Source organism: Camarhynchus parvulus, chromosome 2, assembly GCF_901933205.1.
Source record: "Camarhynchus parvulus chromosome 2, STF_HiC, whole genome shotgun sequence".
NCBI lineage: Eukaryota > Metazoa > Chordata > Aves > Passeriformes > Thraupidae > Camarhynchus > Camarhynchus parvulus.
This window is the reverse complement of record NC_044572.1, coordinates 108,077,238-108,143,221: the sequence shown is the minus strand read 5'-3', so window position 1 is coordinate 108,143,221 and position 65,984 is coordinate 108,077,238. Positions and strand designations below refer to the sequence as shown.

The 65,984-nt window shown below is 39.8% G+C and overlaps 2 protein-coding genes across 2 annotated transcripts; both read right to left on the bottom strand.

Moving 5' to 3' along the window:
- Window positions 1-10,249: 10,249 nt before the first annotated feature.
- On the bottom strand, window positions 10,250-32,529 carry LOC115917505 (desmoglein-2-like). The gene is made up of 15 exons (XM_030971593.1): window positions 32,353-32,529; window positions 26,545-26,580; window positions 25,543-25,677; window positions 24,431-24,589; window positions 24,015-24,159; window positions 22,773-22,933; window positions 21,806-21,940; window positions 21,478-21,663; window positions 20,315-20,574; window positions 19,484-19,626; window positions 18,637-18,864; window positions 16,919-17,149; window positions 15,755-15,897; window positions 14,290-14,634; window positions 10,250-12,276 (listed from the first exon to the last, which is right to left on the bottom strand). The coding sequence occupies exons 1-15, from the start codon at window positions 32,395-32,397 to the stop codon at window positions 11,251-11,253; spliced, it is 3,378 nt and encodes a 1,125-aa protein (XP_030827453.1). The 5' UTR covers window positions 32,398-32,529; the 3' UTR covers window positions 10,250-11,250.
- Window positions 32,530-40,917: 8,388 nt separating this feature from the next.
- On the bottom strand, window positions 40,918-65,447 carry LOC115901322 (desmoglein-1-like). Its single transcript, XM_030943881.1, has 16 exons — window positions 65,266-65,447; window positions 58,614-58,649; window positions 58,100-58,228; window positions 57,286-57,441; window positions 57,005-57,152; window positions 55,886-56,049; window positions 55,502-55,636; window positions 54,745-54,930; window positions 54,315-54,574; window positions 53,238-53,380; window positions 52,871-53,089; window positions 51,240-51,734; window positions 48,996-49,144; window positions 48,446-48,506; window positions 46,844-47,052; window positions 40,918-45,378 (listed from the first exon to the last, which is right to left on the bottom strand). The coding sequence occupies exons 1-16, from the start codon at window positions 65,311-65,313 to the stop codon at window positions 44,407-44,409; spliced, it is 3,510 nt and encodes a 1,169-aa protein (XP_030799741.1). The 5' UTR covers window positions 65,314-65,447; the 3' UTR covers window positions 40,918-44,406.
- Window positions 65,448-65,984: the final 537 nt, after the last annotated feature.

Sequence of the window (65,984 nt, the reverse complement as noted above, 5' to 3'; positions counted from 1 at the left end):
ACACAAGCCCGAGTGGCTGAGGTAATTATTAATAGTTAAGGGTGAACCTCTGGCAGAAATTGTTTAGAGTGGGTTTTGAGGGGAACACAGGGGAAAGAGCACAGAAAAATCAGGAAACAGCATATCTGGCTAATGTTGGAATGCAGACAGAAAGGGAAGGAGAAGTCTGGGAAGGAGATGTAGTTTGTCAGCTGTGAGAAGGGGGTAGTACACAGCACTTGCATTCATAGCACAAGTGTGAGGGGCAAAGGCCTCCTTATGGAGGAAAATTTTTTGATTATTTTAAGTAGAAAAACTGCACCAGGGAGAATCATGCAAGGAACAGGAGACAGAAGGACAGAGCTGTGTGGGGCCCCATCTCTGTAAGTGAGCAGGAGGAAAGAACATGAACTAAGCATTTAACAGGAGCAAGGAAGGGGGATGTTTGGAGGAATCACCTGGCATAAATTCAAGTAAAAGGAAGAAATGGCATGGAGGGATGGTGAGAAACAAAAGCTGCAAAAACAACAGAAGGGAAGGCTGTGTGCAGGGAGAGAGGATATGCTTTCAGGTGGTGATGGACCCAGACAGTCATACAAATAAAACACAGAAACAGAAAGCAGCAATGTCTAGAAAAGCAAATCTGTTGGCAGTTCAATATACCTGCTTTACAGGGGACTGGTATTTTCAAAGTTTTATGCTCAAGTCTCCAAGGGAAGTAGCAACTCAAGAACAAGCAAGGCTGAAATAATATTTTCTGAGTCACTCTCTGTGTTTTAAACTGTAACTGACATTAAACATGTGCTGCCCCTATGCCTACTCAAGACTGGGTTTGCTGGACATCCTGTTTTACAGAACTCTTTGCAAAGGAAACACTGGGGTTTTTTGGTCTCAAATTTAAGATGGAATTAATATACATTCTCCTTTTTTTCTGAAGAGCTTGTATAAGTCTCCTGTCAGCCCACTCTGCTGTAGCTTTGCATGTGATTTCTCTTTGGAGGTAACTGTGTTGTTTCCAAGCAGATCACCTTTTCACTAAGATCAGTTTCAGCTCAGCTACCTCAGGGTAGCTACTGCCTAGAGCAGTGGGTCCAAAAATGGACCTCCTCTTGCTGGGATGAATCAGCTGTTCAAACACAGGGTAAACATTCCCTTTGTGGCTCCTACACCAGAACAGATTTTTCCCATGTATATTATGGGTCTCCTTCAGACTCAAAGAAGGGAATTGGCAAAATGCAGGAGGCATTTGCTACCCTTGGGGTTTGGGCACAGCATCCTGGATGAGAACAGGATGTTACTTCGTTTCTTTCCTCATCCAAATAAATTATAGTCTGAGACACAGTGTTTTTGAATTTCAGTCTGAAGAGGTAGTATTGACATCATCATGGCAGTGCCCATGGGCCACTCCAGAAGTAAAGGCCTGGAAGAGCTTGCTGTGTGGAGATGGTGGAAACCAGAGAAGTGAGCAGGCAGATGAACCAGCTTGTACTTCTGAGCAGTGATATACAGCTTGTGATTGCTGACCCCATGAGCAGCCGACTTTTGGGGAAAAAAAATTGTGAAGTACCTGGTAGGCCCCTTTGTTCTGAAGTCATTTTGGAAGGAAGAAAAATACTCAAAAATAGAGAGCATTCTCTTTTCATTCCTACACACATCCTGCTGTTTTTGTGGTTAGTCATCTGCAGTCTAAACTCCAACTTCAACCAGAGTTACAAAACATTAAATTGCTTGTACCCATGAAAAACAAATTACTAGGACTAGGTCAGCCTTGATGTTTGCTAGAGTATTCAGTTATGACAGGATGACTAATTTATCCCTCACCTTGTAACTACAAATGTTCCCCTATATGACTGATGTGATTTACAGAAACTTGCTTTGGAATGACACTTGCCTCTCATGCCAGGCTGAACTCTGCTCACAAGGAAAATAAATTTCTGGATCCTCTCATGGTGTCCCTGCCTATATGTTGAGGAAACTACCTAGAGAACCTTGATGAAGCAAACACAATAGTGCCTTCATGGCAAAAAGGGTCTAGTCTTGACCCTAGGTCAAGTTAATTTCTTCTTACAAATCTTCCAGAATAGTGAGGTGGAAAAAGAAAAAAGCACTAATAAAGAAAAAACTGATTTCTCTGGAAGAACTATAAAGCATGAACAGAGAAAAGGGGTGGAAAACATACCCTATTGCGAAGCACATAACAAGATTTTTTTTTTTCTGAGGGGATGAGGGGACTGTGCTGTGTTGCGCAATATTTTTTACCAACCACTTCCTAATTTTTGCTGACTAAAAAAAAATAAACCAACATCCATAATAGGTCCCTTTCTAAAGTTATAGGTTGTTCCTTTTGACTTCGAGTGATAGCCATACAGAAGCCACCTCACAGTGAACTGCAGTGCTGGGATGCTTTTTTTGTGTCCTCCTGCAGCTTGACTCATCACCTGTATAGGCCCAGCACATGGGTAGAGCTATCTCAGGCTAAAACTATGCAAAGCTGAGAAGAAAAAGAGTGAAATAGGGATGGAGATGTTGCTCTGGCATTACTTGATGATTAGAGTGCTGATCCCTCAGGGCACTGTTTGTTAGCTGCAGTTCTATTAATCAGGCTGTGTATTGTTTCTCTTTTCATTACAGCATGCGTCAAAACTTCTGAAAGAAAAACGCTGTAAGGGAGTCCTAAGGGATTCATCTTTTGAGAGCAGGAATGTGCTGGTATGTTGCCAGAGAACATCTTATTTAAGAGATCAGTGACAAAGCAGGGAAAAAATATCGTTATTATTTGGAAGGGATTTGTCACGGACATGAAAGGAAGCACTAGAAGAGAGAGGCTGTCTTGCAGCCCAGGACCTAGTCCTCTGTTCCCATAGGCTTCACCGAGCCCAGCCGGTCACAGTTTAGTGCCACCAACGATGTGTTTGCGACCGAACCAAAAACCTTTCAGGTGCAACGAGGCGGGAGCGGGGTCACCGACAGTGCCGTCCCTGCCAGAGGTGTCCGTGGCACCTGGCTCCGCCGTCGCCGTGTCACCCCCCCGCATCCCCGGCAGGCAGGGCACACGCGGTCACGGGCTGCCACCTGGTGGCCCCGGGCACTGCTCGCCTCCTCCTCACATCCCTGGGCGTTGTCCTCCAATTCTAGGAAAAATACTTCTTGCTGTTGCTGTTTTTGTTGGTTTGGTTTCGTTTCCGAGGCAGTGGGGCAGGAGCTTTCCTGCAGAAGGAGGGCCGATGGAATGCTGGGGTGCACCAGGAGGAGTGTGGCCAGCAGGCTGAGGGAGCTGACCTTCCCCTCTAGTCAGCCCTTGTGAGGCCACATCTGGAGTGTTGTGCTCTGTTCTGAGCTCCTCAGTACAAGAGAGACAAGGAGCGACTGGACAGGGTCCAGTGAGAGTCCCAAAGATGATTTGGTGTCTGGAGCATCTCTCTTATGAGGAGAGACATGAGACCCGGATCTGTTTAGTCTAGAGAAGACTGAGGGGGGATCTTCTTAATTCATATAAACATCTTAAAGACAGATGTCAAGAGGCTGGTGCCAGACCCTTTTCAGTGCCCAGACACAAGACAAGGAGGAATGGCCATAAACTAACCCTCAAGACATTTCACCTCAACACGAGGAGGAACCTCTTTCCATTGAGGGTGGCAGAGCACTGGAACAGGTACCCAGGAAAGTCATGGAGTCTCCCTCTCTGGAGATGTTCAAAACCCACTTGGACACATTCCTGTGTCACCTACTCTAGGTGACCCTGCCTCGGCAGGGGGTTGGAGCAAATGATCTCCAGAGATCCTTTACAGCCCTAACAACTCTGTAATTCCATGAAGGAAAGATTTAATGGTTCTGCTTTGTGAAATGCGTTGTGCCTTTGGTACCTCCTGGAAAGCAGCTGGTCATCTGTTGGCAATAAAGATAACAAACCAATTCTTTTGTTTTCTTTTCACTGACACCAGAAAAAATGTCAGCCATTCCTCTGTTGCTGTGATAAAGAACCTTATCTGTGGTGGCAGACAGAACCAAGCATAATAAAAAGAATCCACCCAAAAAAAATTTTGTTATCAAAGTAAACAAAAAATACATATACTGAAGGCAGATTTCCATTTCCCTTCCTTTGAAAGCCTGGATTTATTTTCTAACACTCTGCAGACAAACTTAATGCACTTAGATATTGTCAAACTCCAACTCCTTGAAACAAACACCCAGTCTGCTGGATGAGTAGGCAGCATTGTGGAGTATTTCAATTCCTGTTGATCCTTTAATCTGGCTGTAGGGCACAGCAGGAAAAGGTAGATGTGGGAGAGAAACAAAGAGGGGTTATCTGAGGGGCAGGGCCTTCCAAAGGAGGCTCTCTCTGAAATGAGCCCTGGTGGTTCTAACTGCTGATTTATTTGTGGTACAAATTCCTTCCAGTGCAGCAAGCATTCCTCACAGAGTATTTCTCCCTAACACACAGCAGATAATTTTGTAAACTCAGACTGAGCAGTATGCTCAGCACATTCTCTTCCAGAAAAAAATTAAAAAGTAACAGCTTCTCTTCTTCTTCCACACAATATCATGATACATATTGTGTCACATTGTCCTTTTCTGCTAATCTCAAACTTCAGCTGATGCACTAAGAGAGCCTCCAATTTTGTTTACAGCAGAACCTCACTGCTTGGAGGCTTTCTACCTCAAATTATTTTATTGCTCCTCAGACCATGTCATATCAAGAATGTTTTTGTGCTATCCATGTGCTTCAAAAGGATTCTTCTTCTTTTGTCATAGGTCAGAATACCCTTTCTCAGTGAAAAACCTGAATAGGATATCTGAGAAATAATTGAAGACGCTCTAGGACAGCATCATTTCTGCCCTCCCCTTTGGATTTTGCACTGTGGATCTGGTGTCCTGGCTCAGTCTCTTCCCTGCCCACCCCCATCCTGCTTGCTGACAGGACAATGTGAGCAGCAGAAAAGGCCTCAACACTTTGCAAGTGCTGTTCAGCAAGAACTAACACATCCCTGTGTTAGCAACACTGTTCTGGTCATAAATGAAAAGCAGCCCCACAGGTGCTCCATGAAGAAAACTGATTCTATCCCAGCCAAAAGCAGTATGGTGGGATGCCAGACTGCACTAAAAATTATTAGTGCGATTTGTAGAAATGGGATCACACTAAAGGGGTGAGATCTTTGGAAAATGATACACTGAAATACATCTTATATGTGTGTTGTGGGTGTCTTGAAAGTTTATGATTTTTTTACCAGAATGTTCATTTAATTATCTCCTTCAAAAGAATTCCTTAATCCTTAAACAGCCAACTACACTTCTATACTGACCTGGATTAATTTACAAATTAATGTATGTACTATGGCTGCTTTCCCAGCTCCTGTTACTGTGTTATTGTACTTGTACTTTCTTTTAATTTGACACTGGTTTGCAAGAATTTTCTTGAATTTGAAAGGAGAAGAACACAACGGAAAAGGCAGATAATTTTTTTTCTTATTTTAACCCTATCTTTCAAAAAAAAAAAAAAGATCCTGTGTGTCTCACAAGTATTTTGAATCAATCTTTTAAAGTAACACAAGCAGAGTGAGCGAGGAAATTTATCAGAGTTTATAATGATGGTTGACTTGACCAAGTTCTAAGGGGTATTTTCATGTGAGAGAAGACCTTGTTCAGTTCCATTCTATCTTCCCTTTCTTTGATAAGAGCATCCTCACTAAAAACAAGGGATGCTGTAAGGTCACTCTGCACTTGCTTCACATGGTATCAAATACTTAAATGCTCATTAATTCAAAGAACAGGGGTGTGTGAGAATGACCTTTGTGCTCCTTGTTCAGGACACGTCCTTGAGATCTGTTACAGCTTGTTTACCTGCTGTAGTAGGGACTTCATCTGCCCCAGGTGACAGCCATTTATCCAAAATGCAGGAAGCTCAACTACTAACCAATTCTACTGGCACCACCTGGAAAGCGGTATTTGAAGCATTTTTTTTAACCCATCTGACACTAAGTGTAATTTGCTTGCTTGCTTAAAGAGATGAAAAACCTCACTTGCTGAAAAACTTCACACAGAATCCTAATTGGTATGGTTTGGTTTGTTTGTGTCAGGGAAAAATATTTTTTTTCCAGTAAGACAGAAAATGGGGAGTTCCAAGCTACCAGGACTATGAAAAATCAAATATTTGTATGGATTTGTATTTCATCTCTCCCACCTTGTTCCCACAAAACTAAGAAATTGATGTCAAGGCAACTTTTCATTAACAGATCTGTTATTTTGACAGTACCTCTCCTGGGGCTCTGATTCAAAAAGGGTGCGAGAGGCTTCCTGCCTTTTCTGCTGTTGCAAAAATCAAGCTTGCTGGTTACAGAAGTGTAACACATTTGATATTTATTTGATAAATAGCAAAACAGGGCACACAGGGCAAATCTGTCCATCAGCAGAAAAGCTGATGCCACTGACAGGTGTGTGATAGATCAGGCGAGATGCATCACCTGGGAGATGCAACTTGGCTCCACCAGAAAGCTGATGCTGCAAGTACATAATCCCTTCCAGCTGGAAGCTCTGCTTTTAGTCTTATTTTCAAGAAAGGAGTAATTGGTAATACTTAGGGGACAATAACAATAGTAACAATAATGAAGTAAATCTGCCTTAGAGAGCTTTTTTATAAGGGAAAGAAATCTAGGGAAGCAAGGAAGGCACCAGCTTGACTTAAATGAGTGGCAAGAGAAGGCGGACAAAAACCACCCAGTGGGGATGGAGATTGTCCTGAGCTGTCACAGCTCTGCCCCTGGTACCCAGCCAGGGTTTGTGCCCTCCTGCTGTGCAGTGCCATGTCACAGCCACTCAGCTACTTCCAGCAGCTCAGTGTCTGCCACCATCCCATGTCCCACAGCTTTTTGGGAGGCTGGATTCAAGGCCTGAGGGAGATCCATCAGCTGGTACCAGCACTGTCTGCTCAAACTCCTGCTCTCCCCCAGGGTTTAAACTTCAGCCATGCTCCAAAGATCTTGGGTAATCATTAGCCAGGGAATCAATGCTGTTTTTGCGTAATCATTGTGAGGTGATATCTCTGAGTTCTATTTGCTCTGGCAAATAACAGATAACAGATCTAAGAGAAATAGTCTGATGAAACATTTGAAACGTAGGTCAGAAACCAGCTTGAAGCTGGGGTGGGAAAGCTATAAACCCTCCTGCTTCCCCAGCACCCATAGAACAAACTTTGCCATGTGGTTTTCCCCCAGCATGTCCACAGCACCTTCTGGATGCACTCCTAACATATGGCTGAAAACACTTTCTGTTACATATTTCAAGGAAATGAGTTTCAAGGCAATTTTAAAACCAGTGCTATCACTCCATACACATTAGTATCTAACAGAAAATAATGAACTAAGCAGGGGAACATTGCTTGGTGCGAATCCCTCTCTCCCTTGGCTTCCCTAACAAATACAAGATAACGTTAGAGGTTTGACCATTTGGCATATAAAAAATTTGTTTAGAATTACATAAAAATACAATTTTCAGCTGTTGGCCCCACTGTCATGCCCCCTTTCATTATAGCCTCCGTGGCTCCACGCATGAGTCACTGTAAAAATGAGGATAATTTCCCCATATACCAGCCCCACACAACAGGGAACAGATATCCAGCTCTGCATTTGATTTTCTGGCTGCCAGGGTGCTGAGCAATATGAGGTGGTGGGGAGACCTGACCACCTGCAGTGCTGGCTCCTGGGGTGAGGCCACAAGGAGAAACTGGGAGCTGGTGACTGCAACCACTTTGTGTGGTTCAGGAGCCACACTGGCTACATCTGCGCAGTTGTTTCCTGGCAGTGACTCTCATGAGTCACACCAGAGGGTTGGGGCACTGGGCACGGCTTATTGGGCAATCAGGGCCCTGCCCCACATAATTTTTTTTATTCAGTGATTGCTGTCTATGGAGGGAAAGCAGAACACCATTTTTCCTCATACAGTCACCTTAATCCATCATTTTGCCTCAGGTGAGTGCTGTCCTGTTACAACTCGACACTGAGCCCCTCCCAGATCATGCCAAAAGTCCTTGTCATCCAACATCCCATCTTTGTAGCAGCAGCCAGCCAAAGATGCCTGTGGAAGGTTTTCCTAAGAGAGCTCTCAGCTTTCCCCTTGTCTGGAAGCCATTTCTGCGTGTTCAGTAACCCCCAGTGCCTTGCTTCTCCCTGCACGTGGGCCTTGGAAAGCTACCCTGAAACAGGGCAAACTCTGTGTGCTTTGAAAGCCTGCACTAGCAGCAGGCAGAGGCCAACCTTCCTGCACATAAGGTAAGGACAGATGGCTGTCAATGCACTCTGAGCTCCCTGGAAGCTCAAAGGCCACTGGGAAGGAGAAAGGGCCAGCAGAGGAGACAGCAGGCACCACCAGCTCCACCACTCTAGTGCATGCTGAAGGAGTGATGCATTTTTGAGATGCCTCAAGGCCATAAACACTTATCACTCTCCTAGGGAGATCAGCTGATTTACTTAACTTTTTCAGAACTGATTTACTGCTGATAACCCTGACAAGCTTTAAACCTTTGAGGATGGACTATGGGGAAATTCCCAGGAAAGAATGGAGTCTGGAAAAGATTGTACTGGCTTTCAAAGTCTAACCTAGCTCCAACTAGACACTGAGGGATGACACAGAAATACTTCTTTGTGGGTATGCAGGACACAAGCTGCATCCTTGCTGTGGATGGTTCATACTCATGGAGTCCAACACACCAAGATTCACAGGTAACATAAATCACAGAAAGCAGCATGGATCTAATCCCTGTCATGCTGGCATTTCAGCATAACTATGCTCTATTATTGTTAGATAAGAAAATTACAGACTTTGCTTTCCTTTTGAAGTCACAACAAGGCATCTCTCACAAAGATAAGTGTCTGGGGCTAGTCCCCTCTCTCGGGGTTATCTAGTAGTCAGATGCTAACCAGGAACTTCCATTAATTTGGGTCTGTACATTCCTCCCACCAGTCACTATCGTTTACAAAACACAGCTCCATTAGAAGTGAGTGACTTAATCTGATGGATGTTCTGCCAACATTAACACATGCTGATATGCTGATAGCAGCTGCAGCCTTGGTACAAGTCTAACTCAAATAATGGAGACTTGCTCTTACCGAATCTATTCAAATAGACTCTTTACAACAGATCTGTGAAAGCAGTTTATATACAAACATTACACTCTTACCACCTCTTCTCCTGGATGTTAACAACTGCATGTTTTAATATGTTATAAAACTGAGGCTGTTCTAGACACATTGCCTGGAAGTACAAACTGACTTGAAGGGTCTGACTCAAAGCCCAGTAAATTTATGGCGCGGATGCTGTTCTCTTGCATCAAGTTAGTACAGAATTTAGTGCACTTAACCACAAGGCAGAATTCACATTTTTGTGAGAATCTTTAACTTATAGCAGGACACCAACGTTTTTACCTCTGCATCTTTCAGATATTCCTTGAAGCTGTTTGGGAAATCTCTGTCCTCATTCTATCTTTAAACTCTTTATTTGCAGTAGGAAAGCCAGTGTTTTCACTGGCGTAGCTGTTGGAATGAAGAATTAAAAAAATACCGTAGAGTTCTTTATTTTAAGATTGCATAAACCCACAAAGATACTGTATCAGAAAGTCAGAAGAGTGGTGACCACTTGGAACTGCAGCTTTGCTCAGAAATAAATACGCGTATTTTAAAAACGTAGTGTAAGAGATAAATAACCAATAGGTCCAAGCAAGCAGGGAGTCTGATATGTTTGAAAATACTACTCCACTTAAACTGTCACAGCTGAGCACAGCCATGGTTCCTAGTTTATGTATTTATGTTTTTGAAGCAACTTTTACTATTAGTAAAACTAAACACAGTGAGAGCATTTCCAGCTAAAGGCAGAACACATCAGTGGAAAACATAACACTGCAGCTGCAGGAAAACTCCAGGAGATGGAGACAACCTGAAAGTTCTGCAGGTCCATGGGCTTTGCAGTACCTTATGACCAACTTGCTGATTTCACAGGTATGAGACAAACACACTACCTATGCCTCATTTAAAATACTTCTACTCAGAAAACATAAGAAGTGTAAGGCATTTTTCCTGTATAAAATTAACTTCAGAATGTTCCAAACAGCATACAAATATTTACATGTGCACATGTATGTGTATATATATATATATATATATACACAATACTGCCAAATAGTGCAGTACTGTCTCTTGCTTTTACCACATAAAATTCAAGGAAAGCAAAGTAAGCTCAAATATTGCAGACCTAAAGGCAGCTTCCCGTTACCTTGTCACAGCCAAGGGAAGCTCTCATTACACAGCACTATACCAGCCACTTGAGCTCTGGTACTGAAACTAGTGGAACCTCACACACACAAGGCTGACTTCTATGTCTGTGAGTTCCAGAACCAATTCCAAATACCAAACTGTACCTGTAAATCAGATCCTACAAGATGTCCAAGGGCCATAAACTTTGCTGACAAAGCCACTGACTGAATCTCTGGTTCTAAGGCTAAGGTAAGCCTTGACTGTTTCTCATAAGTTAAATAAAGCGAAAAACATGCACGATGCAAATGCTTACTTGTCCATGTCAGTGTAGACCCACACCAAGTAATGGAACTCTTAGACTGAGGTAATGAAAAATTGCAGTTCTCAGCTTTTTTGCTGCTTGCTCTCTTTAATTGCTGTGGTAACATGCAAGCACTGATTGCTTAAGTTACAAGTTCTGATTACCTGAAATAGTGACATCCCTTCAGGAGATCAACACACCACTGCTTGGAAGGCATACTAGCTTTGGTGGCCAGAGCTTCTCAGGAAGATTTTCTACAAGGCTCAGGAGGAGCTACCATGGCCCACAACACAACAGCAAACACACAATGAGAAACTGATTGCCCTCACAGGAGGACTTCAGATACACTCAACAGAAGCTCAAAAACTTTACTTGTGCTTTGCAGGCTACTATCCATCACTAGACTGGAGACTTTTTTTCCTGTTTTCCCATAATTATGCAGCTTTAGTATGTGGCATTATTCACTATCTGTATAATAAAAAGCAATAAAAAACACCACCAAACCAGGAAAAAAAAGTATTTCCCACATCTTTCCATTTTAAAGGCCAATGTAACAACACCAGATTTCCTTACTTGCTTCCTGGTCATATAATCCATATTTATACAAACTAGTGCAAATGAGTACATGTCGTTCTGGAAGCTCCAGCAAATTTGGATCTCATGGAAAAGCCTGAGGCAGGATGCATGCAGACAGAAGAGTGCTGGTCACTGCCACCCCTGCATGGAGCTAGGCTATGAGCGAGTGTACTGCACTGTGCTGTATTTGGTGACCCTGGAAGACTTGCTCAGTGTGGCACCAGCAGGAGATGGCCCTTGTGAGTCAGAGCCCATCAGGTTAAGTGGGGAGTCTGTGATCAGAGCACGCTCTTGCCTTCCTGAGCTGGCAGCTGTGGCCTGTTCAGCTCTGCTCTGTAGCCCCGAGGCTGTCACCACCCTTTCATTCAGCACTGTGCTGCGTTCCTCTGTCGCAGCAGGGAAGCTGAGCGAGCCCTGCTCTGCAGCAGGCACAAGGACCCTCTCTCGCTCCCTCACCACAACATACTGCGAGTCGGGAAGATCCTGAATGGTCAGGGCTCCTGGCCCTGCACCAGCCGACTTCACCATCCTTTCTGTAACCACCACGTTACTTCCGTGTGGCAAATCAGGGATTTTCACCATGCCCTGAATGCTCGATGCAGGTGCCAGCACCCTCTCTGTCACCACTACATTCTCCTTAAACTGGGGGTCTAAAAAGACAGGGGCTGAGTGGGCAGGAGCCCCCACAGAATAGGACGTTTCTGTCACGGTGACATTGCTCTCCGCGTGGCCTGTGGGGAGGTGTTGGGCACTGTGCTGCCCAGAGTGGGATGATGAAAAGGTTGTTTCTGTGACCACCTCCTTGGACAGGGTGCTTTCTCCTGTGCTACTGCCTGTGTGCACGGGTGGGATGGATTGGACACCACTGGCTGAGGCAAAGGCTTGTTCAGAGGTGGAAGCATTTTGCTGATGTAAGAACTGTGACTTTGTTTCACTAAGACCAAAACCTGATTCATTCTTGTAGCCACCGTCTTTCATGTTGATCTGTCTACCTATACATATTTCTGCTAGAGTCTTAAACTTGTCTCCTAAATCATCAAGAAAATGGTCATCGAGATCCCCCTCAATAAAGCTGCAGCAGCCAACAGAGCCGTGAGGGGAGCCTGATTCTCCCTGGGAATAAACCAGGAGGCAGTCTTTTGCAGCTTGCTCTTCATCTTCATCCGCAAAAGAGACAGCTTTCTGCAGACAGAAAACAAAAGCAAGCAAAAGTTCATTAATGCCAGTTCTAGACTTAGTAATTTTGAAAAATCAAATACTTGGACAATTCAACAAATTCAACAAAGCTTGAAATAAGAAATTGAACTGATCCCACAGAAACTGTCAACCAAGTGAGGCCTGCACCTAACGTGTTTTTTTGCTTTTTTGAAATTAGTCTGAACTTGACAGTACACTTGATGAGAAGAAAAATCCAAGATTATATTTAAAGTCTTGGATACCATCACCACCTGCTGCTGTTCCTTCCAGTAAATGTGCCACTTGTGATACTGATTCACAGTCATGAAGAAATTGTTTTAGTTTTAGTTCAGTGAATGAACTTAACCTCTAACTAGGTTTTTGCGGGAGAACACCAAGACTACTTCTGAGAGTATCCTAACATTTAAACAAACATTTACTGAGTACATGCTGACATGTTTTCACCTACCACAGCCCTTTTCACTGGCACAGACTACAGGATCACATCCAAGATACCCAATAGGACACAAAAAGTTAAATGGATTGGTAAAGCATGGATGCATAGTTCATCACATAAATTCTTAGGCTCTATGCAAGCTTATCTGATGACAAGGAGGGCTCACAAGTTCTGGCTACAGTGCTTACAGGGTCAGCTCAATCTGAAAGCAGTGTCTGCCATGGAGCTGCTGCGGTGCTGGCACAAATATCTGTGTATGTGTTGGCATCAGCTCCAGTTCCAAAAGCGAAGAAAGCCAAATCCTGTGGGCCTGCTGAACCAGCTTTATCTAATATGGCGCCTGGCTTCTGCTCAGAACCACCTTTCTGGCACATTTGAAGTTCTGGACTTCAAATTATCTCAGGCTTCTGTGTAATGTGCTATATATCCAGACCCCATTTGACTCCGCATGTTTATCTGCATTTGATCCTGGAAGTAGGCAAGGCTCTGCCACAAAAATCAGGGGCTGAAAAAATTTGGTTTGGTTACTCGTCTGTTTCCTCACTCCTAATCTGAGATGTTTTAGCCTCCCAGAATGGATACTGATTATGATTTCCCTCCTGCAGATTTCATCAGAAAGTTATGCTTAAAGATATGTCACAAAGAGCGGAAGAAAAGGAGATTGCTACTTTTGCATCTGTTCACCTAGGAGACCAGTAGCTAGAGCACTCTGAGACATACAAGTACCTAAAGCTCAAATCCTTCCCTGGCCTGAGGTGGTGATTGCAATCTGCAAAGCTACTCAGCAAAACCACATCAGCTGCCTGTTGTAGGGTATGAAGATGTTTTGTTTGTACAGGTGATGGTGCATGGAAGTCAAACTTTCACTACAAGGAGCTCACCAGCCAAAGGACTAATAATGTGTGTAACATGAAGAGAAGTAGCTTCAACAAGTAGGAACAACCTACTGGCCAATGGTTAGGTCAGTAAAAAAAAAAAAAAAAAAGAAAGGGGATTGCAACATATGCCTCATACACTTTTGATGAATGGCCCTTTACCCAGGCTGCTCAGCAAACAGACAAGTCAGCACCACTCACTGCATCAGCTACCTTGAAAATACAGCCCCACCCACTGGTGTATGACATCTTCAGCTTATCTTTCAAAAACCTGCTCCGTGGTAAAGTTGGGAGCTGTGACTCATGATGAGTCACAGGTGCCTCCCTAGAGATCAGTTTCATGTTCTTAAGTCCCTGAGATTTAGATCACACAGTCTTTCTCAGGGCTTTTTCCCGGGCAAGGCACTCCTATGCTATTGCTGAAAATTCTGGATCCCATCCACAAATACCTCCCTTGAGACAAAGGTCTATTTGTGTGGCCTTGCAAGCATTCAATGCCAGAAGACTGAGCATTGTCCCACTGCAAGTGTGGCCAATCCAAAAATCCTTAATGCCCCCAACTCCATGTGCACAGTATCAGGACTGTTTATACCTACATATCTACTTACCTCTATCAGTCATAACATGGTATTTCACAATGCTAAGTGCAAACATTAAAATACTGTTAATTTTGGGTCATATGCTTACATCATTGAAGTAGTCTCTTAAGAATTCTTCATTCATGGCTCCAGCCGCTCCCACAGCAACTCCTCCTCCAGACACGACTGTCTTCCCATCCACACCTGCCATGCCCTCAGCTGCTCCAGCTGCCATGCCTCCATAGTCAGCAGCAGAAAGAAGATGCCTTTGCTCTTCCCATCTTTCCCTGGTAATGGTGTTGTGATGCTCTCCTACATGAGAGACAGAGCTGCCTGCTCCTATTAGAGCTCCTTCTCCACTCATTCCTGCTGCTGCTGGTGCTCCTGCTGCCGCTGCTGTTGTTCCTCCTTTCACGTTCCCAAGTGCAGTGGGTGGAATGAAGCTTAGCACCGGCTACATAAATAAGACAAATTAAGATGTGACATGAAAGCTTTGCTGTCTAGCACATGGAACTCACCAAACCAGCAGTGGGGCTGGGTGGGAACAGGGAGGGTGCTGCCTTATGACTTGTTTGAATCTGCACTTATACATGTTGCTGCAAAGAGTAAAAGGCCTCCTAAAACAGGGTGCAGCTTCCACAAATGTATTGCCAAGAAGGTTTATGGAAATGTTTCTATAGATCATTGTTTTCTTGAAACTCGGAGGATTGAAAATGAAAAAAAACCCCACCAAAAATAGGCTTGCAAAACTCTAGGGAGCTTAGCTGCTCCAAGAAAACCTCTGCCCAGTTCCTCTCAGACACTAAGTGGGGAAGTATGCACTGCCTGCCACTTTTGTGGTGCTGTCTGGCCCTTTTTTTTTTTCTTCTAGCAGTATGGCTTGTTAATTATCTTTTAACAAGAATTTGGTGTGAGCATTGGCCCTAAATCAAAGTCTTTTACCTTCTGTTTCTGTTATTGTGCAAAAGCATGTCAGTGTCATGCCCTTTCTCTGAAAACCTTGTTTTGTAGTGTAGCAACAGAGCAAATTTCTCTTGGTATTTACTGCTCCTTCTGCAGATTTGCACTTTTTCTGCCTTTTTCTTTTTTACTAAGGAAATTCCTCTGTTTGAAAAAGAAAATACACAGAGAAGTAATTTAAAACAGTCTGAAACTTCAAATCAATGAAGGGAAGCTCAGCATTACAACCCACTATTTTGCTGCTTTATCATGCTCCCAAAGGGGTGCAGAGCATTCCAGGCTTGCAAATGCAAATGTTTCACTCTCTATTGGTTCAATGCTTTTCCCACAGTCCTATCTTCTGCTCAGATATGATCAGCATTTGCTTGATTGCTTTCCCTATATTTTGGGATTTAAGTGCTATGGTTGCTTTTTCTATAGCTGCTGGTGGAAGTCATCTCCTACACATCCTTCGCTGAGCCTCACAGGAATAATTTTGATTAATGTTCATGTGTTGTTAAAATCAGCAATGTTGTAGAGCTTCGAAATATCCACCTGTAATGTGGCAGAGGCCCCAGGTGCCAAACTGAACACTGGGATAGAAATCAAAGAGAAGGGCTATTGGGGATACATGCCTTCTCCTCAGGAGCTGCTCCTTCACTGTTCCACTGGCGCAGCATCGCTTCACTGTGGTCTGGTATGTCAGCAAACGTCTTTGCTCCACCAAATCCCTTGGCTCCCAAGCCACCCGGACACAGCAGCAGCAACAGTGGAACAACTACAGGGAAACAGAAGGTTGCCATTAACTGTGTGGTTATTGGGACCTTAGCATGCACTGTAAGTTTAGCCAGGTCCCATACCCAAATGTATTTTTAATGAGCTAGTGATCAGTATGAGGGCTGGCAAGGACTGAAGACAGGTTCCCAAATATTCAAAGCATTTCCTAGAAGCATATGCCGAGGCCAGTTTCCAAGAGAGAAAACTGACAACTAACACATCAAGGTCTGAATCCTGCAGATGGCCACACATGTCTGTACCTGTACTTCTATCAAAGATCTCATATACTAATTCCAAGCCCTGGCTATCACTGTACAACCTCAGCATTTCTAACTCCTCTTCTTCTTTTACTACCAGATAACAACATGGCGTCATGTAAATTCCACCTCACCACTCCTTTGACATGCCTGGAGTGCTGCCTGGGGGACTCAAAATAACCCAGTTTCAGAAGCAGAGAACATTATTCCTGTGGCATGAACTTTGTTTTACCACAATTAGATTGTTGCCAGCACAAGCAATAAACTATTGGGAGTTTAAGTGCAGCACTGCTACACCTGGCCACAGCAGAATTACAAATACTCTTATTTTTCTTTTATTTTATCTCACCGAAGAGCAATGTCACATGCTACTCTGAGCAAGGCAGTGAATCTGCAGTGACAGAAAAGACAGTGGAGAATGTGCTGTGGTTTGAGTAGGAAGAGCTAGGGTTCACCTGGGGACATCTCAGAATACCAAAAGCATTCCTCACTGCTTCCCCACTAGTTATTTACTGCACCATAAACAATTATTAAAAGTTGTTGATATTAATTTTAAAATGCACAGCTTGAAATCCTTTGAGGGTGAAATGCTGATATTACCAAAATTAGTTGGGGATCTGCCATGACCTCCACAAGACTAGGAGTTTACATGGAATGTATCAAGATGATAAAACCTAGGAGCTGGATTGTTTCTTTTCTGATGCTTTCCAGACCACATTACATTACATTACTGTGCTTCTGAGATAATATGAAACAATTACTTACGCAGCAAAAGTAAAAACGCCAAGATGATTAGTGCAACTGCTGCTGGTCCCAGACCCACTGACTTCGCTCCAACAAACCTCTCCTGGCACACACCATCATCTGTACACTCACAAACAGTCAGCTGCAGAGACTGTGGCAGAGCACAGCTGACCCCTTGGAAATCCTTTATTAGCATGGGAACTTCAGTTCTGCCTGGCTTCAGGTTTTGTGGTACCAGCTGTACACTGGTGTCTGAGACAGAAGTGGAGGGAGGTTAAAGAAAAAGAAAAAAAAAAAAGACAAGGAGTAAGCAGAGAGAAAATGGACTCCTGTAAACCAACTAAAATACCACTGTTACAGTCTCCCACCAAATGCCCTCCAGTAAAGCCCAGCCAACACAATAGAATTAAGTTTAATTAGCTGCTGCTACAGTATATGTGCTTTTATTTTTATCAAGTAATTGATGATTTTGATCAAGTAATCATGCTGGTAAGCGAGCAGCCATGCTCACTTGCAGCCTCAAATAATTGTGAAATTTCACATGACCAGAGACAGCACTGAAGACAGCCCAATCACCTGTATAGCATCAACCATGTCATCTGGATAGATAAAGGCTGAACTCACAGAGAAACAGCTTCAGTCTTGAGGAGATTAATCTGTTGTAGGCCACAGACAGAGATCAGGAGCCAACCAAACACCTGCTCCTGTGGCTATGTCATGTCAAGGACTAACTAGGCAGGAGATCACAGACTGATTAAGGTTGGGAGGGACCACAGTGGGGCATCTCCACTGGGCCCAACTTCCGTGCTCAAGCAGAGTCATCCTGAAGCACATGGCACAGGATTGCATCCAGACAGCTATTGAGTATCTCCAGTGAGGGAGACTCCACACCCTCTCTGGGCAGTCTGTTCCAATCGCACAGTCACAGCACAGTAAAGAAGTTCCTCCTAGTATTCAGGTGGAAACTTCCTGAGCATCAGTTTCTGCCCATTCTCTCTTGTCCTATTTCTTGGCACCAGCAAGAAGAGCCTGGCTCCATCCTCTTGACACTCTCCCTTCATCAGATACTTATAGATGTCGATGAGGTCTCCTCTCAGTCATCTCTTCTCAAGGCTGAACAGGCCTAGCTCCCTCAGCCTGACCTCAGAAGAGAGATGCTCAAGTCCCAATTATCTATGTTGCCCTCCGCTGGATGCTCCAGGAATTCCACATCTCTCTTGTACCAAGGAGGCAGAACTGGACACAGCACTTCAGATGTGGCCTCACCAGGGCACAGGAGAGAGCGGGGATCACCTCCCTCGACCTGCTGGTAATGCTCTTCCTAATGCACCCCAGGACACCACAGACCTTTTGGCCACAAGGACACACCACTGCTTGTGTACAGCTTGTCATCTACACTCAGGTAATGCATCACTGCATATCACCCATAAGAAGATGGGGATGGCTTGTTTCTAGCATTACTAATGAAATCCTGGTCATCACACATGGGCTATCAAGCCAGAAAAAGATGGTCAAACTGAAGGAAGGCAACACACCCCAGAAGCCAGAGGGCATGTCTGGACTTTTATAACCTTTAGAGAAAAGGGAGCAGAATGCAAATTATGGTCTTAATGCCTGACTCCATATATAGGGTTGCTGTATTGGTCTCACTCAGCCAAACTGTCAGCTTGACTGGAATTAATAAATTACGACCTTAGGACTTCAAAGAACTGAAAGTAATTAAAAAACCATTTCCTTACCATTTCCAGATGCAATTATCCATTTTTCTGCTGTCCCTTCTGGCTCATCAATGACAGTAAAGCTGAAGGGATAACTGAAGGGGTAACCATCCAAATCATGAGCTGTAACATCAACTAATTTTGCATCTGAACACACAGTCTGCACAGGGTTCACAATAACTGGGCAGTTATCATTCTCATCTTTAACTTGAATGACGACTGTGCCAGTGATTGTTTTCCTTGGGGAATCTAAGAATTTAAAATATGAAAAATTAAATTGATTTGTGCACAAAAATTTATCTTAAAATTAAAAAAAAACCAAACAACCCAAATCTTAGTCTCTTCCAAAATCCCAACACTGCTGAAGTAAGTTGAAAGAGATCTCACTGGAGCTTATGACAGCAGTGCTTCATTCCCAATGTTAATAAATATATTGACAAGGTTCGTCTGAAGACAAGCTGTTTTATTACTTTAACTTGAAAAAAAAAATCCTGTATGGTTACACAGTAACATGTAGATTATAAATGAAGAATTCTACTTGGATACAAAAGAAGTTCAGAGAGTCTTTTTTGCTTAGAAGTTGAGAAAACTTAGGACTACGTTTGATGATAGCCATATTGAGATATTGGCAATTCCCACCTTGCCAATAGAGTTTCCTATCAGACCTAGCTTTGAAAACTTTTATAAAAAGTTCACCTCCCCCAGTCAAAGGGGAGCAACAGATACCTTGGGGGCCCATTCCAAAAAATGATTTGCCTGTGTCTCTTCTTTGAATACTGAGACTGCACTTGCTGCCTAACTTTACAGATGGGTAGGTTAAACCTTTTAGACAGGCAATTTGTGTGAAAACAAAACCCTCTCAACTTACCAGTAGTTACACCCAACATGGTGATAGTGTAGGTGCCATTTACTACATGAGGTGATTCGTAATCAAGATTTTTAGCAAGTCGGATTTCACCTGTGACTGAGTCTACAGTGATCCAGTTTGCTGCATCTTTTCCTTTCATGTATCTGATGAAAATAATGCAAAGATGGACAATCAAAGATTTAGGTATCGGTGCAGTACAGAAAGTACAATCAGGGAGCGAGGCTGGAACAGGAGACAGAGCTGCACTGCTGGGCACTGTCCTCTTCCCTCCCCATCTGTTCTTCCAGCAAAAGCTGAGCATTAGACACCCATGAAAAACTATTACAGGCATGGGGGAAAGAGGTCTACCCTTGGGTGTGCAACTCTACTGTGCACCATTTGCACAGGCCATGGTGGTGGTTAATTAACATTCTAGCTGAAAAGCTATGATTCAAAACCCAAGGGCACACATGCAGACGTATCTGTGTTACACCCTTTCTGTCTGGCTGATAAATGTTTCTGCATATTCCTTCCTAATTTTACTGGAGACAATGGAATCAGATTGGCAAATCTAATCTCAAAAGTAGACAGGTATGACAAACACACCATGCAAACACAAACAACTTCAACCCAAACACTCAGGTCTCACCATATACAACAAAAGAAGGAGAATTTTTGTATCATTAGTTTTCTGCATAATAGAACATTGAAGATCATTTTCATGTTTAAGGTGTGAATTATCCTTAGCAGAAAAATATTGCCTTTGAAACTTTTTCAGTTTAACATGCAAATTTTGACAATAACAAATGACTTCTGACATACTCAGTTATGATGGTTATAAAAAATTCTTACGTAATGCGCTCTGCTATTTTTCCAGTGTCTTCATCATAGGCTTGATATTGTCCAATAACCTGTTTTATCTGCAGTTTCTCACTTGCTTCAATAATTTTTGTGCCACCAGGGAACACAGGGCCTTCCCGCACATTGATCACCTTAATTTTGATTGGAATTGTTTCTGCTTTGTAACTGGGTTTAATTGACTTGTGGAACTCTGCTTTGTTTGTAACAACAATGCCCAAGTTTAGGCTTTGCATTTTTTCATAATCCAGCTCCTAGAGCAATAAAGAAAATAATAAAAAAATTCAGATTTTTTCAGAATCCAATATCTAGACAATATGCATACATTTAATATTTAAATAATACTATAACATACTTATTTAAGCAATAGGGATGTAAATATTTAAGTAATATTTAAGCAGTAAGGATGTTTCTTAACCTGTTACTTTTGCTCGTTTTTAATGGATGACACCATAGATATGGCTTTATATTATTGAATCAAACTTATTCAATGTATGTGAAAGGAGTCCTACTGCCTGTGCTTTCAGTGAATCAGTCTTTAATTACCTGGTTTCTCCAAATTTATGTGTTTTTTTTTAATCTAATAATTTACTTAGTAATGCTCAATTTTTTTCAATAATTAGCAGTTTTCAGATAAGGAAACCTGAGCAGAAAAAAAAAGCTACTTAGGGCATTAGGCATCTTCAGTACTTGTGGACTAAAGAAAAGTGAAAATTACAAAATAGACATTTCCATTAATTTAAAATATTTTCATCATCATTTCAACTTCATAATGACGAAATTCATAAATGTAGCTCACGGATCATGGAACAGGCGTTGCCTGCAACATTAGCAGTGGCCAGGGGAAATAAAGACATTTATACTGAAATCAAGGACAGCAGAAAGATGAAAGTTTACAGCATGTCAGTACTGTTGCCCAAAGGACAAGGGAAGTCAGGGGACTTCTGCCTTACTAGTTATATTTGTGACGACAGAGAATGCAAATGGAAAAGCTTGACAAAATTATTATTTTGCATGGAATTACTGAATGTATTAAAAATATGGCAAAGGAAGAGTATCCACACATTTTACATATTGACTGAATAAACACAATTTGTCAGCACAGATGGATAAATTATTCTAATATTTAAAATAGACTCTCTAAAATCTATACTTACCTTCACAACGGTCAAAATTCCTTCATTTGTTTGGGTATCTGTTACAATTTTGAAAAAACCACCTTCATTGCCAGAAACAAATGTAAAATTTGCCAGCCAATTATCAGAAAATTCTTCATCTTTGTCAAATACTTTTATTCGCATAATTTCCACATTTGCTCTGTTTTCTTCAATGCTTCCTTCAAGCTGCAATTAAAAAAAAATCCACTTTTTAAAAAGATTTCATGGTTTACCTCTTTTCATCAGTGCAAGGAATTTTGCACAATGTCTTATTATGGGGTAGTGGCAGGGGTAGGAACATGCTAAAAATTGTGATAATTGTACTTACTGCACGACTTTCAACCACAGGCACATTGTCATTGACATCCAGAATCTTGATTTCTAAAGAACATGTTGCAGCATTCCCACCTATTTCACCACCACGGTCCTTTGCTTCCACCACCAAAGAATAGCTACTTTGTGTCTGTCATGGTAAGAAAAGGGTGTTTAATCCAGGCTAAAAATTATTCCTTTGCTGTATGACCTCTATTACATTTTGGTAATGTCTCTTATGGTCAATTGTAGATCCTCTCTAGCTAGAAGTAAATCTCATGAGTGCCTTGACAGATTCTGCTGGAGTAGAACTGAGGCTTTGAAAAGGGTACAGGACTTTCACATCTTCCCCACAAAGAGTCAGACTGTACTTACATAGCAAAGTAAAAAATTCCAGCGACCATGAACAGGGACAGGACCAGTGACACCTGCATGTCAGGACATAGGCAGAGCCACATCCTTCAGCCACAGAGCCAGCGTTCCCATCACCATCTGCTGGCCAGGGAAAACTCTGCAAGCACAGGTCATGTCCCTGGTAATATGTGACTTCCAATGCAGTTTCACAGTAGCACCTGTCCTAACTCTTTGAATCGCAATTTGCATGGCAGGCTACAAAAATCCAGATGCAGCCAGCAACTGTGCAGGTGGTGATCGAGGTTATCTTTGCCATGCACTCCCCAGGACAAAGAAATGACACCTTGTTTTGTGTAACTGCTGCCCTGACTACTCAGGAGAGACAGAAAGCAACAACCATCAGGCTGGTGCTGTGCTAGGGACGTGGTGGGGGGGATACAGCCTTAATCCCATTGCCTCCTCCCTCTGTCCCTGAAAAGCATGCATCAGACAGACAAGGCTTTAATCCCAGGGGAAGTTAAGAAAGGTAAAAGGGCCAGCTCTATACCCTGCAGGCAGGGCTGAGGGTGACACAATGGGCACCAGAAAACCATTAGTAACAAACATCAAAACGGGAGGGTTTTTTTTACCTCTCTGTCAAGGTTTATTTTTGCTACTCGAACCTCGCCAGTATTCTTATCCATGCTGAATGCAGCACTAGGGCTTTGGGAAACAATCCTGAAAGCAATTTTGGAATTTAGATTATTTGGTTCATCTGCATCTGTTGCATTTATCCTCATTACAATTGTACCTGGAAAACACAAACAAAATATGGCACTTGTTTACACCACCATGCACTGGTATATACCTTTACTTCAACGTCCAAGATAAGAGCATTTTGTTACATGCACTGCACAATGTTCTGATGCTCTTGACTTTATTTATTTATTGCCTGAAGTTGAAGAAGTGTTCTTAAACTCAATAGGTATATGTTAAAAGTGTATGTTCCAGCCAACAAAAAGATTGCATTTACACATCTGTAACTCATAAAATTCAATGCACAAATTAAATAACAGGTTAAATTCTCTCAGTAATTCAGACAGAAAAATGTAGACACCACATAGAGCAGAAAGTATAAGCTTTTGAACAATGAGCTACATTTCCCTCACACATTATTATAAAGAGAGCAATAATTATTCCTTTACCTGAACAGTATTAAAACCACTGATCTGTACTGATGCCATCCAACAGCTTCACTCAATATATGTGGTGGTACCTATGGGGCAATCCCCTTAAAACTTAATATGTTTCTTCACATTGTAGTGGCATTGAAACAGACACACTGCCAGGTATTTATTAGGTAGTTTTATTCCAGTTTTTCTAATCTTCTTGAAAATAATCTGTTGCTCTTATGCTTACTGCTGTCAATAGGAAACGGCCATTAACTTGTTCTTCAATGGTTATGGCACAGCCATATGTGCTTACCAGCAAACTACCTCTCCAGCCCACAAATAGAGCAGGGCTTTGGATAAGGATGGCAGAGTGAAGTCCCTCCCAAACAGGCTGTGACTACTAGGCCAGAAGGTAGATTGCATTTCTTGCGCAACTCCTGCAGAAGAACTCTGGTTCCTGGACTTGTGGTAGCTCTGACAACAAACCAAAGGTGCCACAAGAGGAAATACTGTTGTCCCTTGCCCCTAGGGGGATGCTCTCCCTTAATCACACAAAACAGCCTTGAATAAAATCCTTCATTCACACATGGATCAGCTGGCTTATGTCAGCAAGAGAACGTGACCTTGCTACTGCAGATGTGCTACTCAAAAGTACAAATTCACACATCCTCTTGCATATCCAGGGAAAAAATAAAAGAAAAAAAATTAAAATAAACTTACCTGTTTCGCTTAATTCTTCAATTGAACCAACAAAAACTTCATGTGAAAACACTGGAAAATTGTCATTTATGTCCACAACTTTAATTGGGAGGTCTATTGGCTCTTCCAGTTTTGCCCCATTCTTATCTAGTGCATGGCCTCGGACCTGACAATACAGACAGAAACAATAAATGAATCCAATGAGTGACTGTCATATTTACAAACACATATGCAAAACAGAAATACACCCACTATATTTAACAAAGTATAAATATTATAGAAGCTTATTACATATGCCTACAAAAACAAGCAGGTATACACAAATATCCAGAAATACGTTATATATGTGTATTATTTCAAGCAGACACATTTAAAGAAAATAAATAAAAAATGGATAGCAGGGGACATATAAAGAAAAAAATTAATTTTCAACTTACAAGAAGAATGGGAGTCTTTTCTCTGTCCACCCTTCCTGTTATGTTCAGGTCACCAGTCTTTCCATTGATAACAAATAATCCATATGGGGGTTCTGTTACTCCTTGACCAGATATAGTGTAAGTTACTACTATTCCTGTATCTTCAAGATCTGAATGTATCTAGTAGGAATATAACCAATTAAATAGCACTCAGTAAATAAAACCACATTTAAAAGCACAACAAGATATTTTTTCTGTCTTGTAATGAACAAACAAAAAAAATATTTAACACATTTCCCTGCACTCCTCTGACTGTGGAGATGTAGAGATGAATGCAGGAAAGGCTGCATGTTCTATTTGAGAATCTGGTGTAGGGAGATGAGAAACATCTGGAGCAGGGAGTTGAGCCGGGAGGTCAGACCTCAGCTGGCAAATATACCAGGACTGGAGAAGAGATAGGATGGAGGAAAAAGTTCAGACCTGGAGATGAACACATAGAAGAGGCTGTGGAGACTAGAGATTACACCCTTTCTCTGCTGTCAGCAGATATTCAAACCATCTGGAAAAGTGTGCATTGTACCAGTATCACCATCAAGGGGCATCCCAAGCAAAGGACAACAGTTTGCCACCACCTGCTGTCACTTCATATGCTAGAGTGAGATGAGTGTTGAATTTAGGTTTTAACATTGGTGCTGAACCAGATGCAAATCACTCTTTCAGTGATTTGCATCTGGATTAACCCAGGATAACACCCGGATTATTTTTAGCTCTGTTTCCTAAAAGACTAGGCATAAATAGTCATGTTCTATGTACATCCCTCTGCATAATCAGCACCAGCACATTTAGGACCCACTTGACAAGTTCAACCCCACCTGAGAAGGGGTAGTGGGGTGAAAAAACTCAAAGATATTGCATTCCCAAAGCTTAATGAAAAAATGGGGCTATGAAAAGATGAGAGACTGAGCCAAACCAGGCTTGAAAAGTAAAGGAAACAGAAGGAAATGAGTCAATCTTCAACTGGCATTCAAGTCCTTTAAAGTTACAGAAATATTTTTGCATGTTTTTAGGGAAGTCACACTCTTATTTTACATTTTCATCTCTATTTTTTATGTTTAACTGCTTTCTGGGCTTACTCTAGCAATTGGATTCTTGTAGGAATTGTCCTCCTCCTCCCGTATGAAAGCTGGAGGGACTGTCCATTCTCGCTTCTGTCTGACTGGGCTGCTGGGATGAGACAGCAGGCCACTCCTGTCATTTCGGTTATAAACCTGTGAAAAGACAAGATGGAATGTCAGCACTGCATTTACTCATTTCAGATAAATGCTTTATTGCTGCTGTAGACAAGACTTCTGAGCAACTTTTGCTCTGTCAATAGCTAGTAACTTCAAAATCATGGAGAAGCGTCCGCCTTCTGAGTCACAATCTAAGAGCTACACAGTACTCAAAACTGGTTGAAGAGGAAAACTGCACTGGTCTTTTCATCAAGCCAGAATTAGGCAAGTCAGGCTTTAAAAATATGAGCAAGTTTCCATGACCAGCAGTTGAAAATACACCTGCTCTGGCAGATTTAAATGCTTGTCATCAGATGTGGGGAAGAAGTTTGGCACTAAGGCTGTTTTGAACCACCATTTCTGCATTACCACTGTGTTTATCTTCCCACCAATACTGCCTTGCATATTTAACCTTCTCTCTGAAACAGAATACATGGAAGAGTAGGCCTCTATTCAATCCACCCAATGTCTCTGCTATCCCTGTTTAACTACATCTCATTCTCACTCTGCATAAGACCCTCATCCTTCTCTCCACTTTATTTTCTACTGTCTCTGTTGACTCCTAGTTTAACATATTCACTAAAACAGTGGTTTTTCATCTACTGAGTTCAAAAAAGCAATCTACATTTTTACTGTGTTAGGGGAAAGTTTCTTAAAGTTCAATGCCACTCTAGGTGATGGATGTAGGAATCTATCCACTTACTTTTCAGCTTTCATTTCTCTATTCATTATGCAGTTTTCACATTTCACAAAATGGTAAGATTCAAGACATTTATCAACTGAAATAAGGTATGGCTTTGACATGTTGCTCAAAGAACCCTTCTACAGGCACTGATAAAGAAAAAGCTTTCCATTATATCCTACCTTCACATAGAGCCCATGTCCATAATTCAAAGAGATCTGCAATGGAAATTATGAAAGTCATTATTAATTCTATTAATTCTATGTCTCTTCAGCAGCACTAAAACATAACTTTTGTCACCTGCTTCATATGAACAGCAAAGCCATAAGGAAGAAGGCTTCTGACACGTATAAATTAATATTTATTAGTTACCCATAACAGCTTCTGAAAAATTCACCCATAACCATTGGCATTAAAAACATGCAGCACTTTGGAGAAGCAACATGCAGCACTTCGGAGAAGCTCCCTTTTCTGGGCAAGCCTTGGATTTGTGTTTGTGGTGGGTTACCAATTGCATCAGAGAAGAAAATCAGATAAATGGTGTTTAAAGGTAAGGACTAACGCAAACATCTGCTGAAGTGTACATGACAGAACCTTGCTGGGAGGATAAATGGCATCACTTATTTAAACAAGGCAGAGGCGCTTGCTCTGACAAAACCTTGCAGACCATTGTTCAGCATTGGGACTGCCCATCTCTTCACACACCAGAATAGGCTAGGACAGCTATGCATGGCTTCGAATGACTCAGTTAGGTGACAAATGCTGGCTGGAAGAAGCCAACTTTTCAGAGACCCCACGTTTATGTCCACTTTCCAGGCACCACAGACTCTGAAAGTAACAACACCCCTCAAACTGCAAAAAATGTAGGTATTGGAAAGCAGCAACAATAAAAAGTAGGCTATTGCAACATGTACAACCTACAAACCAAGCTTTTGAACTTTGTACAGGTAGCAAATACTGCTATTGTTCTGAAAATTATTACTACTTATATTTTGCAACTTAGGTGGTTATTTTCTTAGGCATACTACTGCCTAAGGCAAAGCAGGCTCAGAAAAGGTGGTTTTCTACTCAAATAAGTCAGTCTCTGACTGGTTTCTAGTCTGTTCACTGCGCTCTCCCTATTCTTCCCTCTGACTCAGCCTTGATTACTGAATTGATGACAGCTTCTTTTTTTTTTTAAAAAAAAAGATGTTATCTTGTACCCACACAATCCAGCAGACTGTGTTGAGCAATACAGCAGATTTCTGTTTCAACTTGTTCAACAAAACTATTTTGCAAATGGTATTTTTCCCAATGTATAGATTCTGAAGACAGAAATTATCAAGCAGCAAGTTTCCTAATGGATATGCATCAGAAAGGGTACAGGATCTCACACCAAGCTGTTTTCATGGATGTTCTTAATCTTATTTAATTTTTCTAATAGTATGGATTTTCAAAATTTATTTTCATGACTAATGAGATTATACCAGCAAGAGTGTCAGGAGAATTTTCCTTTATAGTCAAGGTTTTCCACAGAAGCTCCAACTCTTTTGGAAGGTGAATAATTGTCAAGATATCATCAGAAACATCCTTGGTTGTTCTAACTGGTAAACTGGAGGGAAAACTGTCTCAAAACTGAATGAAGCCAAGAGGCATGCACTGAGAAGTTTCCTTGTATTGGAAACTTGAGAACCCAGTATAAACAAAAATGTCTGAAAATCAAGAATAAGCGGATCTTCCACTGAGATCTGTGTCAAAAATGTGTTAAAAATTCCACTAGCCGTTATAAAAAGAAAATATTTCATTAAGATAAGTAAAAATCAATTTGTTTGCATAGTAGAAAATGTATCTCAAAACATTCTAGATTAATGCTAAGACAGTAAAAAATACTTTTGCTCTTGTATTATTCAATCTGCAGTCCATAGGTAGCCTCACAAGGGACTTAGAAGATATCTACAAAAAAATTTTAAGAATGATGATTTTATTCACAAGATACATAAATACAAGGGGAAAAATACATAAAGGGGTCCAGCCTCTTTTTTTTTTTTTTCATTTTTAAAGTTCCAAAAATCTTAAACTGGAGGAAAAGCACTTTTTAATGACATTTTCTTCAAGGACAAGTGAAATGTCAGAATTTACTGCCTATTGAACATGTTAATTTCCCCCCTCCCCCCACATTATTTTTTCTTTTTAGTATCTTTCAACTGCCTTCTGTTAAATCACTCAGAGAAGGAAAGCTCTGTCATTTGCTGTGGATCACAGCCTTGGCTCAAAAACCAGACAGCTACTGATGACACCTGTTGACCAGAGCTAAGAACATTGTCAGAAGAAAATAGGATGGCTACCAAAAAAAGTCTGAGGCTTGGAGTAATGAAATTGGAATGAAACACTACAGGAAAGAAGCAGGAATAGGCAAGAAGGCATGGGAAAGAAGGGAGTGACTGCCATGTGTAGTGACTGCAAGGCTGCTCTTGCCCAAATCCCTCATCTAAAGTCAGGAAGTGACTGAAGGACAGATTTTCAACATAAAGCTCAGATTTAAGCTGTAAAACTGTAAAGACTGAGTAACCAAGAAGTTATGTGTCTATATTTACTACACTGGGAAGCAGTAATGACTAGAAATGTGATCTTTCTGTGTGTTAGGAGATTTGGAGCTTGCACCCCCTGTGAGTCAGTTTGGTGTTGAAGACAACACGTGAAGACTTCAGAGAAGCAAGCAAGGGGACCCTCCAAGGTCATCTACTACATCTCCTGGCCTGGGGAAAACAAACTACACCCAAATGCTTCCTGACAACTGTTTATCCTGTTCTTAAAAATGAGGGATGGACATCCCTCAGCCTCACTAACCTAAGGGGGCTCCTAGACAGTCCTACAGATGAAAAGTCTCTTAATTTTCATCTTCATTTTATTATCCTAATTCTTAGCTCCTTGCAAGCTGAACATATTGCTGCTTGCATTATATTCAGAGTAAGGCACACAAATTTACATATCTAAATGAAAGCTAAGCACCTAAACTTTCATTATGACCAGCAGAAATATAGCAAATGCCCACAGAGATCAGAGCGCTGCTCAACTTGCCCCCAAACCAGTCCATATTTATTTCTCTCTGAGCTCTTCTGATTGTAAGTATGTCCAATTAAGTATTGTAAACTCAACATAGGAGGATTTGTAGGGCAAAGCATTTGATGCAGAGATCCCAACACCATACAACCCATGGTTTGACGGATCCTTCACACTAGAATTAGCTCGTCCTCACAGATCAAACATCTACAAGCACATGGATGCATCTCCCAATGTGGTTTTACTCAGGAGGGATACCATTCACACACTCTTGAGATTGTCTTCAAAAGTACAATATGATCCAATCAAACAGGCGCACTCAGCATCCACCGCATCTCCATATACCTTCACAGAAACTTAGACATCTATATTGAGATGTCTTAGCCTCAAACCTAACCTCCTTTGTCATGTTGACAATGCTCTCACTGTATGGTGCAATTCGCTTTTCTTCCACTCTTCATGTACCTACAAACTTATCAAACATCTTACTCCCTGTCTTTTCTCAACTACCAGTTCTTTAATTTCCCTTAAAAAATCATAAAACAGGGTTTTGTGACTTTAGTGGGGTGCTTTTTTGTTTTTTTTTTTTTTTTTTTTTTTTTATTTACTGTTCTGTAGTCTCTTCTGGACAGAATCACTTTCTTCTGAAGTCTGGTCTCAAAAGTAACATACCACTTCAGTTAAACAGAATGGATAAAATACTAGACCTTATGTATTTTTCAGCTACTTTCAGACCTCACCACAGCTGGGCTTTCCCTCATTTTTGGAACAATAATAAAATGTTGAATCAATCCACAGATGGTTGTAAATACTTTTACCATGTTTCAGCATGTTACTGGCAACAGAAGCTAGGTTGCTTTGAATTAGCTCACCTTTGCTCTTTGTAGAACCAAGCATCACTTTGTGATGGTTTTTATTTAACTTGTTTCTATGACTTCTGAAAATTAACTGCCACTGACTTTAACATTACATCTAATATATTCAGGACTGAATTTCATCATACCCAGCCTAACATCCCAAACATCAACAAAGTACAATCTGAGGAAGATGTTCAGAGAAAAGGTAAATTTTGCTACTCCCATAGTAAGATTCATACATCTCTGTCAACTATTCTTTCACTCAAATGCAGGAAGTGTTCTAAGACTTCTTCTCTTGAAGCCATGATGTCCACTCCCTTTAGAAATGACCGAGAAACCTCCCAGTCTAATAACCCTTGATAGCTGTGCCCGCCCGGCAGGCCCATGGCTCTGGGTGTGTGCCCTGGACACGCTCCAAGCCAAGCCCAACCCTTTGGGTGCACCACCATTCAGCACAAATGTTCCTGGAAAAGGGTTCCTGGAAAAAATCCCCGGGAGATTTGCTGTGACCTCTGCAAGGTACCCAGGGGTGCTGATACAGGGATGCAGCCCACAGGCAGGGAGGGAGCACTGAGAGAGAAAAACTGGGAGAGGAAGAATGTACAATTCCTGATGCTTCTAAGGTAGAGGATGCTTTGAGAAGACACTACTTTTAGACTAATTTTGTTTTTCAGTCATTTTTTAAGATTCATAAGAAACGAATTACTCTAATCCAATACTTTCAAATAGGAAACCTGACTTTTTGATTAGGAAAAAAACCCCAAAATTTCAAAACCCAGCAGTGAGTCTCTTTCTCTTCTGCCATCAGCAGCTTTATTCACTCTAATTTTCTAAGAATGAGTCTTTTAGGCCATACTGAGTTGACTGTCAGTACATCATATCCTGACCCAGCCTAAGTTGAAACTGATGATGATGAGGATTGAGAAAAATAACGTTCTTCAGGCAAAACTAACAGCATCCAAAATGGACGATGGTGTGGCTTCAGGTATTGCAGGAGAATATGTAAAAACTTTTGCACAAGTGGTGTTCCATGTTTTCCATCGTTAATTTGGACAAAATGAGGCTAACACATTTTCCAACCAAACCCCAACTACCAGCTTGCTGTAAAAACAGATTTAACTGTTGCTGGCCAACTTATGCACAACCATATGTCTGGATTAAAGTCATCAGACATCAGGTCTCCAGATAACAAATCTGATTTTGCAGGTTCCCGAGCTCAGGGAACAAGGTCCCGACCCTCAGCTCCTTCCATTCTGTCCATGCAACAAGCCATTCCTGATCCTTGCCCAGCTGCTCGGCAGCTCCTGGCACAGCCCAAGGCATGGCCTCCGCCCTCACCTTTGTCTGAGTGGCGGCAGCCCAACTTCCGCAGGCGTTCTGCCAGCCTGGAAAGGTGAAAAGCAAAAGAAAATGCCGCAGATACAATGAATACTTTGCCGTAAACCAGCTAAAAAGAGCGAGAAAGCATCAGTCCAAATCCAACAAACCAAGTGTTTCGTTCTCAGTTTGTTATGAGACAGCCGTTGCTTTAGCCTAAGAAAGTATTTCTTCTTAGATGGAAGATCTAAAGGCTGATGGCTGAAAAATAGTGACGGAAGGGCAGGAGAAAGCCTAAAGAGTCCTGGATTGTCAAGAATTTGGTGCAATTTTTCTAAGGCGATAAAGAATTCCAAACTTTTCGATTCATCTTCCCTCCTGGCACTGCTCCCTCAGAACGGAAATGCAATTTACGAGTATAGAGAGTATGTTGAACATGAAAACGGCAACAATGTGAACTCCTCACTGCCTTTCTGTTCCTCCCGGCGCCTCAGCAACCCCACCCATCCCAGATACCGCTCCTGTCGGGATTTCCTACCTCCACCTGCTTTCAGGCAGCAAACGGCGATAGCTTTTACCTAAACCCCAAAGAAAGAGAGAAAACCCGTTCCCAGCCACATGCAGCGTTTGGCAGGGCTGCCAAGTGCGAATGGGAACACCTCTTCCCGGCGGCCGCACTCGGGACCCCCATGGCAGTACCACCGCGGCTCCATCCCGCGGCAAAGCAGCGCCCCGGTACCGAGGGAGCCCCGCGGCAAAGCAGCGCCCCGCACTCACCAGCAGCGCCAGCAGCCGCACCGCCACCACGGGGCCCCGCGACATGACCGCCGTGCCGGGACGGGACACGACGGGCTCAGCTCCTGCGGCCGCCCAACACGGGAATGCCGGCGGCCCGCGGAGGGGGGCACAAGTAGCCGCGGGTGGGTGGAGTGTGCCGGGCGGGATCCGCGCCGGGAGGGGGCAAGAGGCAGCCGGGCCCGAGCCCCGCCCCGCCCGCGGAGCCTGCACAGGGCAGCCCTCGGAGTGCCCGGCCCCGGCTTCCCCAGGGCGCCCAAAGTTTGCTTTGGTTTGTTTGCCCCACTTCCGCCGAGGGGGGCGAGCCGCGGCGTGCAGGAGGTGCGCAGGGCTGCGACAACAAACTGATACATTGAGGAGTAATTGGTAGGGGGGAGCGCAGTCTCACGGGGAAATAAAATTGTGGGCGTTTTTATGACAACCCTCCCTGTAATCCTCATTTTTTATACGCTCCGAGCCATATTCTTCCTACTCTTATCTGGCAGAGATCTTTCCTGGATACACCTGATTAATTGATGCTTACGAAGGCAGAACTTCTTCTTCATGATGGCGAAACAATTAAACTTGCTTTCTTGTACATCCTCTCTGCTGAGGCAGTTACCTGGTTAATCTTTCCAGGATCACAATCAGTTGTGGTGAGTAACTTCAGAAGCTGCTGGTTATGATACTATTTTTTATTGATACTTTTGGGGTCGGAGAGGGGAACCAGCCTTAGGGGAGTCTTTCCAATCACATTATGTACCTTTATTGCACGTTGTAACAATGCACAATAAATATTCAATGTTAGTTGCAACAATTATAATTTCCATGGCCATCATGAGGGGAAGAGCTTTACCTCAAAAGTTTTTCTGAAGTGAAATCTATCTGTTTGTGTTATTTACTTAGAATATACCACTTTATGGAGTTTGCTGATACCCCTACATAAAAATAGTTGCCTTAATTTAAAGAAAACAAAAGCCATAAATGAGCCAATATATGTGAAATGCACAGCATTAAGGGCTTTTGTATGCCTTCTTTGTTCTATCACTGAGCCACTGTGCTGGACTGATCACTTTATAACCACACAGAACTATGCATGTTCACACAGCAGTACACACTGAGATCCTGTGAAGATTCTTCTTCAGGGTCTGGAGGACAGGGATGTATTTTGGCCCAGGTTTCACAGCTGTTGTAGCTACTGCAGCTAATGGTAATAGAAGTACTGTGAAGTTTTCTCTTAGCTATTCCTGTTTGAGATCAGTGAGGCAGAGCATGTCTTGGAGAGCATTCATATTGCAACCCTTTTAATTTGGTGATTTAGAAGTAGATTCTGCTTTCAGATGTATATTATGTTTCCTAGACTGATGGTCAAGTATATCTTTACATCCAAAGGCTGTAAAAGAAGAGCCATGATTTGCAACTTTCTTTTCAATCTGCAGGTTGCTTTGTGGAATTCTGAAACAGTTTTTTGTTGCCGATCTAGCACACTGTTAATGAGATGATTATATATATATATTTACAACTATTTGCCAACTTTAAACGCTGATATGGTGGAGTAAAAACCTAAATTAATTTCTTTTGAAAAATTCTTAGCATTGAGTTCCCTTTTAAGTCATATGTGCTTACAAGAGAAATGAATAGAATAATCTTTTCCCAGAGCTCAATAGCACAGGAGCTCTTCTGCAAATTATCTTGCCAGAGATTAGGTGTCTGTTCTTAAGTTGTTTATGGCTTAAGTGTGGGCCAGCTACATGTCTTGGACATCCTACAAGAACCTCAGCTATTATAAAGAAGTTGTTTGTTGTTTTTTTTCTCTTTAACTTGGCTGCCTTGTATGAAAAACTTCTGTGATCCCTATTTACAAAAATAATTATCCTGCTGTTACAAAAGAATGTGAAACGGTGTCAATTTTTTTTTTAAACAGCTAGTAAGTGTGTTAGCAACCACTGAGGCTGAATTTCTTTCTGTCTTTCCCCCACTTAAACCTGGCAGCAGCTAAACACTCCTCCCACAACTAGGCTGCAGTTCTGTCCCTACGATCAGTTTGCAAGGGAGGATCCATTGAGCGTTAGATCTTTTTTTTCCCTGGTGGGGACAGCAGCAATTCAGAGTTCACTGACACTGCAGAACAAAGAGAAAGTTAATCTGTGCTTTTAAAACCATAAAAGCAGCTGAGCCCTTCTTGGTGCTTGGTGAGGAGAGGGGCTTTCATGGTGTGAGGTATGCACCAGGTTGCTGTTTTCTCAAAGTACAAACATCTAAAAAAATGTCTAAATTCTCTTGATAAACTTTTAACTGCAATTAATTATCATACAAAACAGCCAAACTTTTGTCAGGACAGAGAGTGTTTGCTCTCAGGAATAATTGTTGTAAGCACAGGTGTTCTAGGAAGTTACTATCACACCCTTGCCATAGTGGCTGGATCTTGGTGACTCCTTTGAAACCTTGCCTTGCCCCCAGCTCTGCCTGCCGCTCCCTGTTCATGCTGACTAATCTTCCCTACAGCAGTGCCTGGAAACTTCTGGCTTCCCTGGGGTGAAGAACAAGGGAAGCCAGCTTGATTAGACCACCAGAGTCCATCTCTGCTTCTTACAAAAGCAAGGTTAACTTTATAATTGTGTTTTTTGTTGTTTTTTCTAAAACAATATAGTTACTTCTTGACAAGTGATTCAACCAAATAAGTGTGGTACCTAGCAAATGGTGTTAAGGTGGAAAACCCAGTGTATATTCTTAGTAATGAAATGTTGAAATTCATTTATGTTCACATGAATCTATTATAAAAATATTTTGCATTGTTTGAGATTGTCATTAATCTTTTCTGCATTTTTTACAGATTCTTTACTGCACTGTGGTCACAAATGCCACTCTTTTTGGGAAGAGATCCCAGTAGAAAGCAGTGTATCAAGGCATTGCACAGATATATCAAAATAACATTTATTTATTTAAAATAGGTAATGGATAATGCATAATATGTAAAAAATTATGCACATCACAGAGGGTTTCTAACACCCAAAGAGCTCTTGAGAGCAGAGCAATTACAATAGGTACAGTCACCAGCTTCAAAGTGCTCACAGAACCAAGCACCTGCATTTTTTTTAGAGCAAAAATGCACTAGCTGAGGAGAGTAGATTAACAGCAGGATTTGATACTTCAAACAAACACTTGGCATTCTGAAAATGGAGTCATTGTTGTTCCTGTGTGGGTGAACAATGTTTTTGATTCTCCATGCCTCCTGTCATGCACTTAAACAAATTCAAGCAGGAATACCCCCCCCCCTTTCTTTTGCATTACCTCCTCTCTCTCACTTAACTGCTTTCTCCTTATCTTTTTCTGTTCAGCTCTTTCCCTTATATGCATTCTTCTATTTGCTTATTTGCTAGTTGCCTGGGGTTTTTTTCCTTTTTTTTTTTTCTTTCTTTTCTGGCGTGGCCAGGTTGTTTAACTTTTCAGCGTGCCAGGTGCAGTTGTGGAAATGAGTAAACCTGCTGAGCTGAGAGCTGTGGGATTGGCAGAGCTGTAAAATAGCCAGGCCAGATCCTTGCCCTGAACACAGGCGTTTTGTTACTGACAGGGTGATATACTGTCTTTTATGTTTGTGTGAAACAAGGCGTGGCAGAGTAACCCTTTTGTTGCTTTCCTCTGCGTAGGAACTGGCACTGCTCTGAAATTGCCTGTAGACTTTTTTCAAAGTGGTGTGGCTCTCTTTCTGGGAAAATTCACGACAGAGAGCATTTAGGTAGATACAAATAAATGTCTGCTCTGCTGTGCAGCTAGAAGAATAGAATAAAATAAATGGAGTAGAATAGAATAGTTCAGCTGGAAGAGACCTACAACAATCAGTCAGTCCAACTGCCTGACCACTTCAGTGCTGACCAATAGCTACAGCATGTCATTAAGGGCACAGTTGAAAAGCCTCTTAACTATTGGTAGCTTGGGGCATCAGCCACCTCTCTAGGAAGCCTGTTCCAGTGTTTGAACAGCCTCTCATGAAAGAAATGCTTCTGGATGTCCAGTTTGAAACTCCCCTGGTGGAACTTTTAGCTATTCCCACATGTCCTGTCACTGGGTACCAGGGAGAGTAGATCAACACCTCCCTCTCCACTTCTCTTTAAATGGCTATAGGAAGCAATGAGGTGGCCCCTTAGCCTTCTTCTCTCCAATCTAGACAAACCCATAGTCCTCAGACACTTCTCACAGAACATTCCTTCCAGCCCTTTCACCACCTTTGTTGTTCTCTTCTGGACACATTAAAGGACCTTCACATCCTTCTTAACTTGTGTGGGGCCACTGCACACAGTGCTCCAAGTGAAGCCACACCAACACTGAACACAGCAAAATGTTTTTTTAATTCCTTTTAAGACTGACTGGGTGTGCTGTGTTTGATGTACCACAAGTTGCAGGTTGCCCTCTGGGCTGCCAGGGCAATGCTGACTCCCACTGAGCCTCCTGCTGGCCAACACCCCCAATACCCCTCTGCAGGGCTGTTCTGCAACTACTCCTTTCCCATGTTATACTTTTGTTGGGCATAAGTAGAAATATTAGCCTCCTTTTGGTCTGTGAATTTTCATCAGTGCTGAACAACTGAACTGTATTCAACAGAAGATAATTTTGAAAAGTTGCACCCTGCAAAAAATCTCTGCTGATCTTACTCTAATCTGTCAAGTCCAGTATTAGCTGCAATGGTACAGTGTAAATTTTCAGGGACTGTAGATTCAGGAATGTGGCATTCCCAGTCTCAGAAGAAAAAGACTGTTTTTCTATTATTTTTTTCTCTCATAACTGAGGTATATCAGCTAATAAATTTAAAACTATTGTGTGTGCCTGTGTGCTATGTCAGCAGGTAACCTTAGAAGGGGCTGATTTAGCAAAAAAAGAGGGCTCCAACTGAAGAACAATGCAGTTGTTCTTGAGATATCAACTGACCTGAAGTTTAGGCTGGAAATTGGAGGAATGTTGAACTCAGATTTGTGGAGTTTGGAGTGTCTTTGTTGGAAATTCAGAGATGAGAGCTCAATGGATTTTTGGGCGGATTTCAGTCAACTCATAGAAGAGACTCTATAATGTGTTTGCCAGTTATCAATGGACTGGTGATGATAAAGGAAGGTCACTTCACATTTTTTTATAGAGTCATAGAATGGTTTGTGTTGAAAGGGGCATTTAAAGGTCATTTAGCCAAATGAAATGAACAGGCACGTCTTCAACTAGATTGGGCTATAATAATAATATAATATACTAATAATTCCATATTAACTAAAAAGACCCTCAAGATGCAATATATATATACATATTCTCTAATTTTCGAAGTCTTTGATATATAAAGTGAGATGTGTGCTCAGGAGTAGTAACATGATTCATGCTAATGAAGATAAAGTGATCAGTCTGAAGATAAAAGGGAATCTTGGTTCCCTTTTATGCTTACAGGCTCCAAGACATTTCAAGGCAGTAATCACAAGCCCAGGAGACTGGACTAGAAAATCTTTCAAGAGGCCTTCCAAACCAATCCCTGATTTTGATTCCATGATTTTTAAAAGATACATTAGAAAGGACTTATGTGCTCTTCTGAAGTTACAAAGAATGACAAATTGCAAGAAAGGAGGATTGAAGTAAGCTACCAGTTGAACTTTCCAGTAGGAATAAAAGGACAACTGGGAGCCTGTTGAATCCTCCTTACTGGAAATTCTTAAGGTTAGGATGGCCATTTGTCAGAAAAGATAGTGCTAGAATTAATCTGTTTGGTCTCTACTGTTCCCATTTGCATTAGGCTGAATAAAACATTAGCAAGTTAGACTGAATAAAACATAAACAAGTTAGATGGGACAGTGAACTCCAGTCCTTTAAAGTACCAGGCTTTCCTATTCAGCATCTCCTGGTGACATGAGAGGGGCTGCTGATGTAGTCAGGTGCTGTTTATTAGTGATTGGGGGTGTAGAATCACAAAATCTTAAGACCTTAAAGATCACCGTTTCAACCTCCTTGGATGGGATGACTTGCAGAGAGATCTAGATAGATTGGAACATTGGGCAGTGATTAATGGAATGAAATTTAACAAGTTGAAATGCTGGATTCTGCACCTAGGATGGAGTAAAACTAGGCACAAGTAAAAACTGGGAAAGACCAGAGAGCAGCCCTGCAAAAGAAGGCAGGGACACCTTCCATTAGATCAGATTACTCAAAGCCCCATCCAGCCTGGTCTTGAACACTTCCAGGGATGGGGCATAGTGCCTCAGCACTCTCACAGAAAAGATTTTCTTACTAATATCTGATCTAAACCTTCTTTCAGTCCAAAGCCATTCTCCATTGTCTGTCACTACATGCCCTTGTAAAAGTCCCTCTCCAGTTCTCTTCTAGGCCCTCTTCAGGTACTGGAAGGCTGCTGTAAACTCTGACCTTATAACTTTGTATGTACTTATTTTTTCTTGTAATTACTTGAATGGATGGTGCTGTGGTCTAAAGCACTTCCCAGAATTAGAATTTTTCCCCCCTCTCTTTTCTCCTTTTGTCCCAGTTTAGTTTGTATTTGTTGATCTGTTACACATGAATTTCTCCAGTCCCTTTCTAAGGCTCTTGGGGCACCTACAGCTTACCATGGTGTCTTTTATTCAGTAATACATTAACTAAGAAGGTCACAAAGATAAAAGTCAGATGTACATATCTAGAAACAACACAAGAAAAGCATTACTTTCCGACTAGTATTTATAAATTTTGCGTGTCCAATAGCTGTTATTTTGCTATTTATATTCAAACATTTGATCTAGAGTGGATTTTACAGTCAAATAGCATTCATATAGTAGACATTTAGCATCAAAGACTCCAGATGTCCCTCTGCATATGTGCTTCAGGCGCATGGCTGACAATGTATTTATGGGGGTTACCAAAACACCTTAACACCTGAGCATCTTGCAATCATTGATGAATTTGTAATCATATTTCTAAGGGCAAGAGATTAAGTTGCAATCCCCCTTTTCAAGGACAGTTTATTGAAAATTCAGAAAAATTAGTCAACTTACCGAGATCCTGTAGGGAATTCTGGGGAGCCTTTGTCTCTTGAGTCCTGTTCTGGTGGCACAATTCACCTCCTTGACAGCCTGAGCCTGCAGTGACCGGCAGAGGAACAGACCCTCACCTAGACCTTTGGTACTGGAAAACTGTAAAATCAAAGCCTGCAGGTAAAAAATTCCATTTGTTTTACCTAGATTTTGACTGGCTTGAAACCAATCTTTAATGAAGGAGCTGGGAGGAGGCCTGAAATATTATTTGTTGTTGTTGTTGGTTTTTAGAGCTTTCCCAAAAAGTAGAAAAATAAAAAAATTAAACTGGCAACTATTTAAATTTGCAGGTAGGCCCAACAGTACATGATTAACATCAGAAGTCAGGATATGTGATGGGTCTCAACTAAGCAGCTTTGGTTTCCTAAGTTGCCATTTTGTGACTGTTCTATTTCATAACTTATTTCACTGTATCCTGAATTACAAGATGCTTTTTAACCTATGGTCGCAATAAGGAAACATGATAGATTGGTCGTTATACAAACATGCATCGAAAACTGTCACCAGTTGTAATTTTGTCATTATTCTTCTCTTTCAAAAATTTAAGTGCACTTGGAATATGAAATAACATTTTCTATTGACCCATTTTTGACTTGTATCTCTACTCCCATATATTTCAACTCAAGTTGCTTGAGCATAAAAACTGATGTGTAACATAGATTTGGTTCATTTCTGTTTAGGCAGGTTCTAAATACACTAAAGATGAATGATAAATTATCTTTGTTGCACTGGAATTAGCAGCATCATCAGACTGATAGTAAAGTTGCTATAAATTTGAAGATGGACAATTTTTTTTTCTAACTTAATTTCCTGAAAAGACACTTAAATCATTATCTGAAATATGTAAGAGTGCCTATAATAATTCTGTATGAAACTGCAAAAATAAGATGTCAAAGTGTTAAGGCAAAATAAAAAGATTAGATGACATTTGCTTGATACATGATACTGTTTTTCAAAGCAGCAATTTACTGAGTTCAGATAAAACTTTTTTAAAAAATCTCTGTACAAAAAATAATTTTTATCGTGAACACTGATCTGGAATATTAGAAAGAAATTTGATTTTAGAGCCAAAGTTCTTTTCCTTGGTTCAATTCATTCTGACCAACATGCAGTGAATGTATCTGTGATACCTGTGCTGCCCAAATACCATGTGTCTAGAGACTTTTGCTGTCCTTCTCTCTGTGGCTCGTAGTCCAGCATTAATTTACAGCTCCTCTGAAGCACTGTTTCAGAGTTGCAGGACAGAAGGGTATCACAGAAAAGGCTGTTTAAAGAGGGAGAACAATGCAGAGAATGATGGGTTGAAGAAATTGTACTGTAATTCTTGTGAGACCTGACACATATTTCTGCTTGACAACCTGAAATAAAGTATTGTAGTCAATTTGACACATGAAATAATTTTGTTTTGGAATTACCTGGCTTTCTAAATCAAAACCTTCTGTTTCTTTTTTTCTTTTTTTTGTTTTTTCATGAAAGAAGGAGATTTTTTTTCTGAAAAATCCCCATCAGTTTTAAGGAAAGTGTATTTCCCACTGATAAATGGAAAAAAATATTCTGAGCCACTCTATGTAAAACATGATGTTCCAAATGATCATTTATTGTATTTTTTCAGTGCCATTCCGAAATTATTACAAACAAACCTCTAATATTTTTATTTATGAAAACACAAGCCCACAGTAATATTACTTATATTTTAAATAAAATTAAAATGATGCATTTGGTGACTCAACATTGAGGAGCATTTGAATTATGCAGTTATGTTAATTCAAGCAAAATGGTTGAATTTTTTAAAATTGTTGCTTAAATTGTGTGGCCTTTTCATATTGCGCATAGTAAGTGCTGCTCACAACAGTTCAAAAGTGTTATTTATTACCACAGAATTAGGACAGAGTAAAAAATATTGAAACTTGCAGTTCAAATTGAGATAGCGTTCCTAAGATAGAAATCTAACGAGACGCTCAGCTTGTGACTCTGTTTTCTTCCATGTCAGTATACTTCTCATCATGCCAAGATCTCACTGAGCCTGTTTAAAACTGTAGGATCCTATTCCCAAATAAACACGAGTTAAAAAGAAAAAAAAGCAAGCCATGCACTTGGTATTACAGGTTGCTGTCTCTAAGTAAGAGCATTTCTTTTTAGTGGTTTAGAGCAGAACTGATATCACCACTGTCTTTCTTCCCTAAAATAATTCCTTCTTCATTATTAAACAGTATGATTAAAGGTGAGACAGCAAACAGGCTTTTAAATTACAACTGGAAGAAAAGAAACAAAACTAATGTCTGCTGGCCAGAATTAAACTATATGCTATTTTTTAAACAATAAGGCTAGAAAAAGAATTTGAACAGAATTTTTAATGAACCAAGTATTTGTTCACATCTCCACATGCATTTTTTTCTTCCACAATTTGAATCTAAAAGATTTGAACCTAAAAGAATCCTCAATTGATCAAGAAAACAATTTTTAGGAAGTTTGTAAAAATTACAAAGCAATAGGAGTTACTATTCAGAAGTGCACAGGATAATGCAATTGCTGCTTGTTGTGAGAAACCAAAAAAAGATGCTAGAAATATTTCAATAAGTTGTATTACATAACAATTAATAATTAAAAAGTTGGTGAAAGATAGTATTAGAAGTAGACAACCACCACAAAACCAAACTCTCTCCTTTGAAACAACATTTTTTCTATATTTTTCTATTAGTTTTCTATTTCTCTATTTTTTCCCTATTCATTCTTCCCCTATTTCTAGACATGAAAGAGACCATAGTTCAGACACTCATACTTCACACAGCATTCCTGTTCAAGGAATTAAGCATGTGCTCCTGAAGACTAGTTTCATTACTTTGAACACAATTCAGAAAAGTATTTCTGATTTGCTTAAGATGATTATGGAAATATTTACACTAGACTTAACTTTTTTTTTACATTACAATATTTTCTAGTGGGGTTTGGGTGTATTACATAGGCTTTTTATATACCAGATAGTAATATGTATTTTAAATATTTGTTTTTTAATGTAAACAGGTAGTTAGCAAAATGAAAGGGAGTTTGTCAGCATTTTAGTGAACTTCTGCAAAAATTCTCAAGATGTAAAAGGATATAGCTTTATATATTAGTACCTATTTTCCTTCTTTAAAGAATGGTTCCAGGAACCATAATTACAGTTGGTACATAATTTACAGGGAAGACTAATCAAGTCAATGCAATTTTAGTGTTACTTAAGATAATCAAGGCTACAGATAAAAGCAAAACAAGCAATATGTCAGATTTTGTGGGGCGAGCATCTAGCATGCTCAGTTGCTGTAGAAAAGAACCTGAATCTATGGAAGGGACCTTTCTTGGAGGTAGCCTTGGATGTGGTCGTGACTTCTGGGGATTACTGATGTTGACAGTGGCATTGACTCAGGGGGCACTGCAGGCTTTGTTGACAGCAGATCTAGTTGAATTTCCAAAAACATCTTTTAAGAAACCTTTTCTTGGTATCAGACTCAGAAACTGGTCATCCATTTCTGAGGTAAGTTAGTCTGGATACACAATTGAGTTTCTTTTCCATTTTATAGAGTAGGAGTTTCACAGACAACTCTTAAACTTTTCACTAACTTATCTGTCAAAGCCAAAGAAGCAAAATTTTCAGGAAAACTACTGATTTGGTGGTCTAGCAAAAAAAGCTAATCCCTCCCTATAACTCTTATTTACACTGAAGCAATGTTGGGTGTACTATGGTTACTATACATATGATACAGAAATAAAATGAGATAAAAGATATATTTCAGTATTTTGGTCCTTCAGATCATATTCTAAGACATGTTAAGGTATTATTAGAATAACAGAGTCCAGCAGAGCTGTTTTTGTGGGAAAATAAAAGCCAGATTTAATTAAGTTTATAAACTCATAAAGACTTTTTCAATTAATACATTCAAATAAACTTTCAAAATATCAATGCAAAATACATTGACATATGAAATAAAAATTCTCCACATTGCTTATTAGCAAATTTATATTGCTTCCAAGTGTTTTTTTTTTCTTTTCAGGAAGACTTCAGCTACCAGTGTCAGTAATACAATACTTGCTATTGCCTCCTTACATCACAAAGCTTCCAAGATTTTCTTTTCTTATCAGTATGTGGGATGAGAATTGGCACAGTATATTTAGACCTCTTAATATAACCTGACACTGGCAATTTAAGTGGTAGTCATAGTTTGGCACAAAAATATGACTAAGAGTTCCTGGTTGTCACTGAAGTCCTTTTAGATTTAAGCAAAGCTGTAATGGCAATGGAGAAAGGATGAAGCCAACATCTTCTTGGGTGACAATGTCAACGTGGCAGCACCAGCTGTGACAAATAGCTTCTCGCCATGACAGGAGCAGCATGGCAGGCTGTGTCAGGGTGTTTGTTTGTTTACTGAGAACTTCAGAAAGCAATGGAAGTGTGTTATGTTTATATAATTATTATTTATAACTATTGTTGTTGATGGGAGAAATGGTTGAAAGTGCCGTTTTGTAGCGCTTCTTGAATTACATGCAAACTAAATGATGCGTTTGAAAGTGCTTATTTAGTCTTGAGTTGACTAATTATTAACTACATTCTTTCCCTCTCTTGTCAGTGAGGGCCTATTAACCCAAATCTGCTTATCGTGAGAGATCACTCAGCTGTACACTATTTTAACATGCTTTTGTATGATATTAATTCATGCTGTGTGCACACAAGGATCACCTCTCACTGCTCTCCCCGGTAATCAGATATCTCTTCAAAAATACTGGTCTCTTTATACACTTGTAGTGCTAGGTGGAGAGAAAGAAAGACATTTAAAGCTAACTTCTGTTTTCCCTTCACTGACAAAGTGCATTTGACCTCAAAATGGGGCACCCGTCAGAGATCCTCACACAAGCAGGAATCCCTGAAATTTTAGCGCTATTTCTTAGTTATAAATAATAACAATATTCTTGGTGGGTGGCAGCTAATGAGTGTTGGTGCAAATGGCGATTTCAGCAGGAAGGGGTGCCAGCAGAGGTCTTACTGGCCGGAGTACTGCATGGTGCTGTACTTCGTCACTCGTCTCCGGGAGGTGCCTGGAGATGCCGTGCCCATTCCCTGACCAAGATGACATTCGGCACTGAGCATCTGACCTGTGCTGCTCAGGCTCCCCAGATTTGCTCCTCCCATGCTTGTTGCTCCTAGGCTGCTCATCCCAGCCCCTGACACTACTCTCTCTGTGACCACTACGTTGTGGGCACTGGATAACTCTGAGGGAATATTTATTAGGCTGCCCGGCATGCCGGAGGCAGGCCTGAACACCCTTTCTGTCACTACCACATTTGACCCATCTACCAAATCAGGAATGCTCAGAGATGCCGGGAGTCGGGAGTTAGGCGCAATTACTCTTTCCGTGACGATAACATTGGAGCCCTCTGTGAGATCAGGGATATCTAGCATGCCACGCAAATCAGAGGCAGACGCAGGCCCCACGACCCTCTCCGTCACAACGACGTTGGATGCACGCAGAGGGTCAACGCAAACAGTGGGCTGGCTGGAGGTGTAGGTCTCGGTCACTGTCATGTTGCCATGGAGCAAGGGATCCGGCATGGGCCTCGGGGGCTGTATGGTTGTCCCAGATGTGTAGGTGTTTTCAGTAACAACCGTTGTAGTGCCAGCGGCGGGAGGCATAGGTGCACTTCCGTTGACAATGATGGTGGTGCCTGGTGGCGGGAGATTTAGATCACTTTCAGGACTGGGGAAGGGAATGTTGACGCCTGGCCAGGGTGGGTTAGCATCAGGGAAAGGTTCTATCTCTTTGCCCAGACAGATCTCTGCTAGGGTCTTAAATTTTGGTCCTAATGTATCCAAGTATGTTTCATCTGTATCTTCTCCAATAAAGCTGCAGCAACCCACAGAGCCAACAGGAGTACCAACTCCTTCATGATCATAAATTAATAGGCAGTCATTTGCTGGCCGACCTTCATCTTCATCTGCATACACATATGCTTTCTGTAGTTTGAAAAAACAAAAAAATGAAAAAAAAAAAAAGAACAGAATAACAGAGTGAATTTTGTCAAGTTTTTAACCATGAATACTCAAACCACAGTAAAGTTTCCCTAACCACACTAAGACCCACCTGACTTGAAAAATAGGACATCAACAGGACAGACTATACCATCAACATTTTTTAACCTTGAAATAAGTTTATTTAAATAGTACTTTGTTTTATTCTTGTTTCTGCCGACATGTAGCATCTCAAATTTGGTCTGTCATCAATGTCTCTGTCTATGGGACAAAAGGGACAGGCAAACAGTTGCCTTCTTTGGGCAGCAGTATCTGAGCAAGGTGGTAGGAAGAGGAGTGAAGCAGAGTGGCACGGGGAGCAATGAAAAAATCAGGAAAGAGGAGGATGGGGATGGAGGATTTTCCACAGTGGGGGAGACTAGGGGAGTCCATTTTGAGCAAGAAGGAAATTGCCAACTAGGAATAATGTTTTGGATCCTGGCATGGTCATTGCAAAGAGATCAGGCAGGAAAGAGGAGAATTTAAAGTGAGTGCTGAGTGGGGTTGGAGGAAGGAGAAAAGGACGGAAGGGGAGGCCTGGGAGGGAGAGTCAAAGAGTTTGGGAACTGAGATGGTCCAGGAGGATAGCAGTAGTATGTGGAGGCCTATGGCAGGCAGACAGTTAATACATAATGCTTCAGACCAAGGCAGGAAGATTGCAGTCTGGGAGAAATCCATGCTAAGGATGTCAGGACTGCTCTGTTCTCTCCTCCATGAACCTTGTTTAGATTTTGAAATATAGCAATCCTTATATCTTAATTGATATTTTGGTGACATGCAATTATAACGTTTATGCTTCACAGTTCATGCATATGAATAAAAATATAGCCCATGAAATCATTAATCATGTAAATTCCATACCATTTTTTAAAATTCCATATGTAAAGGCGAATTTAGGTGTTGCCAATTGAAAAACTTCATATTGGTGTCACTGGTAGTTCACAAGTCTTTTAGGGAGCAGAAATGGTGATAAAAATAAGGAAGAACTGATGTTTAAAGTTCTTTCAGGATTAAAACGACTTCATCAAACAAACTGTACTGGAAGTAGGAGTGAACAATTCCAAAAAATTATTCAATATTTATACACTGAGAAAGGTTGAAAATACATAAATTTGGTGGGTAATTATGAAATCATTTAATTGCTTCCTACCCCTACCCACATTATGTCCATCACTTTTACAAAAAGGCTGTTAAACAATATATCTACTATAGCAGCAGCTCAAAGAAATTACTACTACTAGTGTTGTAACTTTTCCTACCAGTGTGATCAGCTTTGGTCTCACAGCAGTGTTTTAGCATGGAAGTTTCAATTTGAGTAGAATTAATTTGGATTTCCACTGTGTAACCTGGGAAGGAGAATCTAGCAGAAAGCCTACTCACAGTAGTAACTCAAAGAACAGCATCTAATTACCTCAGAGAAATAGTTGTCTAGGAAGGCCATGTTCACTCCTCCTTCTCGATACTCTTTTATTGTTCCTCCAATTGACCCTTTTGCTTCCCCTGTTCCAGAAATTCCTCCAGCTGTTCCGTAGCCAGTACCAGTGCCATAGCCAACACCTGTAGTTTCTTCAACACCAGAAGCTACTACTCCTCCTCCTCCATATGTGTTATTATATATGTCTGAAAGCAGAAAAAGTTATTGCTCCTGTGCTCTGTGAAACTTTTACACACAATTTGTCCATTGTTTTGACAAATGCTATAATGGCACTTGTGAGTTTCTAAAGGTATTTTAGACCAGTCTCAGTCACAGGTATATGCAAAGGTACCAAACTTTGAAACTGCAGTAACAATTATATACGTATTAACAGACGCTTAAGTGCTTGATTTTATTCTTGAGGCTAGGCAACTTGTGTGCATGTGTTTTAGAAAATCAGTGATTTATTTTGGTGTCGGCTGGACAGATTATTCTGTCTAGTGTATATATATGCTGTCATGGGGTTTGTGTTAGAAAATCAGATAATGTTTGTCTATGCAAATACATAAATGCATATTTATGATCACATTTTCATTAATTTTTTCCCTTACACACTTAGAAAATAAAGAGTTTTGTAAATCCTAGAAAATGAGGAGTTTTCACATTTTCTAGATTTTTTAGGGAAGAACAACAATGGATCATAATAACTACCAGTTTATAATGCATAATGGAAATGGCTTTATAATAAGTTATGAAGTAATACTTACAGGATTTTATCTTCTCCATATTTTTAATACATGATAAAAAGGAAAGAATTTTCTTAATGATCAGCATATATTAAAAGAATTTCATAAAGTAGTCTTGACTGTGGTTACGCTGGGAAACATAGGCTAAATTGCATTTTTTTTTCATTTTTATGAAATGAGAAATCTGAGAATGTTCTTCTATAAATAAATAGTCAGCAGAGAAACATTTCTTCCTGTCAGAAGCTAGGGAAAATGGATCGGTGCCATTCCTCTTCTGAAGTAAGGAATGGGGGAGAAGGAGAAAGTAGTGCTGCACAGCTGTGCTTATTCTCTATCATCATTGAATTCCTGGAGGAACCTTATCTCAGAAGCATACATTTATTGTGTTATGTATCAGCTTGTCTAGGTTAACACACAAATTGTCAATAATTAACTAGCTAGTTGACATGCTCCCTTGTGGGAAGCAGGAAACTGGGAAAAACTGAAGATTTTACCCAAGTTATGAAATATCCTTATTCTGGCTAAAGATTGATTTCTGCTAAAACTGATGTCTTGAAAAGTCCCTCCATTCAGTAGCTGTGCTGATAAAGAAAAATTGCCTGATATTTGAAAGCCTTGGCAGCTATTTCAAAATAAGTGTAGTTTGCAGAAATTAATCTGTTCAAAAGCTCAAACCCCAGATTTTTGTTCATACTGGAGGTCCTACCAGCACGAATTTGACTATCTGCAGATGTGAGATTGGAAGGGTTGGATTAAAGCTGGGAAACCAAAGGACTCCATGAATCTGAAGGCAAGAAGTTCTGAAAGACAGCTTTATGACAGCATAACATAGAAGATTTAAGGATCTGCTTACCAGAAGGTTCACAAAAATCACCTCCTGCAGCGGTTGTTGGGGCAAGAATGTGTGAGACATCCTGGAAAACAACATTTTGACTCCTTGAATGATTACCTTGAAATTTCCATATGAAGACCACTACTTTGTGAATTATGTTAAGGAATTAGCAGTCCAAACTGTTAATGATAGTCATTATCACCATCTCCATTAACAGAGAAAACAAAACAAGGAGATTACAAGTTTTTTTCCTTGTCAACATGAACAATAATCAGTGAAGATGATCTGTGTTCCCTTCTCCTAAACTTCACTGAACAAGATTGCTAGTTGTTATGCTTCATCTGAAGGAACAGTGGCACCAAACTGTTATGCCAAACTAGCTTACCACTGCTTAAAACACATAAACCCCATCAGGGAATGTTAATTAAGAATCACCTTTCATATCTGCCTTGCAATTGTTGACAATGCCAGACTCATTTTAGATTACACAGTGTTACTATCACTTTCCATAGAAAAATGTAGCCTTTACTCACGAATTACTTCTGGTTTTAGAAACATTGGATGTACTGACCCTGTCTTCAGGCTGTGCACCTTCTATTCCCCATGGATGAATTGCCCCTTCTGTACATTCAGGTACGGGTTCAAATCCAGTTCCAACTCCACCTGCAGCACCAGGTCCACAGCCACAACAGTCGCTCATTGACATCAAAATTGGAATCACTAACCAGGAAAGGAACAGGAAACAATGATTTAGCATATCTCTTCCTCGCAGGAATAGCTGCTCTCCCCAGAGGGCAGATGCTCATGAACTTTTGAAAATATGCCTTTAAAATGTTTCTAACCAAGCAGCCTGTAAGTCTGGCTTTCAGAATCATTTGCTGCTTATGGAGATACCTGTATTTGGAAATTCAGAATAATTTGTACCTTTAGTTATGGCACAGCAGCACAGGGGTGGGGCTGTTACTCTAAATTTATGCTTATAGACCTGGGAACAGACTTTGATCTGTCTCAGCTGAACCAATATAAGTTGCATACATATTAAAATTAAACAAACAAAACCGGGGTTGCTATGTATAGCATTCAGTGCTATTCTTTCTGGATATGTGAGCATACATTTTTCTCTTCAAGTATTATAATTGAAAAGAAATACACATTAGTAATAATAGACATATGAGAATCAGTGGAGAGTCCACCTGACTACAATGATCATTGGCTAAGGCTCCAGTTGTACATTACATATACATAATGCTTGATTTGAAAAAGCAGTAGGGGCAATCCCCAAGCTCTAGTTTCACCAAACGTTTACATAGAGTGAGTCAGGTTTCCCAGAGTGCTGTATTATGCTTAGTTGTTTAAAGAACTCAGCGCTGGAAATTGCAGAATGCTTGCAATGGCCAGCATCAAAAACACTGCTTATTTTAGAAAGGCGATGCAATATTAATTCATAGAATCATAGAATGGCTTGGGTTGGAAGAGATCTTAAATACCATTTAGTTCCAATCCCTCTGCCATGGGTAGGGACATTTTCCACTTACTACGTTGCTCAAAGACTCATCCAGCCCAGCCTTGAACCAGGGATGGTGCATCCACAACTGCTCTGGGCAACACGTGCCTCTGTCTCATCACTCTCACAGTTAGGAATTGCTTCCTAAACCTACTGTTTTTCAGTTTAAATCCATTGCTCCTTGTCCTGTCACAACATGCCCTTTTAAAAAGTCCCTCTCCAGCTCTTTTGCAGGACTCTTTTAGGAACTGGAAGGCTGCCCTAAGGTTTCCTTTGGAAACTTCTCCAGAATGAACAGATCCAACTCTCTCAGCCCGTCTTCATAGGAGAGTTGCTCCAGCCCTCTGATTACTTGAACATCAAAGTGAAATGAAAAGGGGGAAGGACTATACTATGTACAAAGTGCTGCCTCATACAGCATGAGTAAGGATGTACTTACTCTAGACTATGAGGGGAAGTTTACAAAGGCAGAAAGACAGTCTGTCCTGTAAGATAAACCATCTGAGGACTACAAATTGCACAGCCTTTTGAAGCTTCAAAATTTTGTGTTTATTGATTCCTACTAGACAAAGATCAAAACCCAAACCAAACCCCCTCCTCAAAAAATCAGGGGAAAAAAAAATCAATTTCCTCAGGTTTGGTAGTCAGTATTTCTGCAATGGGAAATTTTAGATGTTGATTACTTGATGCCCAGGCCATGAAAGAAAGTTGATCACCTATGATTGTGGTAGTCTGAGAAATAATTTCTTGGATAAATTCTAACTTGAGTCCATAAAGCTCATAATTCTTCATGAACATACTAGGACAAATGAATTAACATCCTGTTTTGATCCTGGTTTCATAAATGCTACTGGTTTTTTATTATATGTAATGTTTGGAAGGAGTAGCCAAAAGTTTAAAAATCTATGACTTATTGTTCTGCTACTGAAATCTGGCTTTGAGTTCAAAGGAATCTTGTTCTTTAAATCCTTTCATACCCAACTCGGAGCTGATACTTGCCCATTTCTTCTAGTAATGTAATGGAAGTAGAAATTGCAAAATGTAAGTGACAGGACAGCTCTGTCACTTACAAAGAATTGGAATTAGAAGTCTTAGAAAGAAAATGCTTAATTTTAAATGAAAAATCTAGGTATAACATAAAACTTATGGAAATTGTTTTCATTTAAAAGACAATTTTTTTTCTCTATCAAATAGCAGCCAGTGGATTAACAACCAACTGAAAAAGTAACCTTATTTTAGAAGAATTGAAAAATTAATTTTTTACATTATTTAGAAAAACAATAAAAACAGTTTTCTTAGTTTAATACTTACAAACAAATATTAATCCGCCGAGGAACATCAGGCCAATGGCAGCACCACTAAGTGTGGTATTTGATTCTAATTGCCTGCCAGCATTTTCATTTCCATTGTAACCTTCATCAGTGGAGGCAGTATATCCTTCCTCACCTCCTTCGTAGCCATCAGTGTAACCCTGCCACTCTGTGTGGTCCACATATCCTCCTTCAGGTCCATAATCACCACCACCTTGCTGTCCTCCATCTTCCCGGTCTCCTCCACCAGTGCCGCCGCCACCACCACCAGTAGTACCACCACCACCAGTGCCACCACCAGAGCCACCACCACCACCACCGATGATAATTATTCTTGTGGCCCCGCTGGTGCAGTAGTTCCGACTATCACACTGGCAAGCTTGCACAGGAATTATGTGTGGTCGAGCACAGCGCCGGCCTTGGCTATCCCTTACAACGACATAGATCCTATAAAGGTAAAAGTCTATGTTCTGGCCCACTAATTCCGCAGAGGAATCTTGGAGGGGAAAAAAAAAAAGAGAAGAATATTTGGATGAAGGTATTGACTATAAGTGTTCTAGAAATCTATAACTACTTGTGTATTATATTCATAGAACAGAATGAAAGTGTTCCCTTTCTAAGCGCCTCAATTACTTATGCATCTACATTATTTACTCAAAGCTGAAACATAAAGTACTCATCTATGCTTGTTTTTTTCCTTGTAAAACCTGAGCCAAATGAGTCTAGTTATCACTTCTTAACTTGAGCAACACAAAAGGGGAAAATGAAATCTTTTATTTCCACTGCTGAATTTCCTGAATTTTATTTGCACAATGGTAAATATGAAAGTTTTATGCATTTCTTATTCCTCTCTCAAGGAACTCATGCATGTTTTTCAGAAAGTTTTTCAGTAGGTTTAAAATATTTAAGATTACATATTTGCTACTGTTTAGAACAGGTAGGAGACTGAAGAATACTTGCAATTGTGATACTTGTCATATAATGTAGTCTTCTATGTAAACAGTAAGTTATGCAAATTCTGTCATTTAGTTATGCATGGGATTTGATTAATTCATTATTTTGTTATGTCGTATTAAAGGAAACTGTCAAAGCTTCACTGGGCACTGACTAAAACAATTTTCTTTAAAATACAAGTAGGTGTGACTGGTACAATAAATTTTAAAAGTTGTAATCTTAATTTACCATTTTCATATGCCTCTCATAAAAGTAAAGCTCTGCTAACTATAAACTTTATACTTTAATAAAAAAATTTGAGATTTGATACATGCTTAGGATTTTTTAGATAACACTGAAATAAAAAAGTGGCAAATTACTCCTTTTGGTTTACTTCATTATGTTTAGACCCATAAAGGCTCTTGTCATAGTTATATTCAAAGTACAGTTTTGCTAGTAAATTTTCAGTTTCCTTTAAAATATAACACATGTAATAATTCTGATTTAAATATTCTAATATATAAATATTTGCATGCATATATTCAAATTTGGAGTAACTTCTTAGATTTGTATTTAACTGAGATTTGAATAGATTCTAATAATTGTTTTGTTTGCTAATAAAGTAACATCCCAATCAGTTATTTTAAATAATAGCTTATTGCTATCATTTATTCTGTTATAAAATGCAGGTTAATTTACCATTTATTCGTCTGATAATCCATGTAGTCTGAGGTTCACCATGTATGCTGAATGTGAAGGGGGTAGCATAGACAACACCATCCCTAGGCTTTGCTGAGATAACCACTGATGGGGAATGCATACATACTTTCCTCACTTCAGTATTAATAGTTGGGCAATTGGCATTGATGCCATCTAGTGAAAGCACAACGGTGCCAGTAGCAGTGTATCGAGGAACCCCTGTAAAAAGAAGGTATTTGTGGTCAGGAGGGAATAGTGATACTATAAACAATGCAGTTAGGGTTGGAAAACTAGAAACAGCAAAAAACATTTAGAGAAATCTGGAACACAATGAGTTTATTTTGGAAAAATTAATCTCTTTTCTTACCTCTGGTGATAGCCAGAACCTCAGCTTGGTACTGCCCGTTGACTAGATAGACAGAATCTCGGCTAATAACTTTGTTCAGTGTGATTTCACCAGTGTTTTGATTGATTCTGAACCAGGCCGCTGGATCACGTCCTATACTATATCTGTGTTTGGTGAAGGAAAAATACTCAGTGCTACGTTATGAATATATGTATTACATATTTATTTTGCAAATAAAATTTCACACTTTTCTTTTTGACATTTTTCTTTCAGCTATGCTAGATCCTATTGCATTTCACCTAGCTCAAGCAAAATCCATGTAGACTCCAAAGAATGTAGACCAGAAAAGTAATTAGGAATAAAGCAAATGCATAGAAACTCATTTTATTTTGGAAGTGGCATCATAGTCCAAAAGTAAAACTTTCCTGGATCCTGTAAACCTTTACTAGAATCCTTGTTGATAGCAATGGTTAAATCCACAGTTCTTCCTATAACATTCTAAAATTGTATTTGCTGACGCATTTCTGTGTTTTAGGAATTTTTTTCAACCATTTGTAAATAGGCTGTATTTATTTCTACATGCACTGAAAAGCAAATTATAGTCTCAGTTATTCTTGTTAATTCCAAGAGAAACAGGTGTAAATTTTTTTTACTAGACAATGAGCTAGTAGGGGCTTATTCTATTCTGATTGGAAAATATTGACTGTTATTGGGATTTTCTGCCTGCTTTCTTGAGATGTTAACAAATTCCCTCCTTGTAGGAAATGTTTCAAGAAAAAGCATTCTTAGGCTGAGAAAAAAAAATAAACCCTCTTCTAGTCTATTTAAGTTACAGTCTGTTAGAAAAGTGATATTTTCTTTGTCTTCTGCATAAGGCTAAGAAAAGTAGTCAGGAAAGAAAAGGACAAAAATGGGGTATATACTATTCCATAATAACATAGAATGTATGATACTATATAGTACTATTCTATTGCCATTTTTCTATTGCTAATCAATAATCATTGTTTTTTAAAGCATCCTTTAAAATACGTATTCCTCATCCCATTGAAATCTCAAAAGAATTATTCCATCCAGGGAGTTAAGCAGAGCAGAGCTTACACAATATTTGATGCAACGGTTCTAGTGTCCTCATCCATGGCTGTATATGTTCCTACAACATAATTCACTCTTGCGCCTTCTGGCAGGGAAAACACAACTGAAGATGGGTGAAATCTTGGTGGTTCAATCAAATTTTTTACTTCTACTGTGAGGGGTGTCCCAAATATCTGGTACTCATGTGCAACAGAGTGGTGGAATGCAGCTACATTCCTGACGCCGATCATCAGTGAGTGAGTTCGCATATGTTCAAAATCCAGCTCCTAAAAGGTAAACCACAGAGAGCTAGATAATACATAAAAGCTCCTTTAATATATTAAAAATATTTTTTATTTTAAATGGTTGTGTGACAGTGTTTTTACTGCCTATTTATTTCTACTAACAATTAATTAAAATTTTAAGTCAAGAGCTGAATCACAATATTTATCCATACCTTAATTACTCTAAGGATTCCTTGATTTGTAGCTCGATCTGTAACAATTTCAAAACAGTTATCTTCATTACCGGATATAAAGAAAAACTCTGCTAACCAATTGTCTGTAAACTCTTCATCAGCATCCAGAGCTTGTATTCGTATCAGTTCTGAACTGAGTGAATTTTCTGAAATACTTGCTGAAAACTGAAATGACAGACAAATACCTATTAGCAAACATAAAAATGTTTGGAAAACAGGAAAACACAGCTGTCTGCAGAGATTTTTTTGAAGGATGTTCTGAGCACAGAATAAATTTTTTTAATAAAAACAATGTGTTCTGGGAAACTTGTGATTATGATTACAGATTTGAAAATCTCCAAGTGTCACCTCCAAGATTTGCAGAGGCATCTTAGAAGAAAAAGTTTTGTGCTTTCTATAGAAAATGGTCTTCCAAGGATTGGGTTATTCTACATAATCTCATATTGCAGGGATCTGGGCACCTGTATGACAGGATTTCTCTTAGTACAAAGATGTCAGTCCTGACAATGTCAGGATTTACATCTCTGAATACAAAAATTATCTATGTGTATGTTACCAGAATTGTTGCACAAACGACAGATTGTATTTTGAGCACTCTTCAAGGGAACAATCCTGTAAATCCCATGGAGCATGTAAATGTGAACATTCTCTGCGGGTTAGTAAGGGCTCTGTTACCGACGGGGTTTTTAAATGGGGTTTTAAATCAGTGTTGCTGCCTTTGTTATTGGAAACTTACAGAGCTTTGAGCAAGAGTTGGAAAGTTGTCATTAACATCAATAACTTTCACGTTACAGCTACAAAGGGATGATATTCCATCTGCAGCCCCGTCCCGGTCTGATGCCTTCACAACCAGAGTGTAGCTACTATGTTGCTGTCACAAAAAGAGAAATGAGTATGTTAGAAGACCATCTGTGCATCTTTTAAATAACTCATGCTTGCTACTATTTCCTAATACAGGAATTCTACTCAGACATTTTATTGCGACACATCAAAACCATGCATTTCTCCATTAATATTTGTAAAAACCACAATCTTTCTCTCTCTTCTATATTTTTCTCGCTCTCATAGCACATATACACTACAGCATAATTTTATTTAGCTTTGGAAAGGAAAATGTTACCTCTCTGTCAAGATAATTTGCAAGATGGAGTTCTCCTGTGTATTTATTCATAATGAACATGGGTGGACCAGAAGGTTCCTGACTCTCTATTTTGAAGGCAATTTTAGAATTCAAGTGGTTAGGTTCATCTGCATCTGTTGCAATGATTTTCATCACCAGTGTGTCTAAAAATAAATTAAAAATAATAGTAATTAAAAAACCCCCACAAAACATACAATAAAAAAAAAAAACCAAACCAAAATCCCCAAGAAAATCTCTTGAGTTCCTGCAAACAACTCATCAAGACAATGCTAAAACAGTGTATGAAAATGATAGAAGGCTATCTATTCCTTGACATTCACAGACAAAACCAAAACTTTAATTTTGTAGTACTGATTCTGACAATGTTAATGACTTCAAATGAATTGAAAATCAAAGTCAGAAAGAATAATGCAGACTTTCACTGAACTTCTTTAAATAAGTTAAATTCCCTATCACAATAGGGAATATGCAAATACAGTAAGTACTGAGCTTGTAGAGATCACTATAAGAAATCACAGCTTTAAAGGAGAATTTCTAGAGAGAAGAAAATGAGTGTTATGCACCATTGCCTCAGTGCTATTTGCATGTCTAATGTTGATTGCTGCACTTTTGGTAAAAAGAACCATTTTAATGGTTTAAGCACAGAATTATTTAGTAATATTCTGCTGCAATTGCAAATACACAGGCTACAAGTACAAATATTTGAAAGAGAAAAATGGGGGAAAATGTATTTTACATACCCTCCAAGGAAATAAGTGTAATGATATTTTTATTCTAATGAGAAGGAATGAAATTATTTCTTTTACATTTTCACATCTGAAAGAATTTGCATGGTGGTATGGTTAGAAACTGGAACATTCAGCACTCGTGTGTGGGAGGAAAGGGAGAAGGAAGCATTGCTGTTTAATTTATAGCAATTAGCCCAGGCCCTGGCTCAAATAGCACTTGGAGAAGCATCTGCTGCTCCCTCCTCTGCAGTGGCCCTGACCATTTTATGTCATTGCCTAAGAAAAGCAGAAAGAGCTCCCCAGGTTTATATTAACTGTATTCTGTGAGCTTCACTAGCAGTACTGAAGAAGGCATAGCACAGGTACTCACTGTCCATGCTGCTCTCTTCAACAGATCCTGTGAATACAGTTTGTGCAAATACAGGAGGGTTATCATTTATATCCAGGACTCTGACTCGAAGTTCAAGAGGTGGTTCCAAATCTATACCGGTCACTGAGTGTTTAGCAAAGCAACGTATCTAAATAAAGAGATTTACTTGTTTTAAGACCAAAAGTTAAGTAAATAAAGTAGCAAACTGAAACAGACAGATTTGTTGTCTGCCCCACCCTGGATCCATCATTATAAAGGTCAGCAAAAAGGGGAGTACTTACAACAAATACTGGTGTTATTTCCCTATCCACTATTGATGTTATATTAATTTCTCCTGTTCTTGGGTTAACAACAAATATTCCATACGGTGCACGATCAATTCCAACTCCAGAGATGCTGTATGTGATTGGATTGTCTTCTTCACAATCAGACCGGATCTACAGTAACAGATAATAATAATAATTTATGCCAGTTTACCGAGGACACCTCCATGGTTTTTTCTTCTATTCCTAGTTTCTGTAAAAAATTCTATGCAACTTCAGTTTGTCAACCACTTATTACAAGGTTCAGTTGACAAAATCAATGGAAGACTGTTCTACAAAACATCAATCTAGACATCCATCTCCCCTTAAAGGATGGATGGGCCTTCTACTTCTTTTAAATCTGTCAGGGAAATGGAGAAACCTCCAAGGGTATAACACTGTGGCTGGAACTCAGTAAATGCATGGTCACAGTGAGAGAACAGGAAGGTATTTATTCTTCTCTGTTTCCCACAGGTCATCTACAGTCTCTGAATTTCTGCTCAGGGGTTTCTCAGAATGAGAGAGAAGAAGAATGTCACTGGTTGGAGCTGTCTGGGAAGTAGACTCATGGCAATGTTCTAAGAAGCCTCTGGTTACTCCTCAGCAGCCACATGGATTAATCTTATGAGAGTGTCTCAGCAGAGCTGGGAATGTTGCATCATCTTTCTTTTATTCTACATTCCTCGCTTTTACTGCTCTAAGCATATGTATTTTTAAATCTCTCTGCTTTTATCAGCCTGTCTTTGGCAAAATTTCCTTGTCAGTGAATACTTCTGTTTTTCTTTCTACTTACTCTGGCAATTGGATTCCTCTTGGAATTGTCTTCTCCTTCTCTACAAGCTGCAGCAAATTTAATCCATTCACGTTTTTGTCTTCTAAAGGTTTTCCATCTTGCCGTTCCATTTTCATTCCATTCTTTTACCTTTGACAGAGAGTTCCAGTATTATGTGACCTCAGTCCATTTTAAATAAATACAGACAATTATAATTTCCAACAATAAGAAGAAAAGATATTTTTGTAGACCATGTGCTTTTTTACTATGTTATTTTTTACATGTCTGTGAGTCCCAAACTCTATGACTGTACATGTTTATTTTAAAATTACTCATTTGTATGAGATACTAATTTAGATTTTGGTGAATTTCTCTTGAGAGGGTTAGCAGGTTATTACCTGCAGCTGTTTAATATTTAAATATGCTTTCAATCTTCAGGTTCAGAAGTGTCTTAGTTGAGTATTTTCCACGTGATTTTTTCATTTGTTATATTTTGTTTAAACAGAAAAATAGTTTCTAAATAAATAAATATTACCTCTACATGAAATCCTGTGCTGAAATCCAAGAGTACCTGCAAGAACAATAAAAAAAGTGGCATGTAAAAATGCAAGGCAAAATGCAGCAAGCAAAACCCCTCTGCAAGACATTGCTATACTGCAGGCCTATTGCAATGGCTTACCTAGCTGCAAGATTTCCATAAATGAGTTTGTGAAATTAATTTTTTTCTATATCCAGCACATAAATTCCTTGAGAGTTAAAATCTTCAAAATCCATTCTGTCTTTCAAGACGGAACTTTGAACTTGAATGGATATGCAGAGCAATTTTCAAACTATACCTTCATTAAAATAAAGCTTTCACACAGATTTTTAACATCTCAGCTGGAGAGAGAAGTGTTTGCAAGAGTTTTTACCAAACACTCTAGGAAACCAGGGAAGTATTTATCTTAAATAATTTATTCTTTTTTTTTTCTCAATTTAGAAAGTTGACAATAACCCTGGAGTGCTTAATTATGTAATTTAACCAAAAAGAATGAAAATGGGTTTTTTGGAACTTCCCAGTGAGATTGAAGAGATTCAATGTAAGATGGAAACCCACCTGAAGTTTTCAGGCAAATTTACCTGGAGTGCAGTTGATTTTGATTTGAGACTCAACTATGTAACTAATCTTGAGTAAATAAAGGTAGCAGGATCAGATGCAGTATGTAATTAGTTTAAAACTAAAACTCAAATGAGAGTAGCCTCAATTTCTTGATTAGCACAATTTAAAAGACAGCACAATTTAATTAACTTTATTCCTAAATAGGGTATGAAAATGAAGTTTGCTTTCTTCGGAACATTTATTTCAGGTTTAGGATCTGCTTTGGCTCTCTTCAGACAATAAAGGGTGAAGAATATGGGATTTTCAGAACTGGATTCATGTTTCATTCATCATTGGAAGATACAAAATATCCAGGTGACTCAAAAATTATTGCAGTGTTTCTCTTTTCTCAACAAATGTTAACAGCTGCAGTTATAAGTCTTTCACTTCCTTATAGTTTCCCATAGCTTTTTGTTTTGTTTTGGTTTCTTTGTTTTTTGTCTGATGTATCTGTGGGGCTTTATGTCAGCTATACTTGGATAAAATCTGACATCTTTTATCCTTGCATCATGGGACTTTCCTCACTTCAAATTTATTGCATTGTACTGGCAAGACTAGAACATGGACACAAATTTTTTTCCACTTACTTCATGTTAAGACAACTTCTTACATGCAACAGATTAATGAACAGCAGCTTCACCCTCCTTCCTCTCTCTCTCTCTCTCTTCCCCATTTACCTTTATGCTGCAGGAATTTACCATCTGTCATTTACAAAACAGTGATCTGGTTTTACCCAAAACATCCCTTGAGATCTTGGCCTATAATGGATGACTTAATCTGCTTCTCAATGGAGGAGTTTAGACTGGATCTGCCCATTTAATGTTCATATCTAGCTTGAATTTTTTTTGACTATTCACAGAGTAAGGATTTTTTCCTTGTTTGAGCCAGCTATTGACATAAGTGATTAAGAAAAGTACTCTGCAGGAGAATCACTACAGTATGTTCATGTTGTGCTAAAAGTACCAATACATCTTTTAACTTTTGTTGGGTTTATGACTGTTTAAATTTTTAGCTTCAGAAAATTAGGGTTCAAATTCATGTGCAGCCGTTTTGTTCCTCATCTCAGAGAAGGGACAATATCAGACTCCCTGTGAATGGCAGGGTTTGTTCACCCCAGTGGGAGCTTTTATAATCCCCCTTGGAGCCCGGGGGAACATGGAAGAGTCAAAGGGGAAGACTACACCCTCACGAGAGAACCTGAGTGATGAGGTCCACCAGAAATAACACTAATTGAACGTCTCTTATCAGTCTATCCCACCTCATTTGGTGAGCACAATGAAATCCTCTCCACCCTTAGACTGAAATCCCTTCTGGCATGCAAACAATTGTCTTGACCCGGCAAAGCATGGGTATGCACCTCCCAGTGCAATGCTAGTGAATCTTGTCTGCTGTCTGCATCATGTGGCCTATTCCTGTTACTTAACAGCGAGATTTATGCCTCACACCCAGCCACATCACTCTCATATTCTGAAAAACTATTCGGAGATTTTCTGAAATAAGAATTATACCTGTAAAAATTATATTACTTAAAGACATGAGCATTCATAAATCTCTTTATTTCAGCCTATAGGGAGTTCTGTTTTCAAGCAGTGAAAAATAGATTTTTCACATTGGAGTCTTATCCTTTGTTTTTGAGCACCAGTAATGAGAACATCAGGAATTTGTCAGTTAGTGATGCTGGGGATTATAAATTTAGGCCCTGTATTTTCACAGTTGTGCAGTGATAGTGAAGGAAAACCCCATTTTGCTACTCGTTGGTAATGGAAGATCTTGAATTCAGAGTCCTTAGTACAGTTCATGTTATTATTTGAAAAGGCTGATCTGATGAACTCCGATGGTGGCTCTGTTTGGTATGTCTCTCAGTTATAGCTGTGGTATAGGAAGGAGGGCAGGCAGACATCAGACATAAATGTCTAGTTCACCAGATAAATCTGAACGATTTTGAAATTACATTTATCCTACTGGATTCAGGGATAGAGACTCCTCCCCCTCCCCAACTAATGCCTTCTGGTTCTCCACTGTCACCAGCAGTTAGATGTCTTCCCCTAACCAAGTTGTCTATTTCTAATATTTATCTGAGATACAACATTTTTGTTTCTAGTGCTATTTCCAGCAGATAAGTTCTGCCTCCTAGCAGCTAACCCCTGCAAATTTTTAGGTTATTAAAAAAAGTCCCTTCTAAACCCATATTGAAGTACAGTACTTTCCAAAGACACAGGGATAAACAATAATTAAAGCAATAGGAGTCACTGGAATGTGTGGGATGCATCCTGAGGACCTTGGGGTAGGCAAGCTGGTCAGAATGATGTCAAGATTTGCTGTCCTGTCAGTCTCTGAGAGACTGTGAAAAAAAGGAAGCTGCAGAGAATCTAGACGCTGGTTGCACAAGCTGTTTCTGTTATGGACTGGGAGATGGGCAGGCAGGAAATAAGTCATCTTGGTTTCTGTCATTTGCACAGTGTTCTGTCTGAAAGCTTGTCTTTTATTGTAATGATACCTGGACATTGTGTCCAAAATGACACCTTAGAGTCACACTGGAGTTATTCTGGATTTATTCTGATGTAACTGGGGACAGAATTAGGCCCATAGGATGTCTACTGTTCTTTGCACCCTCAAAGCAATTTACAAACAAGAATTAACTAATCATTAATTGAGTGCCTAGCAATATCATACGTAATTACGGAATCCTCCCTTCTCCACCTACTCAAATCTAAATGACTGAACATGCCTTTAACATCTTCCCAGCATTATTCATATGGGATCTGCTTCTCTCTCTTTGAAGTCAACAGTGGCATTGTTGTTGGCCTGGATGGGAGGAGTGCTGAGAACTCACACGTATTGTGTTAGTCATCAGGCTACCGTGGTAGCTCTGGCACTGTCAGCGTTTTGGGGCTTTTACATCTTTCTTACTCATCCAAAGCCCTGACTAGAAAAGGGTTGCAATAATGAGCCCTTCCCCTTTGTTAATTCTGCATCTGTTTAAAAAATGATACATCAGTGCATATGAAATAATGAAAAGCAGAGTTCAAATATAAGACAAACCCTCATGTTTTAAAAATATGCCATTTTATCACATTTTTAAACATTGCAACATGATTTTCTTTTTCTATACTTCACTTTTTCATATGTCACTTATGAATGTACTTCATACAATTTAAAGGGAAAGATTTTCTGGATTATTTTCCTGGCATTTTGTTTTCTAATTCAGAGGAGGTCAGGTGTTTCCTAGGTTAGCAATACTTTGAGTTGCACCCAGGATGGATAATCCATTACTCTTTCAACAGTTGTGACAGGAATAATTCAGGAATTATGACAATGCTCATGTTAAGCTGAAGAATCTACTTCTAAGTTTTATTTATTTTAAAAGAAGTTTATTCAAAGATCTGACAACTTTAGGAAAATTTCCACTGAGATTATTTCTGTTCTGCTATTGTATCTTCTATTATACAATACAGATACAATAGATTTCCATAGAATAACTGAGCTTAACCATTTGAAAAATGAACAGAAAAGTAATTTCAATATAGGGTGTATGCCATTATCATTAAAATTTGAGTTTTTCAAATTAATCATGCTAAGTGCCCTCAATAAATCTCCTCAATAAAACCTGAATTCTGATATGACTTAGAGTGTTCTGGCTGCAAATGCATGTTTGCTTAATGGCAATTTTACTTAGGAATGTAAAACTGCAGGCTTGAGTACCTTATCTTAAGTGATAGTTCCTGGACGTGGAATTGCTTTAGTTTATATTTCTACAACAGAATTAGTTGGCAGAAGAACCTGCAGGTTCCTGATTCAATCCTGGCAGATGTTTCACATGAATATACAAAAAGAGGATGTAGCTCCTGACAATTTTTACGTTATTTTTACGCAATCAAGTTACAAGTAGGATGTGTAACCATAGCCTTATGACTGGGGGGGAAAAAATAAGCCTAGATAACATATGGGAAAATGTATCCAGACAAAAGTGCATAAGAGATGAGGTGAATTTAAAATTATTGGCTGTCACATGATAGCTGGCAGGAGAAGAGTCATACCTGATCAAACAGGTTATTTCCATAAAACGTGTCTGTGCTAGTATCACAAACAGAACTCCCTTACTCATGAGAATAATGTCTTTGAAGTCACATGAGCAAAGGTTGCAGAATCAGTCCCACCAATGGTGAAATCCATAGAGAAAATTATTTGTTTCGGGGCTGGTAAGTTTCCTTTTTTTTTTGAAAATGCAGTAGTATACTAAAATATGTATAACTCCATGTTAATTTTATTTGATGCAACTTATTAACAATATACTAACCAGACACACCATTCAGACAGGTGATTTTCATGAAAGATTAGTTAAGCTGAAAGCCAAAATTTTTTCTCAGAATACACTAAAACTGGATACGTAAATGTATAATTTGATCTCGACAGTTTGTCTGCCACCTTTCTTTAAAGAGTTGAGAGATGCTATTAAGTGGTACAGGCCATCATGAACATTGCTGGGCAGAAGAACACATAACAAGAACAAGGGTTTCCTCTGGATAGTAAAAGTTCAAATATTTGGTAGTCATCAAAACACAATGGCATTTTCCAGAATCGCTCTTTTTTTCTGACCCAGCACCTACCCTCCATCACTTGCAATTGTAACAACAATATACTGATAGAATGAAAATGGCTCCAGAGCTGCTGGGAGAAGTAAAGCAGCAAAATGCCTTTGAATGGACAGGTCTTAGACATAAAACAGTCAAGCATTTTGAACTTCGACACACTGGGAGTGTGCATCACCAGGTAACTGAGTGAAATGAATAGTCACTGGTGCTTCATGAAAATCCAGAAGTGTTAGTGTGATGTGCAACAGGCCAGTCTCAGACACCTCTCTGCTGCCTTGAACAAGCTGGAACTTATCCGAACCATAACTTGCCTTTGCCAAGTTTTGCCCTTGTTTGCTTGGCAGCTGCTCTGTGTTAATTAGTTCTACTTTACTGATTGCAGAGCTGTCACTTAAAATTAATGGATTGTATTTTCATAATAGTTTTAGGATTTCTTAACCTATAACACAAACTTTTTCTCAGACTACAGGATTTCTAGAGAAGTCAGTAATGAGAAGTTAACAAACATTTACACATACTAATACACTGTGCGAAATGTAAAATTTCATGAAAACCACAGGACAGAACTATAGCAGAAATCCTGCTCTTCTCAATCTTCAGGGCCTTAAACCTCTACCGAATTTCAAGAGGTCAGCGCAGATGAGTAAAATGCATCCGCACAAAAATCAGATTGCAGGAGCAGTAGGACACCCATAGCCCTTTTAAGTCCCTTCTGGGTAATTTCCATGCCTTGATGAACACATTGAACAACTATGCCACCTGACCATAGCCACAACTTTCCTTTTACAGTGAGAAAAACAAACCCAAAGAGCAACACTTTCATCATGCATTCACTTGCTTAGCACATGGTGGCTCAGACACTAGGGCACAACAACACAGGAATCCTTTGCAATGTGAAATAATAGGCCAAGTTTTGATTTTTACTTAACTGAGATCACTAAATTTTGTCTTTTTTTTTCTCTCTTGAAAATAGCTGTAGGATTTGGTCTGCTCTGAAACGATCTTGCTAATCGTTTTAGAAAAACGACATTTTAAATTTTTAGAAAAAGGTTTTTCCTCAACAGATAAAAAAGTAAGGACATAGAACCAAATTATACCCAACCATTAAAATCTTTATAATTATAGCATTTTATTAATAACTGTGACCTTTAAATAGCAGCCACAGAAAACATTTGCCTGAAAAATCATGCAGTAAACATAGAAAGTCACATCTTGAACATCAACAGATCGCCAAAAGTCTAAAAAGAATCATTTGTCAGTATTTAATGAAAAGCTAATTTGATTTTATAGAATGTTCAGAAGTGCTGTTTAAAATGAGCAGAGCTTTGGTCTTTATGGTAAATTTCACAAAATATTTTTGGGGAATAGTTTACATTGTAAAACGCAATGGTCTGCTGAGGAAGATGAAACTGGTGTAGTCACAGCATTTACAAATATTGTTTTAAAATCCGACTTACCAACAAAAGGAACAGAAAAGCAGCCGTTCGGTGAGGGAGCCAATCCATGGCATCTGACTTCTCAGAAACAAGTCCAACAGAGTTATGGTTACAAGCGTGTTCCTGTTCCCCTCCCCCCCCAGCTCTGGTGGCTATTTAAAAAGACACTCTGTACATGTCCTTATACTCAGCCCTTCAAGGTGTCTCTGCCTCCCTCTGAGGGAAGAACTGAAGATGCTGTATAACAGAGTGTCTTTCCCCACCCCAAAATCCTGGGCTGGTCTCACCTGAAATGCTTGACAACATCATTATTGCTTGCAGGTAAAAGCTAAGAGACACACCTTAATTCTTATTGCACTGAAACCCTTTGTTGGATACAAAAAGGTACGTTTTAAAAACAGAGGCAAGCTTCGCTGAGAAGATACTGGGTGATTTATAAATTACTCACAACACAAGGAATCATTAAAATGGTAACTTATCTTTGCTTTGAATGCAACTTCTAGTTTTCTCTCCTCACCCTGTATAATAGAAGAACTAAATGAATATTACAATAAAGAATTTGGAATTAAAAAAATTATTCATTTAAATTAGTAGTTCATTTGTTTTCTTCCAGGCACAAAGGAGTGAGTTCCATGCACATTGTTCACAGAATGGAGCACTCAGAGCAGAATGGGGCTGTCATTAAAGAGATATCATATTAATTTTGGGGTAAAAAATAGTGCTTTATACATGAGACTGCA

Bases quoted from the DNA above. Each gene is read 5' to 3' on its own strand.
- LOC115917505 (XM_030971593.1), bottom strand. From the start codon at position 32,397: ATGTCGCGGGGCCCCGTGGTGGCGGTGCGGCTGCTGGCGCTGCTG. The intron at 24,590-25,542 runs GTAAGCCCAGAA...TATTCCTACTAG, and splicing joins ACAAGAATCCAATTGCTAGA to ATACATTCAGATCTTGAAGA. The intron at 18,865-19,483 runs GTAAGTTGAGAG...TTAAATTCTTAG, and splicing joins CATGTTGGGTGTAACTACTG to ATTCCCCAAGGAAAACAATC.
- LOC115901322 (XM_030943881.1), bottom strand. From the start codon at position 65,313: ATGGATTGGCTCCCTCACCGAACGGCTGCTTTTCTGTTCCTTTTGTTG. The intron at 54,575-54,744 runs GTATGGATAAAT...TTTACCTTTTAG, and splicing joins GAATCCTTAGAGTAATTAAG to GAGCTGGATTTTGAACATAT. The intron at 48,507-48,995 runs GTCAGTACATCC...GTTGTTTTCCAG, and splicing joins GTGCACAGCCTGAAGACAGG to GATGTCTCACACATTCTTGC.